The sequence below is a fragment of the Capricornis sumatraensis genome, chromosome 4, assembly GCF_032405125.1.
Source record: "Capricornis sumatraensis isolate serow.1 chromosome 4, serow.2, whole genome shotgun sequence".
NCBI classification, from domain to species: domain Eukaryota; kingdom Metazoa; phylum Chordata; class Mammalia; order Artiodactyla; family Bovidae; genus Capricornis; species Capricornis sumatraensis.
The window spans coordinates 161,547,542-161,619,630 of NC_091072.1; positions in this window are offsets into that span (position 1 = coordinate 161,547,542).

The following is a 72,089-nucleotide window of genomic DNA, read 5'->3' on the forward strand; positions in this document are numbered from 1 at the left end:
CTGTGGTAGCTACGGGTGTGAGAGCTGGACTGCACTGTGGTAGCTACGGGTGTGAGAGCTGGACTGCACTGTGGTAACTATGGGTGTGAGACCTGGACCACAAGGAAGGCTGAGCGTCAAAGAACTGACGCTTTCACATTGTGCTGGAGAAGCCTCTTGAGAGTCCCTTGGACAGCAAGGGGATCAAACCAGTCCATCCTAAAGGAAATTGACCCTGAATATTCATTGGAAGGACTGATGCTAAAGCTGAAACTCCAGTACTTTGGCCACCTGATGCGAAGAGCCAATTCATTGGAAAAGACCCTGATGCTGGGAAAGATTGAAGGCTGGAGGAGAAGGGGATGACAGAGGATGGGATGGTTGGATGGCATCACTGACTCTATGTGAATCTGAGCAAGCTCCAGGAGACAGTGAAGAACAGGGAAGCCTGGCGTGCTACAGTCTATGCGGTCACAAAGAGTCGGACACAACTGAGCGACTGAACAACAGCTATAACTACATGTGTGTTTACTGGCAGTGTGACCCTCCCCGTGTGAAGTTTCCAGGACACAGACCCTGGCTGTGTGACTCACGTCTGTGTCCCTGGCACTTGGGACACTTCCCCATTCTTCATTGACCCTCATAGATGTTGGGCAGTGACTGAACAGCAGGGCAGTGACCTTGAACCCATAAGAATATGCTCGACCCCCATCTTGCAAATAATAAAGGGGATGATAATAATAACCCCTCACTTAAAAATGCTGGGGGCGCTCCGCAGAAAGAGGGAGGCAGTGGAACTTCCCTCACCAAAGCCGAGGGGTCCCAAGGAGAGAGGAGCCTGCTGTCCGCCAACCCGGCTCCTTGGCAAGCGAGAGACAATCAGACGAGACAGGCGTTCCGTCTAAGCAGTTCTGCTTTATGGCCCCAAGCTCTTGGTTTATATAGGCAAGCAAGGGGGTTTTGCAAGGAACTTTCCATAGTTGCACCAATCACGTTAAAGGTCAAATTATAATATGCCATAGTTGCACCAATCACGTTAAAGGTCAAATTGTAATATGCCATAGTTGCACCAATCACGTTAAAGGTCAAGTCATCATGCACTTCATTATAACAGGAGTCTATGGTGATCACTGCGCTGTCCATGTGCACGGAAATCAAGAGAGCCAATCAAAAGTTTTAACAAACAACTTACACCACACCCTCGTCTCTTCCGCCAGGCGCCATCTTAGCTCTAAACCACAAAGCTAGCCCTTCTTTTTTAAGGTTTCCCATTTAGGGCCCCACAAAAAATACTTTAAAATGTGTTAATTTTCTTTTTACTGTGGTAAAATATACATAACATAAAATGTACCACTTAAACTGTTTTTAAGTGTACAATTCAGGGTCATTGCTGACATTCTGATGTTGTACAGCCATCATCACTCTCTAGTTCAGAGCTTTCTCATCTTCCCAAACAGAAACTGCCCCAACTAAACCATGCGTCCCCCTCCTCCTTCCCCAGCCACTGACCCTCACCATCCTTTCTGTCTATGGATCTGTCTGCTCTGGGGACCTCATGCAAGTGGAATTGTACAGCGTTTGTCCTTCTGTGACTGACTTAGGTCCCTTGATATAAAGCAGAGGTGTTATTAAGATTCATCCCTGTGTCAGAGTTCCATCCTCCTTACAGTCAAGCTTCCGACGTGTGGCTGTGCTGGGCTTTGCATATCCGTTCCTCCACGCACAGGCACTTGGGTCGCTTCCTCCTCTTGGCGGTTGTGGGTACTTGGCACAGTGCTTCACTGTGACAACACAGGGGCTTCAGGAAGCGTCGTCTGAGTTATCCTTGCTTCCAGGCCATGGTTGAGGAGTTAAATTCCTGGGGGTTAGCGGTGAATAGAGAGATCATGGCAATGAATGCAGCTGGACCCCCAGCAGAAGGTCTGCCTGGACAGATGAGGGGCTTTGGTCTGGCTTATTCATCCCAGCATCCTGGGTTCTGGGGGCTTCCCAGGTGGCAACGGAACCCGCCCATGATGCAGGAGACGTAAGAGATGCCAGTTCGATGCCTGGGTCGGGAAGACCCCCCTGGAGGACATGGCAGCCCACTCCAGTGCTCTGGCCTGGAGACTCCCATGGACAGAGGAGCCTGGCGGGCCACAGTCCGTCGGGTTGCAGGGTTGGACACAGCCAAGCATGAGCGTGCATCCCTGGCTCTAGAACAGTCCCTGCCGCTCCACAGAGATGCGGGCACAGACTGAGTGACTGAGCTGAAACCACCCTCCCCTTGCTTCACAGCTGTCGGCTTCACCACCTCCCCTGTGTGCGGCCTGGTTGCAGGGGTTCCCCGAGCTCTGCCCGCACAGAGCTCTGCAGGGAAGGTGACTGAGCCTCCAGAACCCTCTACATGCGTTCCAGGTTCCAGGCCCAGGCTACCTGCCGGAAGCGTCTGCCTGGTGAGGGGCTGAGCCCGCCTCCCCGGTGGCGTGGTTATTGGCAGTAACATCTGGAGCCATTTCCGGCGGCACCAGAGGATAAGGGGCTAGGCTGATTTACAAGCTGAGAGGCTGAGCGCTGCACCCCTGGAGTAACTGTCTATTTACATACACTCAGAAAAGGTAGAGACTCCCATTAAACTTACAGGCAGAGGAGACGTGCTGGTTTGTATGGTAGCTGCTGGCAGATGTTGCCTTTATTAAATATCACAGTGAGCAGAGATGGGGCCACGCCAGCTGACCGTGAGCCCCACCAGCAGCAGCCTTGGCTGGGAGCAGTGATTCCTGCCCTATGACCTCCCTTTCCTTCCCATCAGTCTGAAAGAGGTCATTCTGGCCAGACAACTCCCATGAAGGAGATGTGGGTCCCCTCAGAGCTTTCTCTTTGGATTAATTGTGTTTGTGTGGGCTGAGAGTTTGGGGGGGTGCGGTCATTCCACAGAAAGATTCCCATCTTCCTGAAGTCCAGAAATCTGGGAGTGTTGAAGCCAGGGGAAAGATGAAGGTTGAAGCCAGCTCTCCTGCCTCAGATGCTGAGTCTCAGCAGCAGGTGGACCACAGCCACGCCCGCTCACAGCCACACATGGCTCCCGGGACCCCAGGGTGCTGGTCTGACCTCCACTCCCCGAGCCTGCCCTCTCCTGGCTGGCTGCTTCTCTAGCAGCTTCTTGAGTGTGGAGGATGCGCGGCCACGTGTCCTCCACCTGTTCCTCCGTCTCCACCCTCACCCTGACCCCGACACGTCTCCTCTGCTACGTGCCCCCTGGTCCAGGGCACTCACACGCAGCGCTCTTCTTCCTGCCTCTGAAAAATGCCAGGACTACTCCTAGCTGGGACCCAATGCCTTCCCTGTTGCTTTTGCCCTTGAAGTTGTCCCCACAGAGATTCTCGAGGCTGACTCTTTCCCAGTATCCAAAATTCACATAAAATATCACCTCGTCCTGATCCCCTTTTCCATGCCGGCCCCAGGACCCCCACGCTGCTCCTGGGCTCTGCCTCTTCACAGTCCAGTAGCGGGTGACCACGAGCCCCCTGTGCGTGTTGGACATGGCTGGCCTGTGCTGAGCCATGCGCTGAGAATGCAAACACGCTCTGAAGTTCCAACACTTATTTTGAAAAAAGAGAAAGTGGAATAAATGGCTCAACCATTTTTTTCATATGACTTTCTTATTGAAATGGTAATTCTTTGGATCAGTTGGGTTTAGTGAACTATGTTATTGAAATTAATTTCATCTGTTTCTCTTGACTTTTTCAGATGCGCCTGCTATGGAATGCAAAGCTGCTCACACCCGGCTCGCGCTGGGGCTTCTTACGCTGGCGACAGGCAGAGCCATTCAGGGTCCACCGCTGGGCTGCAGCCTGGCCCAGCCATGAGGTCTGGCAGCTTCCCTCAACTCCCCAGCCTCAGTTTCCCCCGCTGCTCAGTGTTAAGCTTGTGAAGCTGAGGACATCCTGAAGACTCACTTGCCATGTGTGTTGGGCGTTATTCCTATGAGATGGTTGGATGGTTCAGTTCAAATCAGTTCAGTCGCTCAGTTGTGTCTGACTCTTCATGACCCCATGAACTGCAGCATGCCAGGCCTCCCTGTCCATCACCAGCTCCCAGAGCTTACCCAAACTCATGTCCATGGAGTTGGTGATGCCATCCAACCATCTAATCCTCTGTCGCTCCCTTCTCCTCCCACCTTCAACCTTTCCCAGCATCAGGGTCTTTTCAAATGAGTCAGCTCTTTGCAGCTGATTTGATGGACATGAGTTTGAGCAAACTCTGGGAGAGAGTGAAGGACAGGGAAGCCTGGCATGCTGCAGTCCCTGGGGTCGCAAAGAGTCAGACACGACTGAGTGAGTGAACCACAGTCTCGCTCCGCCACAGGCAGGTGTGCCAGAGGCACACACCTGCGTCTTGTCCCCGCCCTGACGCCAGCCCCATGGTCACAGGGACTTGGCTGCTCTGCTCACAGTGCGTCCTCAGCGCCTGGCCGAGGGCCTGCCCCAGCGGGGGCGCAGGCGGCAGGCGCTGAGTGAATGGATGAGGCTGCGAGTCCTCGCTCCCCTGCCCTTCCTTACGGAGTGGCCGTCAGGAGCATGTGCACGCCACGTGGGCCTCAAAGGGCTGGGTGGCAGAGGGGAGAGTGAGTGATGATGCCTCCCCTCCTGCCTCAGGGCTGATGGTCCAGGAAGGACTGGCGCTCCGGGCGGGAGGTGCCTGGGCCCTGGTTCTCCAGCTGACCCCGCGGGGGCCAGTCCCAGAGAGGACGGCATGCTGGGGTGGGGGGTGGTTCCCATGCGGTTGGGCAGGAGGCCGCGGTGCAGGACTGCTCAGTTTCCGTTTTCCCTGCCAGCCGCCCTCACTCTGAGCCTCCTCAGCTTTGTCAGTGCCGCCTCTCAGGGAGGCGCTTGTGAGGTGAATAAGTGCCCGGGTGGATCAATCAAAGGGGTGGTTCCAGCGGCAGCAGTACACAGATGTGAGTAGATAGCCCCGTTTTGAAAAAGCAGATGATAACAAAATAGTGTTTAGCAATTACACTCTGAAGATGCTTTTTAATTAATCTGCATGAATATCTCTTTCTCTCTGATTGATTGATTGCATTCCCTTATCTCTCCCCAAAGGATAACTATTCTCGTAGCTGCGTTTGGCTGTTTCGGTGGTCTGGTCCCCGTCTCTGGTGAGGGATGGGGAAGGGCTAGGGCCCACGCGGGGCACTCAGGTCCGCTCCGGGTGTGAGCCAGCCCCTGGGAGACCCCTCTGCTGCGCGGCCACTGCGGGCCTCCTGGCCTTTCTCTTGTTGGGGAAGCTGGTCTGGGCTGTTTCCTGCCTCCCACCCTGCCCTTGGGCTATTTGGCTGGGTCTCCGGGACCTGACCTCCTCTCCTCCATTGCTCAGCACCTTCCCGAGTGCCTGCTCTTCATCTTGGCTTTAGGAACCCTTCTTCAGAATGGCCGCAGCTTGGCCCCCCAGCGGAGGCCTCACCCCTGAGTCCCCAAGGAGGCTGAACGACCAGAGCCACTGGGCAGAATCCTGCTGAGCTACTTCACTGGGGATCCCCACCCTTCATAGCTGATCACCCTGGGGCCTTTGGCAAGGATCCCCCCGCCCTGGGTTGTCTTAGGTTCCTCTTAGTTTTTCCACCCATGGACCCTAGATCCCTGGCTGTCCTTGCTGGATTTGGAACTGGGTTCAGTCTCTTGGCTCCATGACAGTTGTCTTGAATACAGTGTGTCTTCCTGGTTTACTAAGTGTCTCAGTTCAGTTCAGTTCAGTTGCTCAGTCGTGTCCGACTCTTTGCGACCCCATGAATCGCAGCGCGCCAGGCCTCCCTGTCCATCACCAGCTCCCGGAGTTCACTCAGACTCACGTCCATTGAGTCCGTGATGCCATCCAGCCATCTCATCCTGGGTCGTCCCCTTCTCCTCCTGCCCCCAATCCCTCCCAGCATCAGAGTCTTTTCCAGTGAGTCAACTCTTCGCATGACGTGGCCAAAGTACTGGAGTTTCAGCTTTAGCATCATTCCTTCCAAAGAAATCCCAGGGTTGATCTCCTTCAGAATGGACTAGTTGGATCTCCTTGCAGTCCAAGGGACTCTCAGGAGTCTTCTCCAACACCACAGTTCAAAAGCATCAATTCTTCGGGGCTCAGCCTTCTTCACAGTCCAACTCTCACATCCCTACATGACCACAGGAAAAACCATAGCCTTGACTAGACAGACCTTAGTTGGCAAAGTAATGTCTCTGCTTTTGAATATGCTATCTAGGTTGGTCATAACTTTTCTTCCAAGGAGTAAGTGTCTTTTAATTTCATGGCTGCTACTAAGTGTCTCTTATAATGTGAAGGAAGGACTGATGCTGAAGCTGAGACTCCAATCCTTTGGCACCTGATGCGAAGAACTGACTCACTAGAAAAGACCCTGATACTGGGAAAGATTGAGGGCAGGAGGAGAAGGGGATGACAGAGGATGAGATGGTTGGATGGCATCATGGACTCGATGGGCATGAGTCTGAGCAAACTCCAGGAGCTGGTGATGGACAGGGAAGCCTGGCGTGCTGCACCCCATGGGGTCACAAAGAGTTGAACACGGCTGAGTGACTGAATTGAACACAACTGAACTGGATAATGAAAGGGAGAGGGGAGGGGGAAGGGGAGAGAGTGGAGGGTTGTGGGCCAGAGGAAGGCTTTTAGGGCAGAAGTGTTGGCACTTAATTTTTTACATATATTTGTTTATTTGTTTATTTGGCTGCACTGGGTCTTAGCTGTGGCAGGTGGGATCTATTTCCCTGATCAAGGATTGACCTGGAGCCCCTGTCTTGGGTGTGCAGAGTTCCAGCCACTGGACTACCGGAGAAGTGCTTGTTGGTTCTCACTTTAAAGCCCACGGTGGGCCCGGGCCTGAGTTAAATGCTCAGAAGTGTCGAGAAGGAGGAGAGTCTGGGGACCTGAGAGGCAGCCTCCTTGCTGGGGGTACGCCCCGGCGGGAGCTCCAGCTTTCCCTCCAAACTGCCCACGTGCCATGCCCCACCTGGGGCTTCTCCGTGTGTGAAACGGCCCAAGGATGGGAGCTGCTGGCGTTTTCTGAATTGCTGGCCAAGGTCCCTCCAGCGCTAAAGTGCCTGGGGCTGCAAACAGCTTCTGAGCTGTGTGAACTGAGGGTGAAACAGATGCTGAACTGGGAGTGCCCTGGGCGTGACCTCCCCGTTGCAGTGTGGGGCTGGGAGCTGTGACAACCAGGCAGGAGGGGGCCCAGCGAGGCGAGGGTCCACTCGAGGCTGGGTGGGCCGGCCTGCAGCCCCCTAGTCCCCCTCCAGCTGGCTTCCTTATCGGCCGCTGGGCAGAGGAGCCGAGGGCTCGGCGCTGCTATTGCATCAGGCCGGCGACTGACGCTGGAGTCCATCCACTTCGCTCTGTAACTGCATCAGAATCCTTTATTCCTTCTGAGCCATGACCTGGAAAGGCCCCATTCGTGGAGCACAAAGCTTCCTGCCTGCTTGGAATCCGCAAACTCATAATGTGTCCCTTTGGACCCCGAGCTTTGGGTGGAGAAGGCGGAGGTGGGAGGCAGCGGCTGGTTCTGGACTGAGAGGAGGGGCAGAGTGCCGGGTGCCAGGCCCGTGGCAGCAGGGACTGTGGGGCCTTGGGACCCTGGCAAGAGGCAGGGTTTACCTTCCTGCTCAAAGGAAATGAGACAGTCTTCAGAAGGAGCATGATGTGGGCAGAGAAGCCGGCCCCTCAGGAGGTGCTGTGGAGCTGGGCCTGTCCAGCATGGGGGCGAGGGCAGAGGACTCTGGGAGGGGCAGGGGTGAGACATACCAGGGGAGCGGCGGAGACTGGTTGGGGCTCCATCTGGAAATTGGTGCCAGCCTCATGCCTGGGCTTCCCTAGTGGCTCAGATGGTAAAGCATCTGCCTGCAAGGTGGGAGTCCTGGGTGCGATCCCTGGGTCGGGAGGATCCCCTGGAGGAGGTCATGGCAACCCACTCCAGTACTCTTGCCTGGAGAATCCCACGGATAGAGGAGCCTGGCGGGCTACAGTCCATGGGGCTGCAAAGGGTCAGACGCAAGTGAGCTACTGACCCTTATACTTTCATGCCTGTGGGTATGGTCCATGTCGATACCAACCGTGTGTTCCCAGGAGCCTCGGAACCCTTGCTCCACGGCCGCTGCCGCCCCAGCCTCTGTCCCCAGAGCCACACAGTCTGTGTGGCCACAGGGCCAAGGAAGGTTGTGGCCAAGATTGTGTGTGAGATCACAGGCTTCTCCCAACACAAAGTAGGCATCATTGATTTTCTATAAACATTGAAAAAAAAGACGTCCACCCATTAACCCCTTCCCGAGAGCAAAGCCCAGGTAGCCTGGAGGTGGGGGTGCTCTCAGGGCAAAGTAAGTTCGAGGATTCATCTTAGATGGGCAGGTTACCCCTAGCAACCAGAAATTTCCACAAGCTGCCTTCAGTATAACCTGTTCAAAGAGAAATCCATACGATGTCTGACCTGCAAAGCACCCGAGAACCTCCCTCATTTCACAGGTGGTAGAAGTGAGTTCAAAGACAGGCGTTGACTCGGGGAATGCCCCACGGACAGTGAGTGGGTGCAGGACCTGAGCTCCCTGCTGCAGGCCAGGCACTGTGCCCCTCCCCACAGCGCTGCGGGGGCACAGCACAGGGCCTGACGTCACACACGCCCGACTCTGAGTCCCTCTCATGGGCTGTGCCGTCCTGCGTCCACTATGTGACTCCTCTGACTTATCTGCAATCGGGAGACAGCGATGACTTCCCTTCAAGATTGCTAAGAAGGTTAAAGATAAAATTCTGACTTCTCGTTTTGAGCAAGAAGTGTTAAGCCCACCCCATCTTGTCATCCTACTGAACGCAAATTTGGAAACTGGACAGAGTTTCTGTGACTCTCAGAGAGGGACGTGGCGGGAGGCAGATGGAGGAAGTGGACCAGCACCAAACAGGTGGCGAGTTTCCCATTTTATTTCCCCCTGATGTTTCCCAGACTGGTGTTAAAGGCAGCATGAAACAGGAATGCATAAAGCAGGCGTGGACAGAAAGAGCCTCCAGAGAAGCCTTCACTGTTGAGGGTAAGGAACCGAAAAGGAGACTCTTGAGGCTTAGATGCAGCGAGGGATCCACTGGTTTCCTTTTCCCGTTTATCCTTTCTGCCCGACCACAATCTCAGGGGAACGTGGCAGGACTGGGTGGGCTGAGCAGGCACATCATAGGCACAAGGAGGCGATTTTCCCTCTGCTAGCGGTGACCCTAAGAGCAACAGGTGAGTTCCTACGGCTTCATCCTCTCTGCCTTCCTGGTGTTTGGCTCAGACACAAGTGCAATTGTGGGAAATAAATGGCAGGGCAGAAAAAGGGCAACCCCAGGTTTCTGGCTTGGAGGCTGCAAAAGGGGGCCCTAGAGAGCCAGAAAGTGTGGGATAGTTACAAGGAGAAAGGAAGCCGAGACCGCTGTCCTGTGTAGTACTGCATGAGCTCCCAGCCTCCCTCCAAGCTCGGTGTTCAGTTCAGTCCTGTTCTATAGCTCAGCCGTGTTCCATCGAGTCAGTGATGCCAACCAACCATCTCATGCTCTGTTGTCCCCTTCTCCTCCTGCCTTCAATCTTTTCCAGCATCAGGGTCTTTCCCAGTGAGTCAGCTCTTTGCATCAGGTGGCCAAAGTATTAGAGTTTCAGCATCAGCATCAGTCCTTCCAATGAATATTCAGGACTTCCAATGAATAAGATAGACTGGTTTGATCTCCTGGCAGCCCATGGGACTCTCAAGAGTCTCTTCCAACACCACAGTTCAAAAGCATCAATTCTTCAGCGCTCAGCTTTCTTTATAGCCCAACTCTCACATCTATACATGACTACTGGAAAAACCATAGCTTTGACTAGATGGGCCTCTGTTGGCAAAGTAGTATCTCTGCTTTTTAATATGCTGTCTAGCTTGGTCATAGCTTTTCTTCTAAGGAGTAAGTGTCTTTTAATTTCATGGCTGCAGTCACCATCTGCAGTGATTTTGGAGCCCAAGAAACTAAAGTCACTCACTGATTCCATTGTTTCCCCATCTGTTTGCCATGAAGTGATGTGACTGGATGCCATGATCTTCGTTTTTTGAATGTTGAGTTTTAAGCCAACTTTTTCACACTCCTCTTTCACTTTCATAGAGAGGCTCTTTAGTTCTTCTTCACTTTCTGCCATAAGGGTGGTATCATCTGTGTATCTGAGGTGATTGATATTTCTTCTGGCAATCTCGATCCAGCTTGTGCTTCATCCAGCCCAGCATTTTGCACGATATACTCTGCATAGAAGTTAAACAAGGAGGGTGACGATAGACAGCCTTGACGTCCTCCTCTCCCAACTTGGAACCAGTCCGTTGTGTGTGCTGTGTGCACATGAATCTAACTCTAAGTTGTGTGTACATGGATCTAACCTTAAAGAGCAGACTGTGGACTCTGAGAACTAAACTACGGGACACAGAACTGCCCAAGCCCCTGACTGGCCACCTGGCAGCCGAATAGCTGGGCAGGTCTGAACAGGGCAACAAAGGCTTTGAAAACAGCTGATGTTGAAACCCCAACCCATAGAAAGAACATCATAACTTTGTTCTGGACATAGTGAATTATCAGCTAAACAAAGCATCAACATTATCTGTGGCATTTAAAGTGGACCTAGAGTCTCCTAAGAGTCAAAAAGTCCAAGACACAATCCAAAATTACGTGGCACCTAGGAACAATAGGGAAAAGATAATTTATAAGGTAAAAGTCAGTCAACAGACATCAATGCTGAGATGACACAGACACTGGCATTATTAGCAAAAATGCTTTACCAACCATGGTTTAGGTAGTAAGGGCAAACACTCTGGAAACAAATGGAAGGATTAGAAGTCTCAGTGAGCAAATAGGAGCCAAGAAGGATGAAACGGCAGTTTTAGAACTGAAGAATATAATCACAGGAGTAGAAATGTCACAGATGGAGTCTTTAGCAGGTCGGAGATGACAGAAGAAAGGTGGGTGAACTGGAAGGCAAGCCGACAGGAATGATCTGCTCTGGACACCAGCAAGCAGACCCTCAGAGGTCGGTGGGACAGTAAAAAGGCTCCAACATTTGTGCCATCAGTGTCCCAGAGATGAAAAAGGACATGGTACAGGAAAAAAATATTTGAAAAAATATTTGGCTGAAAAATCCCCAACTCTGGGGCATACCTAAACTCACAGATTCTAGAACCTCCAAGAAGAAAAACTCAAAGAAATCCTTGACCATAACTGAACTGCTGTAAACTGAAGACAACTCCATCACCAAACTAGAGACCAGAATCGAACAAACACACACAGAAAATGAAGGCAGCCAGGGAGACCCCGAATAACACGTAAGGAAGCCATGGTTCAGGTGACTGCAGATTTCATCTACAAAAATGGGAAGGCCAGGAGGAACTGAAATAACACCTAAAAAACGTCTTAAATTAAAGGAAAGAACTGTTGGCCCAGAATGCTATATCCAGCAAAATGTGTCTTTTAAGAGTAAAGGTGAGAAAAGACTGATAAAGGAGCCCTAAGGGGATCTGTGGCCAGCAGAGCTGCTCTAATAGAAAGGCCGAAGGAAGGTTTTCAGAATAAAGGAAATTATACTGGAGGGGAATTTGGAATATCGGGAATAAAGAAAGAACACAGGAAATGATGACTGTCTGGGTAAATAGACTATTCTCTGAAATGCTTTAAAATAAGACCCCCAAAGTAAGAATTATAATGCTGTCTGATGGGATTTTCAGGGACTGCAGATGTAATCCCTGAAAATAATACAATGTAGAGACGGTGTGAAGTAGCCTGCGTGATGCTGGGGTTTAACATTCCACCTGAAGGGGGCAAGATACTGATTCTATATGGACTGGGAAAAGGTAGTTGTGTTTATAATTCCTCAGTAGTGACTAAAATAAACCCCCACAAAAGATACAGGCAAAACCTCAGCAGGCAGAATAGAAGGAAGTGCTAAGAAACGATTAAAAGAATTGACTCGGAAAAAGGGAAGCAGGAGAGGAAAACAGAAAGCAGCCAGGCTAACGGAGACGGAGTCAGCTATAAAACCCACACGGTGCGGGTGGAACGTCCAGAACAGGCCGCTCCACAGAAACAGGCAGTGAAGCCGCGGTTCCCCGGGCCGAGGCCAGGGGAGGTGGGCACGGGCTGCGAGCCAGTGAGTGTGGGGTTTCTTTCTGGAGTGTTGAGAACATTCTGAACTCAGACTGCTCTGAGGACGGCAAACTTCGAATATACTGAGAACCAAGGAGTCGTATATTTTAAATGGGAGAATTTCAAGGAGTTTGAAATGCATTTCAATAAGGCTTCAATAATGCTGTAGAAATTAGTGAATTAGAAAATAAGCATTAGTGGGGACTTCCCTGGTGGCCCAGGGGCTGAGACTCCGAGTTTCCAATGCGAGGGGTGCAGGTTCAAGACCCCACGTGCCTCAGGGCCAAAACCCAAAGCATGAAACAGAAGCAGTATTGCAACAAGTTCAATAAAGACTTAAAAGGATTAATGTCACAATAAGTTCTATCTTTTTAAAGTTAGAGATGATCAGAATTGATAAAAAAGACATAGTGATATGCCCTTTCAAAAATGATAATGACACAGGTGAGTTAAAAACAATTGATAAAACAATCTATACAGACACAGCATGCTCAGTCACTCAGTCACGTCCAACTCTGTGTGACCCCATGGACTGCAGCCTAGCAGGCTCCCCTGTCCATGGGGTTTTCCAGGCAAGAATACTGAAGTGGGTTGCTATTTCCTCCTCCAGGAAATTGTCCTGACCCAGAGATCAAACCCACACATCTCCTGTGTCTCCTGGATTGGCAGGGAGATTCTTTTCCACTGAGCCACCTGGGAAGCCCCCGACGGCACCTACTCTCTAATCAAAAGAAACCCGGGATGATCGTATTAATACCAGGCCACGTAGACCTTAGAGCAAAGGAAAGTGTCAGGGACAAAAAGGGATGTTACATAATAATAAGAGGCCCGATCTACCAGGAAGATATAACAGTCTTAAAAAACAGAGCTTCAAAGTAAATGAAGCAAAAACTGATAAAAAAATAGAGCTGATAAAACAGAACTGGAAAAATAGACCAATAGGCATTTATATTGTAAACCGCAACACACCCCCTTGTCAGGAATTGAGGGAGCAAAGAGAAAACCGGCAAGGGCCTGAAAGACTGAGAAAATCATCAACCAAATGGATCTAAGCACTGTCTGAATAATACTGTAACCAGTGTCAGAAGAATATATGTTCTTTTCAGGAGCACAGGGACTATGTCACCAGACAGGCTTTAGTCTAATCCTAAAACAAATCTCAATACATTTATAAAACTTGAAATCATGCAAAGTATGTTCTCTGAACAAAACGGAATGGAATTAGGAATTGACAGAAGACAGCTGGGGAATCTTCAAACATTTGACAATGGTGCAGTGTACGTGTAAAACATGGGTCAAAGAAGAACGGGAAACTGAAAAACACTTTCAACCAAACAAAATGAAAGTGCAACATAAAGGCCACAAGTTAAACGAGTGGGATGTGGCTAATAACACATTTAGAGGGAAATGCATGGCATTAAAAGTTTATAGGAGGAAGGGAGAAATGCTGAGAATAAAGAAGTGCAAGTTTCTACCTTAAGACTACAGAAAAGAGAAGCCGACCCAAAATGATGAGAAGAGAGGGAAAATAATGCTGAAGTGGAAACAATGGCACTGAAAACAGAGAAGAATGAAACCAGAGGCTTGAAGCAGTCAATAGATGGGTAAGATTGCAGCCAGATCGGGAAAGGAAGGAAGCAGAGAAGAGAGGGAGTCAGGAAGAAAGGAGGGAAGGAAAGACAGTGAGAGAGACAGAAGGCACACGGGCAGTTTGAACACAGAGGGGCTCTCAGCTGCACACTCCACAGACATTTAAAGGTTAATAAGAAAACAGGACAGGCAACTCTACACACAAACATTTGACAACTTTGATGAAATGGATCAATTCCGCCAAAGCCACAAAGTACCATAACTCACTCAAGAAGAAACAGATAACCTGAAGAGTCCCATATCCATCAAAGAAATTGAATTTATTGTTTAAAATCTCTCAAAGAAACAGAGAAAAACAAATACCCAAGCCTCGATGATTTCACTGGTGAATTCTGTCAAACATTTAAAGACAAAGTAACACTATATCTACGTAATTTTTTTTCCCCAGACAGTAAATGGGGAAGGACCACTTCCTAATTGATTTTATGAGGCCACACCTACTCTGATAAAAAAGGAGAGTATGAAAAAAGATCGAGATCTTTCATCAACAGAGATGTTAAAATGCCAACAAAATAGTGAATTGAGTCCCCCAAACATAGAAAGACACGTTCAACATTCAAAACCTAATCGCTTTAATCCCGAATGTTGCTGTCGTTTAGTCAGTTAGTTCTGTCCAACTCTTTGAGACCCCATGGACTGTAGTCCACCAGGTTCCTCTGTCCATGGGATTCTCCAGGGAAGAATACGGGAGTGGGGTGCCATTTCCTTCTCCCGGGGATCTTCCTGACTCAGGGACCGAACCTGCATCTCCTGTGTCTTCCGCATCGGCAGCCGGGTTCTCGCGCGCTGAACCGCTGGGAAGCCCTAATCCAGAATACTAAAGACGAAAAAGAAAAGCCACACGCTCAAGTACAATTCTGCAGAAAAACATTAGGCAAAATTCAACTCCACTCACGATAGAAGCTGCCAGCAAACTAGGAAAAGTAAGACACTCCCTTGACCTGAAAAAAAGTGTCCTCCAAACCTGCTGCTAACATCACAGTTACGGTGAAAGAGTCAATGCTTTCCTCCTTAAGATCAGCGCCAAGACAAGAATGCCCACGTTCACCACTTCTAGTTAATATGGGACTGAAACTGCTAGCAGTACATGAAAGCAAGGGAGAAAATAAAGACATGCAGGCTGGAAGGAAAGAAACAAGATGGTAGCTATTTGCATATGATCTGATTGTGTACAAAGCAAATTCTGAGGAATCAACAAAAAAGTTAGCACGCACACACACAGAATGAATGAGTTTTGTAAGACTGAGCACTGAAGAAGTAGTGCTTTCGAACTGTGGTGCTGGGCCTGGACTGCGAGATCAAACCAGCCCATCTTAACGCAAATCAGTCCTGAATATTCATTGGAAGGACTGATGCTGAAGCTGAAGCTCCAACACCTTGGCCACCTGATGTGAAGAACTGACTCACTGGAAAAGACCCTGATGCTGGGAAAGATTGAGGGCAGGAGGAGAAGGGGGTGACAGAGGATGAGATGGTTGGATGGCATCACCGACTCGATGGTCACGAGTTTGAGCAAGCTCTGGGGGATAGTGGAGGGCAGGGAAGCCTGGCATGCTGCTGTCCATGGGGTCACAAAGAGTCGGACACAACTTAGCTACTGAACAATAACAGCAAGGATACAAAGGTCAACATACAGAAATTATATATTTTTATGTACTTTCAATGGATACTTTGAAACCAAAATTAATAGAAATGGTGCCATTTAAAATATTTCCATAGCATATGAAATACTGGGCTTTAAATCTAACAAAACATATACAGGATCAATATACTGAAAACCACAAAACGTGCGTGTAAGAAATCAAAGAAGATCTAGATAGGAAGAGAGAGGAACTGTTTGTGGATGGGAGGACTCAGTGTAGCTAAGGTTTAAATTCTTTCCAAACAGACCTAGAGATTTACTGTAGTTTCAACAAATATCCCAGCAGGATTCTTCTGTTGTGGGCGTAGACAAACAGACTCAAAAATATATATGGAAGGGAACTCTCTGGTGGTCCAGTGTTTCGGACTCTCATCTCTCACAGCCAAAGGCCCAGGTTCAATCCCTGGTCGGGGAACTAAGAGCCCACAAGCTGCGTGGTACAGCCATTTTTTTTTCCTTTAATTGTGTATGGGAAACCAAAGGAATTAGGATAGCCAAAACACCTTTTAAAGAGAAGAATCAATTTGGAAGAAGCGCATGAGCTGATTCTATGACTTAGCACATGGGACTTCCCTGGCGGTCCAGTGGGTAAGAATCTCCCTTCCAAGGCAGGGGACACAGGTTCCAACCCTGACTGTGCCTTCACACGCAATGTGGTGTGGTTTATCATAAAGCTACAGTACTCAAGACTGAGGTGTGACAAACGGGTGACCACACAGACCAGGGGGAGAGAGCAGAAAACAGAAACAGACGAGCAGAAATATGTCCAAGGGATGCTTGCCACGGTGCAAAGGAGGAAGGAGAATTTTTTAACAAACGGTGTTGGAACATTTGGGCATTCATATGCAAAAAAAGATCTGGAATTAAACGTTATGCCCCATATAAAAACTCTTAAAGGGTCATAGATCGAAATATACAAGTAAACAATTTTTAGAAGGTAAAAACTGGAGTCAATATTTGCAACCTGTTATGCAAGAAATTTCCAAAACATGATCTAAAGAGAAAAATACACAGGATTTCACCAAAACTAAGATGCTTTTGCTCTGTAGAAGACCCCTGTTCAGAGGATGAAAAATTAAGCTGCAAACTGGGGAAAGTCTTTGCAAATGACATATCAAATGAAAGGACTTGTTTCGGGAACATGCAAAGAGCTTGCAAAACTCAGCAGTTAGAAACAAGCCCTGTGGGGAAGAGAAACTCTTCCTCAGAGAGTATACACTGACGGGAAACGTACCCATGAAGATGCTCAACCTGGTTCGCCATCAGGGAAATGCAAATGAAAACCCCAATGAGATGCTGCCAACACAGCTGTCACAAAGGTTAAAATTAAGAAGTCTGACAACAGCAATTGCTGGTGAGGATGTGAGCAACTGGAACTCACACACTTTGCTGGTGGGAGTGAGAAATAGTACACGCAGCCCTTCCACAAGAAGCTTGACAGTTTCTTGCCGAAGTAAACGCACATTTATGGATGGCCCATCAGTTCCATTCCTAGATAACTACTGCAGAGCCACCAAAGCGCCACACAGCACGGAGGCTTACAGCGGTTTGTTCATAACCGTCAGCGAGTGGAAACAGCCCCAGGGTCCTTTAGCTGGTGAGTGGATAAGCAGACTGCTATGCCCATACAATAAAACACGATTTGAGTGTTAAGAAATGAGTGAAGATGCATCCACGTACCACTTGTACACTTCTCCAGAGCATTGGGCTGTTGGGAAGACGCCAGTCTCGCTGAGGAATTCATCTATATTGCTCTCCGGGAAGGCTGATCCAGAATGACCAAGACGGGGCAGGACATGCCAGTAGGATACAGGGGTGTCACTGTGAAGACAGGGCTCCAGCGGGTGTCCTGGGGCGAGGAGGCTGCTCTCCACTCTGGGTGTGGCGGTGGTCACAGGAGTCTCCAGGGGCGTGCAAGCTCATGCAGCTGTCAGCCAACAGACGTCAATTTTGCTCCCTGTTCACTTTTTAAAAACCAAAATTGAAAAAAAAATGATATAATAAAGCCAAAATACCTGATCCGTAGGTGTACATAATGCAAGACTGGTGTCATTTCTCTTGTTATCAATTTAAAAAGTGTTCAAAAGCTTCTACTGGGATGTTATTGGACAAGTGAGGGCTTTTTTTTTGTTCTTTTTAGGTACGAAGTGGATTTATTTATTTATTTTCTTTTTAAAAGAATTAACTTATTTTCAGTTGAAGGATAAGTGCTTTGCAATATCGTGTTAGTTTCTGCCATACGGCAAGGTGAATCAGCCACGTCCCCTCCCTCTTGAACCTCCCACCCACACCACCCCTCCAGGTTGTCACAGAGCCTGGGTTTGTGTTCGCTGAGTCACACAGCAAATTCCCTCTGGCTGTCTATTTTACACACGGCGGTGGTGGTGGTTTAGTCACTAAGTCGTGTCCGACTCTTGCGACCCCATGGACTGGGGCCCGCGGGGCTCCTCTGTGCATGGGGCTCTCCAGGCAAGCACGCCGGCGCGGGCTGCCATGCCCTCCTGCGTTACACACGTGGTGCGTGTGTTTCCAGCTGGTCTCCCCGTTTGCCCCGCCCTCTCCACCCTCTCCCCTCCAGGGTCCGTAAGCCCCTTCTCTAGGTCTGCAGCTCCGCTGTGGACCAGGGAAGATTCCTGACTGGCAGTGCCCAGTGCTGTGACCCCAGCAACACCAGTGAAGTGCTCACGGAGATTCTGGGACGACAAGGTCAAGGGGATCTGACCGCACCTTCAGCAGTTCGTCTGGATGGTTCCTTCCATTTCTGCTGCTGTAAGGGATCCCCCAAACCCCCCTGCCCCAAGCCCGGGAGCTCCGAGAGGAGGCGGGGTTGGCGTCTGAGTCTGCTCTGTGTTCTGAGGATCCGCTGGCCGAGGCAGGACCACGCCCAGGAGCAGACCAGTCCTCCTGGGGCTGGTGGTGCCCGCAGACCCCAGAGGAGGGGCCCTGGGGTAGAGACTGTGTCCTTGGCTGCCTGGATGACATGGACTCCACTCCTGGCATGGTGAGGGTGTGCTGGGGTTGCGGGGTCCACCTGCTGCCCAGGATGGGGTCAGTGCGTCCACCCCAGACTGTGGCCAGCGCCTCCTGCTGTCCCTACTAATGAAGGGCCCTTGTGCGTCCCGGTGACTCGTCACGAAGCGGGAGTTAGAGCACAAATCAGCACGAAATAATGTTTTTACTAAATTTCTGCTCTCCAGCCTGTGCGGTTGTATCAACTTGTTAGTGGGCCTCTGGGAACGCCGCGGTGCATACTGATGCCGGCTCATGCCAATTACCAGGCTGAGTGATGAAATAGCCTTGTATCATTTCACTGGTGCCTGGGAACAGCAGGTGAATGCTATAGTTTATGATTTTCAATTATAAATCAAATAGACTGAGTTCTCGCTTCTCTTAATAAAGGCTGTAAAAGCACTGAAGTGTGTGGACAGGCTTCAGCTTGGGAAAGGAAAAAAACAAAACAGGTTGGGTTTCTAAGCGATTGCTTGGGTGGTGTTTTTGTTTTTGCCAGTGTCTGACGTGTTTAAGGTTTAGAAGAACATTTTAGAATGTGTGCAGCCGGCAGGACGTGGAGGCTGAGGGTCTTATTAATTACCCCGGATGAGCTGGGATGTGCTCTCTGCAGACAGAGTGATCTCATGTCCCTAGGCGGGGTCCTGCTCCTCCTAACACAAACCCTGCTGCCCTGCGGAGGTTTCTCCCCTGGACCGCTGGGGATCGAGTTTCCAAAAGGAACGAGAGAGACGATGCTCAGAAGGGGATGGGCCATCTGTGCGGATGGGCGGGGGCATGGCCAATTCTGTTCATCCTCAGAGACTAAGAAGACTTCCTTTGAGGATTCTGTCTCACTACGAGCTGGTTGACCTGGGGCTGTTTACCTAACCTCTCTGTTCCTGGGTTGCTTCATCTACAGATCTGACAATAATAACCACCCTGGCGTAAAACACAGAGCCTGACAAGCTGGCGGCCCCTGGGAAGCTGCTCGATATCGTTCCTGTTTGGAGAGGAAAGGGCGGGAGAGGCAGGAGGAACGGGAGTAGCTTCCAGGGTGGTGGACGGAGGTCAGAGAGCCAGCGTGCAGGCAACGGGTGTGTCCGGCCAGAGACCTGAAGATGCAGAATCCAGCAAAAACGGGAGGGGTGGAAGGTGTGCTTTCTGCTGGAAAAAACGGCTCATTCGTCAGTTAGAAAGACCTGATTACGTTAAGCTCAAAATGAGACCCTTTCAGTGAAATTTGTAAATGACAAAGATAAAGAAAACTGTCGTGTAAACGTCCAGGTGGAAGAGAGAAGGTGCTCCAGTGAGAACGAGGGTCCTTCTGGCTGTGGACCCCTCCCACGTTTAAGGCCCAAACCCTCGGGGGGTGGCCTCCGTCCGCTTGGCCACAGGCATGCCCCCGATGCCTCATCTTATTTCAGATCAGCAGAGGTGGCTCCGCAAACATCTCCAGATGGCAGCGTGAAGTGCCCCGACTTTGAACAATTCGAACCTGCGTTTTTATTAATAAGCTGCTCCTAAAGAATCAAGTCCCCATGTGAGTATCCCTGGGGCTGCAGTAATGACTCACCAGAAACCTGGTAGCCAGAAGCAGCAGGCGTTCACTCCCTCACTGTCCGGAGCCCAGATGTCAGAACTCGAGGTGTTGGCAGGACCACGCTCCCTGCAGAGGCTTCAGATGGCCTTTGGTTTGTGAGCGTCACCCAATTTCTACCTCCATCTTCACGTGGCCTCATCCCTGTGTGCGCCTCAAATCTCTCTCTGCCTTTCTCCCGCAGAGGTTTGGGTGCAAGAGTGTGTGTGCTCAGTCGCGTCCAACTGTTTATGACCTCATGCACAGTAGCCGACCAGGCTCTTCTGTCTGTGGACTTTTCCAGGCAAGAATACTGGAGCGGGTTGTCATTTCCTTCTCCAGGGGATCTTCCCGACCCAGGGATTAAGCCCCTGTCTCCTGCATTGGCAGGCAGATTCTTTACCCCTGTGCCACCTGGGAAGCCTACACACATCCTAAACCAGGATGATCTTGTCTGGAGATCCTCAAGTTTGTTACATCTGCAAAGATCTCCTTCCCAAATAAAGTCGCATGCCCAGGTCCCTGACGTATCTTTCAGGGGCCTCTGTCTAAGCCGCAACAGCCCCAAGTGAAGTTTCTGCCCAAGCTCAGCTGCAAGAGCCTCCTCTAGGATGTCGGTGGAGTGGCAGCGCAGTCTCTGGAATGGCCTGTCTGGTTGGGCACTTCCCCATGGGGAAGATGTGGAGCCCGGGTTCCTGTGGGGCATGCATCCCTGCCTTCCAAGCGTCAGCAGGACACACGTGATGACCTCAGGGCCAGCCTTTCCCCTCTGAGAGCCAGGGCAGCAGCCACGATGCCTACGGGGGAGGGACCCTCCCCCACTGCTGTGGCCCCAGTAGGGACCCTCTGGGTACAGAGAGACTGGTCTGGATGTGAGCCCGAGGCCAAGTCAGGATGGTCTTATTAGGATGGCCCTATTGACTTATAATCTTTCACCCGTTCATGGGGTCACAAAGCGTCAGATAAAACTGAGTGACTGAACTGAACTGAATCTTTCACCCAGACTTCCTGAGGTCCTGCTGCCCACAAGGCGCTGGTCCAGCGAGCTCTGCTTAGGCTCGAGTCCCAGCCGGTCTCCCTGGGAGTCTGTCTACACTGTGTAATCTGCTCACGCAGCCAGGCTTACAGAGATAGAAGGAAAGAAAAAAGGTGTCCACTGGTTCTGCCAAGATTCTAAGAGAAAACCTTTATAATCCAATAATTTGATTTCCAGTGAAGGTTGATTGAATTGGGTTGATTGATTTTTAAGGTGTGAAAGTCATAAGCAGAGAATCACACACACACACACACACACACACACACACACACACTCACTCACTCACTCACTCATTCTGTGTAGCCATTTTTAGATATCACCTGGGGATCTGTGACCATCAACAAATAGATAAAAAAAGAGCTCAGTGAGGACGAAATGGGGCTTCCCCCGTGACACTAGTGGTAAAGAAGCTGCCTGCCAGCGCAGGAGAAGTAAGAGAGGCGGGTTCGATCCCTGGGTTAGAAAGATCCCCTGGAGGAGGGCATGCAGCCCACTCCAGTGTTCTTGCCTGGAGAATCTCACGGACAGAGGAGCCTGGTGGGCTACAGTCCATGGGGTTGCAAAGAGTCAGACACGACTGAAGCGTCTTTGCATGCGCACACAATGGTGAAGTGATGGCAGAACAGGGTTTATTTTGAGCATTGGCATTATTTAAATGTAGAACAATTATTTTAACTTCTGAAGGAAAGTTAAGCAGTAATCTTGCAAATAGCATGCTGCTGCTGCTGCTAAGTCGCTTCAGTCGTGTCTGACTCTGGGCGACCCCATAGACGGCAGCCCACCAGGCTCCCCTGTCCCTGGGATTCTCCAGGCAAGAACGCTGGAGTGGGTTGCCATTTCCTTCTCCATTGCATGAAAGTGAAAGGTGAAAGTGAAGTCGCTCAGTCGTGTCCGACTCTTAGCGACCTCATGGACTGCAGCCCACCAGGCTCCTCCGTCCATGGGATTTTCCAGGCAAGAGTACTGGCGTGGGTTGCCTTCTCCGGCACATAGCATACTTGGGGGAATATGAAGTGAGTGGGGAAGAAGTGCTGTGATATGGGATCCAGGGAAGACAATGAGGAGAGCATTTTCGTTTCTTTGTCTGTGGTTCAGGTTGCTCAGCTACAATTTGACTGCGGACTGGAGTGAGTTGACTTTGAGATGAGATGCTGCACCATATGCCTATGAGATTTATTTTGTTGTGTAATATCAGTCCAGGTGTCAGAACACTAGAGATACCTGGAGACTAGACTCGCTCCATCTTTCTGCTGCACCAACATTTAGTGCCCCCAGAGGGGCTCAGCATCCAAGATGGCTGCAAGGGCACCGACCACCACATTTGTCTTCCAGGCAGCCAGGCACAGTCAAGGGATGCAATGGCACTCCCTGGCCATCTCTTAAGGAATCTTCCGTAAGTCCCACTCGGCCACTTCCTCTTACGTCTCATTGGCCAGAACTTAGTCAAGTCACCATCCCTATTTCAGGGAAAATGTGACTTTTTAGAGGGGCTCACTGATGCCTTAAGGAAAAATTACTTTTAAAACATTTTTTTTTTTTAAACTGAGGATAAAACAGAGAATGGGTATTGGGTGGTCAACTTGCTACCTATGCCTCGGATGGGCAATAGGGCTTATAGGAGTGTCAGGCCGTGGATTTACAGGTGTCCCAACATTAATATCAGACAAAGAGGAATTCATGAAAAGATGCATCAAAGGAGAAAGTTATGATTTTATAAATATAAAAGCTCACCTCACTGGTGCAGGGAAACTTGGGATCAACAGATAAAGTAGAAAAAGGCAAAAGAAAGAGTATTATACATCCAAGGAGCAATTGGCAGTAGCAAAATGGTAGGAAAATAGTTAATACGTGTAGTTCACTTTTCACCATATTGGTAAGATAAATCATCATAATAAATCATAAATAATGAGTCATAGTAAGGCAACATAGGCTCTGATGAGTATTGTTAATTAGGCGCATTTGTTTATCACTCAGCAAATACACACGGATAGAGTACCCATCTGCATGCCAGTGATATTCGCCTGCCAGGCATAGCTAAGCGAGGACAGCCCTCCTGACCCGTGAAGCATACAGTCTGGGGTAAGTGGACTGAAGAAACATTAATCATTCAAATATGACTCCTGTGGGGGAATATTTATTTTTTCCTAGAACCACTGGAACATTTGTAAAAATAGATGAATTCTTAAGCCATAAAGAAATCACACTGGAGTGGGCTGCCATTTCCTTCTCCAATGCAGGAAAGTGAAATGTGAATTTGAAGTCTCTCAGTCGTGTCCAACTTTCGCGACCCCATGTGCAGCCTACCAGGCTCCTCCGTCCATGGGAGTTTCCAGGTAAGAGTACTGGAGTGGGTGCCATTGCCTTCTTCGAAAGAAATCAACAATCTATTACAAAATCACAAATAGCTCATATTCTTTTTGCAAACCACACTGTCATAAAGCTAGAAAATAATAAAAAATATTTTAAACTAAGAAAATATGGAATGTAAATGTTCAATTAATTCATTATTAGCAGAAGCAAAGAAAGAGAAAGAAAGAAGGGGGTAGGGAGGGAGGGAGGAAGAAGGAAAGAGAGAGGAGAAAGAAAGACTTCAGTACAGACGATGCTGAAAGGATGCCTCCTAACGTATGGCATTCAGCCAGATAACCCTCAAAGGAAAATCCAGAACTTGGAGTTACTTTACCAGAAAACAACTTTACAAACATAAACATTCTATTTGTTAGCTTTGGGTGCCTAAAAAGTTCAGTTCAGTTCACTTGCTCAGTTGTGTCCGACTCTTTGCAACCCCATGAACCACACCACGCCAGGCTTCCCTGTCCATCACCAACTCCCGGAGCCTACCGAAACTCATGTCCATTGAGTCGGTAATGCCATCCAACCATCTCATCCTCCGTCATCCCCTTCTTTTCCTGCCCTCAATCTTTCCCAGAGTCAGGGTCCTTTTCAATGAGTCAGCTCTTAGCATCAGGTGGCCTAAGGACTGGAGTTTCAGCTTCAACATCAGTCTTTCCAATGAACACTCAGGACTGATCTCCTTTAGGATGGACTGGTTGGCTCTCCTTGCAGTCCAAGGAACTCTCAAGAATCTTCTCCAACACCACAGTTCAAAAGTATCAGTTCTTCGGCGCTCAGCCTTCTTCACAGTCCAACTCTCACATCCACACATGACTACTGGAAAACCCATAGCCTTGACTAGATGGACCTTTGTTGGCATAGTAATGTCTCTGCTTTTGAATATACTATCTATGTTGGTCATAACTTTTCTTCCAAGGAGTAAGCGTCTTTTAATTTCATAGCTGCAATCTCCATTTGCAGTGATTTTGGAGCCCCAAAAAATAAAGCCTGACACTGTTTCCACTGTTTCCCCATCTATTTCCCATGAAATGATGGGACCGGATGCCATGATCTTTGTTTTCTGAATGTTGAGCTTTAAGCCAACTTTTTCACTCTCCTCTTTCACTTTCATCAAGAGGCTCTTTAGTTCTTCTTCACTTTCTGCCATAAGGGTGGTGTCATCTGCATATCTGAGGTTATTGATATTTCTCCTGGCAATCTGGATTCCCACTTGTGCCTCTTCCAGCCCAGCATTTCTCATGATGTACTCTGCATAGAAGTTAAATAAGCAGGGTGACAATATACAGCCTTGACGTACTCCTTTTCCTATTTGGAACCAGTCTGTTGTTCCATGTCCAGTTCTAACTGTTGCTTCCTGACCTGCATACAGATTTCTCAAGAGGCAGGTCAGGTGGTCTGGTATTCCCATCTCTTTCGGAATTTTCCACAGTTTAGTGTGATCCACACAGTCAAAGACTTTGGCATAGTCAATAAAGCAGAAAGAGATGTTTTTCTGGAACTCTCTTCCTTTTTCCATGATCCAGCGACGTTGGCAATTTGATCTCTGGTTCCTCTGTCTTTTATAAAACCAGCTTGAACATCAGGAAGTTCATGATTTACGTATTGCTGAAGCCTGGCTTGGAGAATTTTGAGCATTACTTTACTAGCATGTGAGATGAGTGCAATTGTGTGGTAGTTTGAGCATTCTTTGGCATTGCCTTTCTTTGGGATTGGAATGAAAACTGACCTTTTCCAGTCCTGTGGCCACTGCTGAGTTTTCCAAATTTGCTGGCATATTGAGTGCAGCACTTTCACAGCATCATCTTTCAGGATTTGAAATAGCTCAACTGGAATTCCATCACCTCCACTAGCTTTGTTTGTAGTGATGCTTCCTAAGGCCCAATTGACTTCACATTCCTGGATGTCTGGCTCTAGGTGAGTGATCACACCATTGTGCTTGTCTGAGTCATGAAGATCTTTTTTGTACAGTTCTTCTGTGTATTCTTGCCACCTCTTTTTAATATCTTCTGCTTCTGTTAGGTCCATACCATTTCTGTCCTTTATCAAGCCCATCTTTGCATGAAATGTTCCCTTGGTATCTCTAATTTTCTTGAAGAGATCTCTAGTCTTGCCCATTCTATTGTTTTCTTCTATTCTTTGCATTGATTGCTGAGGAAGGCTTTCTTATCTCTTCTTGCTATTCTTTGGAACTCTGCATTCAGATGCTTATATCTTTCCTTTTCTGCTCTGCTTTTCACTTCCCTTCTTTTCCCGGCTATTTGTAAGGCCTCCTCAGACAGCCATTTTGCTTTTTTGCATTTCTCTTTCTTGGGGATAATCTTGATCCCTGTCTCCTATACAATGTCACAAACGTCCGTCCATAGTTCATCGGCACTCTGTCTATCGGATTTCATCCCATAAATCTATTTCTCACTTCCACTGTACAATCATTAAGGATTTGGTTTAGGCCATACCTGAATGGTCTTGTGGTTTTCTCCACTTTCTTCAATTTAAGTCTGAATTTGGCAATAATGAGTTCATGATCTGAGCCACAGTCAGCTCCCAGTCTTGTTTTTGCTGACTGTATAGTGCTTCTCCATCTTTGGCTGCAAAGAATATAATCAACCTGATTTTGGTGTTGACCATCTGGTGATGTCCATGTGTAAAGTCTTTTCTTGTGTTGTTGGAAGAGGGTGTTTGCTATGACCAGTGTGTTCTCTTGGCAGAAATCTGTTAGCCTTTGTCCTGCTTCATTCTGTACTCCAAGGCCAAATTTGCCTGTTACTCCAGGTGTTTCTTGACTTCCTACTTTTGCATTCCAGTCCCCTATAATGAAAAGGACATCTTTTTTGGGTGTTAGTTCTAAAAAGTCTTGTAGGTCTTCATAAAACCGTTCAACTTCAGCTTCTTCAGCGTTACTGGTTGGGGCATAGACTTGGATTACTGTGACACTGAATAGTTTGCCTTGGAAAAGAACGGAGATCATTCTGTCGTTTTTGAGATTGCATCCAAGTACTGCATTTCGGACTCTTGTTGACCATGATGGCTACTCCATTTCTTCTAAGGGATTCCTGCCCGCAGTAGTAGATATAATGGTCTGAGTTAAATTCACCCATTCCAGTTCATCTTAGCTCACTGATTCCTAGAATGTCAATGTTCACTCTTGCCATCTCCTGTTTGACCACTTCCAATTTGCCTTGATTCATGGACCTAACATTCCAGGTTCCTGTGCAATATTACTCTTTAGAGCCTCAGACCTTGTTTCTATCACCAGTCACATCCACAGCTAGGTATTGTTTTTGTTTTGGCTCCATCCCTTCATTCTTTCTGGAGTTATTTCTCCACTGATCTCCAGTAGCATATTGGGCACCTACCGACCTGGGGAGTTCCTCTTTCAGTGTCTTATCTTTTTTGCCTTTTCATGCTGTTCATGGGGTTCTCAAGGCAAGAACACTGAAGTGGCTTGCCATTCCCTTCTCCAGTGGACCACATTCTGTCAGACCTCTCCACCATGACCCACCTGTCTCGGGTGGCCCTGCACGGCGTGGCTTAGTTTCACTGAGTTAGACACGCTGTGGTCCATGTGATCAGATTGGCCTGTTGTCTGTGGTTGTGGTTTCCGTCTGTCTGCCCTCTGATGCCCTCTCTCAGTGCCTGCTGTCTTACTTGGGTTTCTCTTACCTTGGACATAGGGTATCTCTTCACAGATGCTCCAGCAAAGCGCAGCCACTGCTTACCTTGGAGCTACCCCACGTCCAAGGTCAGGGCGGCTGAGAGGAGCTACCCCACGTCCAAGGTCAGGAGTGGCAGCCATGAGGAGCTACCCCATGTCCAAGGTGCCTAAGAAACTATCCCCCAAACTTAGTGCCTACAAACAACTCTTGTGTTTGGCTCTGTGAGTCGGTGGGTCATTCCCCTGACCTGGGTTTGCAGGGCTGGTCTCTGCTGGGCTCTCACATGCCCCTGTCTGCTGGCAGGAAGGCTAGCTGCTCCAGTCCTGCCCTGGTCACTCATCTGGTGCTTGGCAGGCACGGGCTGGGGCACATAGGCTCTGTGTGTGGTCCTTCCCAGGCAGGGCAGCTGGGTCTTCTTCACATGATAGGCTCAGGCTTCCAGGTGCAGCAAGCTGGACGAGCCTCAGTCAGAGTATTTTCCAAGTCCCTGCTGTGTCCATTCTGTGATAGACCCAGCAGCCAAGGTCAATAGCGTGGCGAAGCCCAGTCAGGGTGGGAGGGACTTCCCGAGGGCCAGCACACAGGCAGGATGAGCGTCAGAGCCGCTTCTGCCAACAGCCTCCTGCAAGGTTTAATGGAAGCGGAGAAAACCACAGAACCACCACGTGCCAGAAGCCGGAAGATGACTAAATAATAAAGACGGAAGCAGAAACCGGTGATGTAAAAAACAGAGTTGGTAAATGTGCTCAAGAACTTACCATCTGTAACAAAAACAATGCTGTCAATAAACTTTATCAAACATGAACCACAACAGAGAGTGAAACAGACACCACCAGAGCCCAAAGCAGCACCGAAGAGCAGGCCGGGAAAGCTTGGTGTGATATGCGGGTCCTAGCGACAGCGATGCATGGATGTATATTTTTAAATGATTATGGTTTAAATTTATTAAATGATGAATTGAAAGGTATTCATCATTTAATAAATTTAAATGATACTCTAAAGATGTGTACTTTACCAAGAGGAACTCAAGGACGAATACAAAGCTTGATTAGACCAACGACCAAGGTGGAAACCACGAGAAGCCAAGTACAGTCAGAAGCGACTGCCCAACAACAGGTGGAGGCCAGTGAGGGCCAGGGCACCTGTATAGCTGGCAACACAACAGAAGCTGGGCATGACCCCAAGACCAGTCAGAACTGGCCCCTCAGAGAAGCTGGGGCCAGAGATTGCACTCCTAGCCAGAGTCGTGACAGCGTAAATGCTCGTTGAGAACTGCGTTCATCATGTAAGCCCTAGTCTGCTTAGGCAAACGCACCCACACAAGATGTTATCCAATGAGGCTTATGGAGCACAAGAGACAACGAGAAGAGGAAATTAAAAAAAAAATAGCTATATCATAATGGGAAATGATTAACAATTTTAAAAGTTAGGTTTATTGAGTTTTCTTTTATATAAAAGCAAAACTCACTGTTAAAAAAATGTACAGTTCTACAAATTGTGACAAGAACGGAGGGTCATGTGTCAATACCTTATTCCTTAATCAAGATAAAGAATGCTTCTGTTACCTTCCTAAAGGTCTCTCGTTCCCCGTAAGGGTCAAGCCCCCTCCTCACCCACAGTCCCCAGCCGCTGACCTGTCTGCTGCCTCTACAGTTTGCCTTTTGCAATTTGCTATATAAACAGAGTCGTGTATTACGCAACCTTTGTCTCTGGCTTCTTTCAACTCAGTATAACGTGCTTGAGAGCCATCCATACTTTTGGACTTGATGGCTTGTGCTTTTGTCTTTTTTTCTGAGTCACATTTCACCGTAGGGATATACCATGACTTGTTCACTCATTCACCAGCTGATGGACATTTATCTGCAGCATTTTTTTTTCAATTGTGGACAAAGCTGCTGTGAAGATTCACATACAGGCATTTGCGTGACTCTGTGGTTCTAGTTCTCTTGGACAAACACCCAGACATGGGACTACTGGGTTGTTTGGTAATCCCAAACTGTATGTTTGGCTTCAAAAGAAACTGTCAGGCTGGTTTCCAATGGGGGGCTGTCACCGAGTTGCATTCCTACCAGCAAAGGATGAGAGTTCTAGGTGCTCCATGTTTTTGCCAGCAGTTGATATGATCGGTATTTTTACAGAATTTATTTCACTGAATTATTCTGGTTGGGGGGTTGTGCTTGCATTTCCGTGACACCCAGTGATGCCAAGTAGCTTCTCACAGACTTTGTGCTCATTTGGTATCCACCTGTTTCCTTCAGTGAAGTGTCTGTTCAAATCTTTTATCCATTTCATTTTTCAAATCGGAATGTCTATTTTCTTATTATTGACATCTGTAAACTTTTCAATATACTTTTTAAAACCAGTGTTTCACTAAACATTCAGGTCTTTTCTTTCAATCTCTGGCTGGTCAGTTTGTGTTCTTAAGAGTTCCTTTTCAATAAGCATTTTTTAGTTTTGATGAAGACCAGTGGAACATTTTCTCCTTCTGTGATTTATGCTTTCTGTGTCCTATCAAACTATTTGCTTAACTCAAAGCCATGAAGATTTTCTTCTATTTTCTGCTAGAAGTTGTACAGTTTTAGGGTTTTGACCTATGATTAATTCCAGATAATTTTTCTATATGGTCCAAGGTATGGATTGAGGTTAATTTTTCTGCATACAGAATCTAATTATTCTCGTACTACATTTTGAAATAATTATTCTCCAATGAATTGTCTTAGCACATTTATTGAAAATTAATTTAAAAATTTAAAGTACACAATAATACATACACACATGCTGTTGTTCAGTCGCCAGGTCGTGTCCAACTCTTCATGACCCCATGGACTGCACCATGCTAGGCTTGCCCGTCCCTCCGCATCTCCCAGAATTTGCCCAAGTTCATGTCCATTGCAGTGTTGATGCCAGCCAAGCACCATACGTATGTGTGCCCATAATGAAACTGATTCTAAAGTTTGTACGGAAAATCGAGGAAAGTAGAATAGACAGAACAGTTTTGGAAAGGAAGAACAAAGTGGGAAGACTCTTACTGATTTCAAGACTTACTATAAAGCTACAACAGCATGACCATGTGACAGAATGGTGTTGGTGAAAGGTAAGACGCCTAGGTTGATGGAGGGAGTCTGACAAGACCTGGATGGCTACAACTCAGAGAGAATTTCTGGAGAGAAACAGAGAGCAGAACCTGACGTCTGGAGGGGCTTTTCCCTTCCAGGTTGTTGCTGACTCTCCAGCCATGCATCAAAGGCTGAGGAACTGACCTCTGTCTACATACCAGTTGAGTTTGGGGGTCAAAGTTGGAGTTCATGGCTTGACAAAAACAGGGGACCTCACACACATGCTAGGATTTCAGGAGGAAAGTGAAAGGGTTAGTCATTCAGTCCTGTCTGACTCTTTGTGACCCCATGGACTATAACCTGCCAGGCTCCTCTGTCCATGGGATTCTCCAGGCAAGAATACTGGAGTGGGTTGCCATTTCCTCCTCCAGGGGATCTTCCTGACCCAGGGATCAAACCCGGGTCTCCTGCATTGCAGGCAGATTGTTTATCATCTGAGCCATTAGGTGGAGAACCTAAATACTCTCTGCTCTGGAATAGTGGGGAATGGGAAATAGCAGCCCTCACAAGGCCAGGCTTGAATCATCTTGCTCTCTAATTGGATTAGAGAATCCTGCTCTTGCCTGCTCACTGAATTAAAAAGCAAAGGCTTCATGGAACAGTGTCATTCAGAGGCTCCAATGACACTTACACTCTTTCGCATACCATGCTCAGCATTCTAAAAAGATAAGCAGACACTGATTGGATGTTAAGAAAAAAAAAGTGGAAAAACAGACTCACGGGAAATTTGGTTATTGGATACGTCAGAACAAATATTAAAATGACTATAGTTAAAGTATTCAATAACAAACCTAGACAGCATATTAAAAAACAGAGATATCACTTTACTGACAAAGGTCCGTATGAAGAATAGCTATGGTTTTCTCAGTAGTCATGTATGCATGTGCGAGCTGGACCATAAAGAAGGTTGAGTGCCAAAGAACTGATGCTTTCAAACTGTGGTGCTGGAGAAGATGCTAGAGAATCTCTTGGACAGCAAGGAGATCAAACCAGTTAATCCTGAAGGAAATCAATACTGGATATTCATTGGAAGGACTGATGCTGAAGCTTCAATATTTTGGCCCCTTGATATGAAGAGCTGACTCACTGTAAAAGACCCTGATGCTGGGAAAGATTGAGGGCAGGAGGAGGAGGTAGCGACGGAGGACGAGACAGTTGGATGGCGTCATCGACTCAGTAAGTTTCTGCAAACTCTGAGTGATAGTGAAGGACAGAGAAGACTGGCTTGCTGGGGTCCATGGGGTCTAAGAGTCAGACCTGACTTAGTGAGTGAACAACAAGAACAAATTAAAATATAAATGTTTAAAAAGTTATAAAGAAAATTCCGGCACTGCAAAAACCGCCAAAATAAAGAATTCAATTCAGTGTGTGCTCAGCCGTGTCCGACTCTCTGTTGCCCCATGGACTGTCTCCAACAGGTTCCCCTGTCCACGGGATTGTCCAGGCAAGAATACTGGAGGGGGTAACCATTCCCTTCTCCAGGGGATCTTCCTGACACAGAGACTGAACCCCCGTCTCCTGCATCTCCGGCATTGGAAGGCAGATTCTGTACCACTGTGCCACCTGGGAATCCCTAAAGAATTAAAAAACAAAGCAAAACAAAACAAATTTGCAGTTTGGGCATCACTTAAAAGAAAATTAATAAAATGGAGGCTAGAGGACAGACCGTCACTCACATCGCCCCAAGCGTCTGGGGAATTCCCGGGAGGGCGGGGACTTCCTGTTCTTTCATCTTCCCGAAAAGCAGTGCATTCTAATGAGGTCCTCAGGCCACTGGCTGCACGCAGACCGGGCAGCCTTGCTTCTTGCGTGGCCGGGGGACGGACGAAAGGCGGAGATTCCAGTTGGACTGTTCACTGTCTGCATTAGCGTTTCAATCATCTCAAGCAGGGGAGCAAGAATGCGAAAACGAGTTCAACCCATAGAAACGTCTAGAGCTGAACGTGGCTGCCAAAGCCCAGGGTGGAGGAAATGCCTTCCAAACAAGAGTCGGCTCTGCTCTGGTATCTGGAGCTTGTCCGCTCCACTCAACTTGTTGTTGTTGTTTTTATTTTCTTTAATTTTCATTTTATGTTGGAGCGTAGCCGATTTACCATGTTGTGTTAATTTTGGTATAGAGCAAAGTGAATCAGTTATACACATATATCTATTCTTTTTCAGATTCTTTTCCCATATAGATTAATACAGACTGTTGAAGAGCCTGTTGTTCATCTATTTTACATGTAGTAGTGTGCATCTGTTAATCCCAAACTCCTAATTCATCCCTCTCCCCTCCCTTTCCCCTTCAGTAACCATAAGTTTGTTTTCGAAGTCTGTGAGTCTATTTCTGTTTTGTAAGGACGTTTATTTGTATCATCATTTTAGCTGGGTTCCTAAAACTAAGCTTAGCACACCCTGTGTTTAGGTTATTTTAACTTGTTATCATAGAGTTGCTCCTGTAAGCATTCTTGTATTGACACCTCCACGTTACTGATGCGCCGAGTTGGGCGAAGGTTCATTTGGAGTTCTCCATAGGCTGTCACAGAAGGACATGAATGAACATCTTGGCCAACCCCTCCTTTGCTGACAGAAGGCCCTGGAACGTTGGAGGAGGTGTCCATTGTGAACATTCTGGTGCTTCTCTGAGTGGCTCTCTAGAGATTCTCTGCCAAGAAGCAGACTCTGCTCAGGACCTTACCTGCGTGTCACACGAATGCGGGAGAGAGAATTCCGGAAATCCTGGCCAAGCCAATGCACACAAGTGTCTTGTAACTACTTGACTTCTCTTGGGTCTGTATGTATTTTTGGTGTTGTTGTTTCTGTTTAGTTGCTCAGTTATGTTTGACTCCAAGGACTACAGCATGCCAGGCTTCCCTGTCCTTCACTGTCTCCCAGAGGTTGCTTAAACTCATGTTCATTGAGTTGGTGATGCCATCCAACCATCTCATCCTCTGTCGTCCCCTTCTCTTCCTGTCTTCAATCTTTCCCAGCCTCAGGGTCTTTTCCAATGAGTTGGTTCTTTCCATCAGGTGGCCAAAGTATTGGAGTTTCTGCATCAGTCCTTTCAATGAATATTTGGGGCCCATTTCCTTTGGGACTGACTGGTTGGATCTCCTTGCAGTCCAAGGGACTCTCAAGAGTCTTAAAGTGTTCTCTAGCACCACAGTTTGAAAGCACCAATTTTTTGGTGCTCAGCTTTCTTTATGGTCCAGCTCTTACATCCATACATCACTACTGAAAAAAAAAAAAAAAAGAAAAACCACCCATAGCTTTGACTATATGGACCTTTGTCAGCAAAGTGATATCTCTGCTTCTTAATATGCTGTCTAGGTTTGTCATAGCTTTCCTTCCACGGAGCAAGTGTCTTTTAATTTCATGGCTGCAGTCACCATCCGCAGTAATTCTGGAGCCCAAGAAAATAAAATCTGTCATTGCTTTCCCTGTGGCCCATTTTTCTTCTTTTGGAGCTGTCTTTGTCATACCTGGTTCGTAGGAGTTCTTCAAACGTTAAGAAAAACAGAGCCTTACCAGTTCATTTGCCTTTTAAATTTGTTAATGGCCTTTATTTTCCTTACGTTGTTTTTACTGTCGTACAGTATCTGTCGCCAGTAGATCCGCCAGCAGAGACAGTGCAGGAAAGCTTTCCTTACCCAGCGATGACAGAAGTATAATTGCTTTGTAGGTTATAGAAGTAAATATTGCCTTACAGATTAAGAGTTTAAAAATATTTTGGATCTTAAATTCATCTGGGATCTATTTTGGTGTAAGTGTAAAGGAGAGATCTGTCTCAATATTTTCCCAAGCGGCTAACTAATTATACTAATTATATTGATTGTAAAAAAAAAAAAAAAAGCCTCTTTTCCCCTTGGATTTGAAACATCACCTTTATCATAATTCCCACCCTCACCTTTTCTCTCTTTTGTTCCTTGCTTTTTTTTCTCTCCTGATGCTAACATCATACTCTTAATTACTGTAGCTTTGTAATTGGCTTTAATATCTAGAGTGAATGTAATTTTGTGATTAATGAATCTATTGAAGTTGTAATTCCATGCCCATTTGGGCTCTGCCTTTCTCCTTAAAGGCTGTTGTTTATGGAAATAAAAGCGGCTTCCCAGGTGACTCAGCAGGTGAAAAAACCGCCTTGCCAATGCAGGAGACACAGGAGACTCGGGTTTGAGTCTCAATCGAGTCCTGATCCCTGGGTTGGGAGGAAATGGCAACACACTCCAGTATTATTTCCTGGAAAATTCCATGGCCAGTGAGGCCTGGTGGACTTCGGTCCATGGGGTTCCAAAGAATTGGACACGGCTTAGTGACTGAGCATGCACGTGGATATAAACATCTCCTTTTAATCTAATTTCATACTCTTTCCCTCTGTTCCTCGACCTTCCCAGCCTGGCATGGGGATGTCCTGCCCTCTGCCTCTCTGGGAACTCTCAGCCCCAACCTGAGAGAAACCCTTTCTGTACTTTTCCCCATGTTGTTGTTGATCAGTCACTCAGTCGAGTCAGACTCTTGGTGGCCCAGCAGCACGCCAGGCTCCCCTGTCCAGCACCACCTCCGGGAGCTTGCTCAAGCTCGTGCCCATTGAGTCGATGATGCCATCCGACCCCCTCGCCCTCTGTCGTCCCCTTCTCCTCCTGCCTTCAGTTCTTCCCCAGAGCACCTGGCTTTTTTCCTTACTATACTTATACAGTTCATCATTTTGCAAGGATATGGATGAAACATGCCTAACATATGCCACCCTCCCCCAAACTGGAAATTAAATCCATAAGGCAGAAACCATACTCACCGCAGTTCACTCAGTGTCTGCAAAAGCAAGTACTTGGAATCAGTGAGTGAACGCTGACCTCCTCTGAATGACGCCGAGCGCTCCCTGTAGACTGGCCAGAACCTAACTTTCTACATCATTTCTCCATGTTCCTTCTCCCTCCAGATCTCTTTCCCGAGCCACCATCGGCTTCGGCTGTCCCCTCTGCTCGGGACTCCTTCACTGTCCTCTCCCTGCTGGACATTCGTCTACCCTTCCAGGTCAAGGCCAGCCCTAGCCTCTTCAGTGGAAGCTTCCAAGAAGCTGCAGGCAGAGCAGAGGCGCCCCCACCTTCTGTCTCCGCCTGACCCGCCTGATTCAAGGGCGGTGTCCTTAGGATGAAACTCTTCCCACCCAGGCCCCCGCCGGGTCTGTCTGGGCTGGCTGAACTGGCAAAGGCATAAAATGAACTTCCCTCCAACAAAATAAAGTGGAAAATCTATTCAATCAATCCAAATACCAAGGGGCCTCTCTAATTCAGTGCCGACAATCACCGCTTCCTCTCTGTGTGTCTTTTCCTTCTGGCTGAGGCTCTGAAGTATTTTGCATCTAAAAACAAAAAACAGAAAACAAAACCCACAACTTGAATTTGCCCTTATTTGGGATCAAGATATGATTGAGTTCTCTTGCCACAAATATACACCCTAAATCAAATAACTTGATTGGTATTTAATTTTCTGCTCGCTGTTTGCCTTCCCTCGGCTGTCAGCAGATGGGGTCTGTTTGTATCCGGGTGTGATTTTTAGAATGAAGAGTTAAAGCTGCTCATTATGGCCACCCGTCCTGTGAATTCCCCAGACACTCCTGAGCCTGTCTGTCCAGCTTCCTTCCAGACAGTTTCAGCGCCCAGCCTGCATGTCTTGGTTCTCACGGTCAGGAAAGCTTTGCTTGCGCGCAGGCCAGAGTCAGCGCTACAGGAGGGTGTGTAAGGTGTGGTGCGGTCTTCTCACGGCTCTGTCGCCCTTGCCGGGCCCGTGGGGCGGTGGTGGTGGGGAGCTGGTGCAGAGTAGACTTTTTTTTGCAGAGAAGCAGGCGGGGCGAGGAGGGGAGAGGGTGATGGGTATGTTGACCTTGCTACCTTCTGCATCCTCTCCTCCAGGGCCTCCCACCTGCCCCCTAGCTGCGCAGACCAGAGGCCTTCTGGTCTCCAGTCACTTTCTGAACCCCTCTCCCCACCACATCCACGTCCTTCCTCCTGGCCCAGCCTCGTCTCCCTGGGGGATCTCCCTTCTATTTTCAGCACCCCTCCCCACTGAGGGGTCTGACGTGGGGTCCCTCTCTATACTCCGAGCCTGGAGGTCACAGGGGTGCCTTCAACATGACATCCAATCCAGCCACTCTCTGTTGTGTCCCTCTCAACCTATGTGTTTCAACCTAACCCCCAGGTGGCGATATTAGGAAAGTGAAAAAGTGTTAGCCCCTCAGTCTTGTTTGACCCTTGGCAAGCCCATGGACTGTAACCCTCTAGGCTTCTCTGTCATGAGATTTCCCAGGCAAAACTACAAGAATGGGTCGCCATGCCCTCCTCCAGGGCACCTTTCCAACCTGGGTCTCCTGAATTGTGGGCAGATTCTCTACCATCTGAGCCACTTGGGAAGCCTTGGTGATCTCATGAAGTGGGGCCTTTGGGAGATGATTAGGCCTTGAGGGTGGAGCCCCCCAGGGGGATTAGTACCCTCGTAAAAGTGGCCTCACCTTCTCTGTCGCATGAGGACATGGGGATTAGATGACTGTCTGTAAACCACGAAGCAGGCTCCCGTCAGACGTGAAGTCAGCTGGCACTTTGACACTGGACTTCTAGTCTCCAGAATCGTGAGAAACAAAATCTGTTGCTTATAGACGGCTGAGTCTGTGCTGTTCTGTTTTAGCAGCTGCAATGGACTGAAGCACCCTTCTAGTCCAAATGAATCAGTGGCTCTTGAATTACAAACCTGAATCCCCAGTGTGGCAGGTGAGGCTTGGAGGTGTGGGCCCTGGGCCTTCCCCAAGGCATCAGGACTTAGCTTCTCTCTGCTCTCTGCGCCCCAGCCCCTCTTCCACAGCTGCTGGTTGCCTGGTAACCAGTTATAGAGGAGATGAGGAAGGGGACCAAGGAAAGGAGAGGGGGAAGGAAGTTGACTGAAATTGGTTAAAAGCAGAAATCCCACTACTGGGCATATACTTGGAGAAAACCACAATTCTAAAAGACACAGATACCCCAGTGTTCACTGCAGACGTATTTACAATAGCCAGGGCATAGAAGCAACAACCTAGACGTCCACTGCCAGGTGCGTGCATAAGGAAACTATGACACATATATACCGTGGGATATGACTCAGCCACAAACAGGGATACACTGGAGTCAGTGGCAGCGAGGTGGACAAACCTAGAGCCTGTTACACAGAGTGAAGTGACTCGGAAGGAGAAAAACAGATACCTGTGTTAAGGCACATATACGGCATCTGGAAAATGCTGAACCTGTTTGCAGGGAAGGGCTGGAGAGGCAGATATCGAGAACGGACTTGTAGGCACAGCAGGGGAAGGGGGGAACGAGAGGAGACAGTAACATTGACACATACAGGCTATCATGCGATGCTCTCTGATGACCTGGAAGGGCGGGAGGGGAGGGGGGACGGGATGGGGAGGGGAGGGGATGTATGTATGTTTATGGCTGATTCGTGTTGTTGTATGACAGAGACCAACCCAACCTTGTAAAGCAATTTTTCTCCAATTAAAAAATAAATTTATGTATGAAAAAGGAGAAAGTAACTCTCAACTCAGCAGAACCATTTCTCGTGGAGGAGGGTGCAGTGAAATTGGTGTCATTCGTGGCTGGTGGCTTTGTAAATTGGTGCCATTTGCTCAGAAAATGGTCTGGCAGCAAGTAACAAAAGCTGTAAAAAACGTTCACACCCTGTGGAAATAATCTAAAATGTGGAAACTTTTTTATTTTTCTAGGGAAAAAGGATGTTCACAGAGCATTATGAATGCAGCAAGGGCAGCCTCTATGCAGACAGGGGTCCAAGTTTAGCTGTTTATAGAACGGCGGGCTTAGAATTTCCTGGGGGAAAAATCCTCACCTAACTATGTGCTTTGATGTTGATGAGCTATTTGACGATTGGAAATGCTTATCATCTTTTTATTTTCAATTTCTCACGCTTGCGTGCTAGGTCGTGTCTGACTCTGTGGCCCCATGCACTGCAGCCCGCCAGGCTCCTCTGTCCGTGGGATTCTCTAGGCAAGAAGGCTGGGGTGGGCTGCCATTCCTTCTGCAGGGGGTCTTCCTGACCCAGGGACCCAACCCACCTCTCTTATGTCTCCTGCGTTGGGAGGCGGGCTCTTTCCCACTAGCGCCACCTGGGGGTAGTAAATACATTGGCCGCTGCTGTGCGCTAACTCACAACTCCCTCCTCACAAACAGCCACGCTAAGGATGCTGACCAGGTCTGGACACACTGGTCCCCACAAGCTCTGGTGCAGCCTAAGGACTTTGCTTGCTTCAGAAGCCGGCTCAGGCTCCTGGTTGCATCAGGCACCTGGGGTCTGTGCCCCCTGAGTGAGCCGTTGGCCGGCCCCTCCTCCACAGCCTCCCCCGACCACGTGGCTGACCTGTCCCTATCTGTCCGTCCCCAAAGGGCCTCTTGCTTTATTGTTGCTTTGACAGTGTCGCCTGCACCCAAGGCCTTACTTAGTAACTCTCCTTTGCGTTTGCTGGTTCCCGTTCACGGCAATGCCCGACCTGCAGGCGGCACTCTGTGCTTCCATTGTGGTTGAATCAAGGCGTGAAAGGTGGATGCTGATCCCCTCCGCATCTGCCGTGACGGTCCCATTCATTCATTTACTCCCCAAACGCGGTTTATGGGACATCAGCATCCACAGGCACCGAGCTGGTGACGCGCTCCGAGAGCGGATCCGCCCATCACGGGGGGCTTCCGTGGAGCGCGCTGCTCTTTGGGGAGAAGTTCCTGTCCCACCTCCAGCATCCTTCCTGGTTCACCCTGGCTGACAAAGTGCCTGTAACGATACTGCTGGGAGAGCAGGGTTTCGCCCCGTGCCCTCCATTTTAATGGAGTCTGTCTTCCACTGCGTGCTTTAATACTGTTAGAAGCAAATCAAAATTAATGAGATTACCTCCTTTGAAATGTTACATATAATTAACCTCGAATTAAGGACAATATGCATTTGAATTTGCCAATCAGTAACACCTCGAGATCGCTGAAATGCGCGGCAGCAAATACACATTGATTCTAATCTGCCAGTTGAGCGTCTCAAGGAAAATCGCTTTGAGGACCCACCAGTGAAGTCCTCACTGGGGTCAGGACAGGGGTTTGCAGGCCAGCGTGCACCCTCCCTGCTGTGTGGTCCCAGTCCTTTCTGCTGGTGGTGATGGGGGCGGGGCGGGATGGGGAGACCTCTGTCTTCAGGAGAAGATGGTTCCGTCAAAGAAGAGGCATAACCAAGAAGAGACTCCCCACGATGACCAGTGCCCAGAGTCCCCTTCAAGGGCACCCAGCTCTGACCACGAGAACTGCTGTCCGGCTTCTCTCCCATCACCTTCTGCCTTCTTAGAACGTCCCCCCACCCCCTCCTGGGTGCAGAGGGTGGAGACTTTCTGGGCTTCTGGCAACGACATCGGTGGACCCCCTCCAGAGGGTTCCCTGCTGCCCCTTCAACCTGGACAAAACAATTCATGGTGAGCCCTGGTGGTTTGTAAAACCCCAAGGATTTAGGCTTCTCAAGTATAAGGCTGCAGAGCAACTTTCAAAAATCACATTAACTGATTGTAATGTTTTTCAGTCCTTTGTGTTAATGCATCGTATTTTTTATCCACTCATTACTCATGAATATCCAGCTTGTTCCTACTTTTGTGTTCTCATGAATAACGCTGCTTTGAACATCTGTGTCCAGGAATTTGTACAGACGTAAGTTCTCGCTTCTCTTGAGCAGACCGGCTCCTCCGCTTCATTGGTGCTATTGGTGCTGGTCCTCAGGGCAGCTGCTGTAGTTCTTGCTGGATCCTTCCAGCTGATGTCAAAGGTCAACCATGAATAGTGCAAATTCTGGAGGTCCCGAGGGGGCCGCTGTTCCTCTTCCCCACCACGTGTCTGGAGGGAGCCCAGGGCAGTGTCGCCTCTGCGTCCCCAGCCCTTCGCTGCTCTGGTCCCCACTCCCGGAGACCGTTTCTGTCTTCATGCTTGCTCAGCTGCACAGCTGTGGGGACCCAGTACCATTCATCTTGGCAATACATCCTTGTCATGGAGCCTTGATGGAGGCGTTTGTACAGTCCCCCCCAAATTCATGTCTATATGAAGCCTCAGAAAGTGATCTTATTTGGAAATAAAGTCTTTGCAGATCATGCAATTACGTGAAGGACTGAGACGTGATTGTGCTGGACTAGGGTTGCCCTCGATCCACCAAGAGTGGCCTCTGGGACACAGAGGATATGAACAGGACGCAGATGCTGAGGGAGGCGGCCCCGATCCAAGGGCTGCTGCAGCCCCCAGCAGCTGGAAGAGGCAGGAAAGAGCCTCCCTCTGAGCCTCTGAAGGAGTCTGGCCTGCTGACACCTTGATCTCAGACTCCTGGGCTTCAGGACTACGAGAGCAACTGTTGTTGTCTTGAGCTGGCTGGTTCGTGGTGACCTCCGTGGGCTCAGAGAGGGGCATGTGCTGTGTCGCTTCCGGTGTCATTGATTTAACTCCACAAGCTGCCCACAAGGGTGCATCCTCGCTTCCTCCTGGAATTGTGCCTGGATGGCCGACCGCCCCTCCCCGGGAAGCGCCCCCATCTCCCCCTGCCCGGGCTTCCTTGCCTCTCCTTCCAGACACTCACCTCTGTTTCAGCTGTTACTTATTTTTTCACTGTGCCCACTGCGTTTGTGTGGGCTCCTAGAGGGCCTCATCTATGCAATATTTCATCCCCAAACGTAGCTCCATCTCTTGCATGCAAACACCCATCATTGGATGGTTGGACGGGTCCATGTGGCTTGTTTGGGCGAAGCAGATGGCTAGGTCCATTCGGAACACACCGTGTGTCCAGCAGACTATGTACATGCCCAGACTTCGCTGATTTGGACAAGCCAGTTCAATTCACATTGGCAGATGTTTACCCACCCCTGATTCTGCCAGGCACAGTGCCAGGGGCTGGGGATTCAGGCACAATTCTTGTTCCTGAGCGTAGGGGAGAAAACACACAGCAGTAAGGCATGCAGAGATTTAACTTTCTAATTTCGGAATTAGTTTGTATTCATTGCTGTTGTTCAGTCGCTAAGTTATGTCTGATTCTTTGTGACCCCGTGGACTGCAGCATGCCATCCTTCTCTGCCCTTCACTATATCCCGGAGTTTGCTCAAAGTCATGTCTACTGAATCGGTGATACCATCCAACCATCTCAGCCTCTGCCAGCCCCTTCTCTTTTTGCCCTCAATCTTTCCCAGCTTCAGGGTCTTTTCCAATCAGTTAGCTCTTTGCATCACAAGGCTAAAGTATTGGAGCTTCAGCTTTAGCATCCGTCCTTTTAATGAAAATTCAGGGTTGATTTCCTTTAAGATTGACTGGTTGGATCTCCTTGCAGTCTAAGGGACTCTCAGGAGTCTTATCCAACACCACAATTCAACAGCATCGTTTCGTCGGCTCTCAGCCTTCTTTATGGTCCAGCTCTCACATCTGTACTGGCTCCTGGAAAAATCATAGCTTGACTGTATGGACCTTTATTGACAAAGCAATGTGTTCACTGAGGAATGCTTTGGAATTCCAGAGAAACAGGAAGGAGATGTTACTCTCAAGCCCCCAGCAGGAAACAGTCATCTGGGAGCACAGATCCAGACGTGTTCACACGAGGTCCTGATCACACGCTGGATTTTGCAACTTGTCTTCTATTCACTTCACATCTTTCAGTGACAGTTAAACTAGGCCCATGCCATTTGTTACAAGACTGAGTCAGAATGTTCATCAGCCTGCTCTCATTTTAATTCATTCAATCAGTCTCCCATTGTAGGATATTTAAGCTTCTCCAGTTTTTAAAAATACCACCATTATTTTGAAATGTAAATTGGTTTTAAATTGCAAAATTACTACCTGTCATTGAAAAAATACTAATGGTGCATAAGGGCATGTCAAAAAAAAAAAAAAAATCACCTTTCCCCTCACCTCTGGTCTTGAGAAGTAACAACTGTTAATGGTATCTTTATTGGAAGTTTCCAGGCCCTCACAAGCATGGATGTGTGTGTATATGTGTATATATATGCACACAAATACATAGAGCTAGATGGATAGGTAGGTATATATGCCTGTGTGCATATTACTTAATCTGTGTGATTCAAGAAGTTCAAGATCTATAGTACACTTATATGTCTGTGTAAATTACTTTGCTGACAAAGGTCTGTCTAGTCAAAGCTATGGTTTTTCTAGTAGTATTTTACAAATGTGAGAGCTGGAACATAAAGAAGGCTGAGAGCCAACGAAATGATGATTTTGAACTGTGGTGCTGGAAAAGACCAGTGAGAGTTCCTCGGACAGCAAGGAGATCAAACCAGTCAACCCTAAGGGAAATCAACCCTGAATTTTCACTGGAAGGACTGATGCTAAAGTTGAAGCTCCAAAACTTTGGCTGCCTGGTGAGAAGAACTGATTCATTAGAAAAGAGCCTGATGCTGGGAAAGACTGAATGTGGGAGGAGAAGGGGACAACAGAGGATGAGATGGTTGGGTGACATCACCGACTCAGTAGACATAAGTTTGAGCAAGCTCTGGGTGTTGGTGATGGACAGGGAAGCCCGGTGTGCTGCAGTCAATGGGGTCACAAAGAGTCGGACAGGACTGAGTGACTGAATTGAACTATATGTCTATGTAACTATCCATCCATCTTATCCATATGTGTGTGTTAGTAGCTCAGTTGTGTCCAACTCTTTGTAATCCCATGGACTGTAATCCACCAGGCTCTCCTCTGTCCATGGAATTCTCTAGGCAAGAATACTGGAGTGGGTTGCCATTCCCTTCTCCAGGGGATCTTCCCAGCTTAGGGTCTCCTGCATTGCAGGCAGATTCTCTGCCTTTTGAACCACCAGGGAAGCCATAGTCCATCTATATCTGTCTGTCCATCTCTCCATCCATGTATCAATCCTGTTGTTGCTGTCATTAAGTCACGCCCAACTCTTTGCACCCTGTGGACTGCAGCACGCCAGGCTTCCCTGCCCTCCACCATCTCCCAGAGTTGACTCAGATTCATGTCCACCGAGTCGGTGATGCCATCCAGCCACCTCATCGTCTGCTGTTCCCTTCTCTTCCTGCTCCCATTCTTTCCCAGCACCAGGGGCTTTCCCAATGAGTCGGCTCTTTGCATCAGGTGGCCAACGTTTTGGAGCTTCAGCTTCAGTAACAGTCCTTCCAGTAAATATTGAGGGTTGATTTCCTTTAAGATTGACTGGTTTGATTTCCATACAGTCAAAGCTATGGTTTTCTCCAGTAGTCATGTATGGATGTGAGAGCTGGACCATAAAGAAGGCTGACAGCCAAAGAATTGATGCTTTTGAACTGTGATGCTGGAGAAGACTCTTGAGAGTCCCTTGGACTGCACGGAGATCATCCATCCCATTGTGTACCTGTTAGCTATGGTGTGTCTCTGTGTCTCTCCATCCATCTTTGTACAGAAAAGGAGTCATTTTGCATATAAAATTCACCTTGCTCATTACACTTCCTGTGACTTATGCCTTTTCCCACACCAGCACAGAAAAATCTCCGTCATTATGTTTTAAGATCTGTGTTACAGAAATTTCCAAGCATATAGAAAAGTAAGAAGTGTGTTATAATGAACCTCCACGCACACATCACCCAGCTTCTATAATTACCATGGCCCATCTCGCCCACTCTCCACCCTGACAGGGTTGTCGGGAAGCAAATTCCAGACATCATCTCCTTTCTTTCATAAATACTTGAGTATCTGTCTTGAAAAGATCCAGGGCTATATTGTATCTGAATCACTTGACAATGATTCCTTAAGGTGATAAAATAACCATTATTCAAATGTCCCTGTTTGTGTCATTATTTTTATTTTCCTATTTCTTTGACTTATGAAGCCAAATGAGTACAGACTTTGCATTTATCAGGGCGCCTGTTTATTCCTTTTAATCTAGATGTTTGCCTTCCCTCTTTTCCCTCCCCTTTATCTATTGCTTGTCTTAGAGACTTTCATATATCCTGAATTTTGCTGAATTCTTTTCCTACGGTGTGTTTACCATGTTCTCTGGATGTATTGTGCTTTCTCTGAAATATTTGAGGAAAGGTATAGATTGCTGGTCCTTTAGCTTCAAAAACTTCCATGTGTATTTCCTAAAAACAATAGCGTTTTCTTTCATATTTACAGTTGCAAATGTCAGAATGTCAGCAGTGGAAAATCCTGTCTATCTCCTCTGCCGATGTTATGCAGGTTTTGGTAAATGTCCCACTGAGGTCTGTACAGCAAAACGAAGCCCCTGTCTCTAGGCTGCATGCCGTGGGTCCTCTCACCTGGAGACCTGCCTCTGTGTACCTTAGTCTTTCATGACTTGGGACTCTCGGGTTATGATTTTTATGGAGTGCCCCTCATTTTTGTATTTGTCTAATGTTTCCTAAACATCCAACTCCATTTATGCAATTTGGGCAGAATCACACGAAGACGGAGTTGTGTCCCTCTCGGCTCACAGAATCAGGAGGCTCTTGGGGTGGGCTTGCACTATGGTAAGCGCCCTTTGACCTCCGGTTGGAGACGGGGTCAGCCAGCTTTCTTCCCTGGAAAGCTACAATTGTCCCCTTTGCAGTTCGCAAGTGTCTTATGGAGAGATGCTTCGAGCTTATGTAAATATCCTGTTGTTTTTCAAAGTTCACCCTTTAGCTTTATCATCCATCTGTTAATGACTGTTGCTTGAATCAATTAGTATTAAATGGTTACCAAATGAGGATTTTCTATTTATATATCTCTGCCTATGTGCCCCCTTCATGGATCACTGCCTTGTCCTGAAAAAGGGGGCTTGCATAACTCGATGAAGCTGTGAGCCATGCTGTACAGGATGTGACTTGGTGACTGAACGACAGTAGCAATCCACGTACCATCTAACTGCCAAGACTGATAAGAAGTTCATTGAATAGTTTCTCTCTCTGGGGTTGAGCACTGATCGGGGACACTGTTGCATCCTTCGTTTCATTTGCTTTTGACTTGGAGGGATCACTTTTTAGTTTTGGCTGGTTTTACAAGCACGGACGTCTTCTGTTTCATCCTTTGCAGCGTCCGCAGGCTTTGCCACTACACACACCCGCCATAAGGCTTTTCCTAATCAGTCCACACTGGAGGAGGGCATGGCAACCCACTCCAGGATTCTTGCCTGGAGAATCTCATGGACAGAGGAGAGTCTGGAGAGCTACAGTTCATGGGGTCGCAGAGTCAGACACGACTGAGCGACTTTCACTCACTCAAACAGTCCACAAGTGATGGTACTTTATTGTCTCCAATTTTAGTTTCTGTCATCAACAACCATCGATGATGCCTGGGTATGTATGCGTGTAGGTGTTTAACAAAACTGTAGTGTTGTGAAGATATAAGAAAGGCTTCCTGAAGGAAGTGCCATTTGAATCAAGTAGTTTAGGATTGGGTTGAAAGCTTAGTGAATAAATGAAGAAGAGCATCCTGGGGGACAGGGAAGAGAAGGAAGCTATTAGGGCCAGCGTGGTTGGCATCTGTAGCCAGAGAGGGCAGAAGGTGCGAGTCAGGACCTCGGCTGGAAGGCAGGGGGTGAAATGACTGGTTATCTAAAAGGAAATGTGCGTTTTGAAGGGTTGAGAAAAGTGCCTGCTGTAGGAGACTGCTTGGGCTGCGTAACAAAGTTCACAGAACGGGTGTCTCAAACTACAGGCCTTTACTCCCTCGGGGTTCGGAGGCTGGACATCGGGCTCCGGGTGCAGCAGGGCTGGTTCCTCCCTGACGTGAAGGTGTCCGTCTTCTCCCACGTCCTCACAAGGTCATCCCTCTGTGTGTGCGACCTGCTCGCCTCTTCTCGTAAGAGCCCTAGTCATGCTGGGTCAGAGCCCACCTTGTGTGCTAAGTCGCTCAGTCATGTCCGACTGTTTGCAACGCCATGGACTGCAGCCTGCCAGGCCCCTCTGTCCATGGGATGCTCCAGGCAAGAATACTGGAGTGGGTTGCCATTTCCTTGCCCAAAGGATCTTCTCGATCCTGGGGATTGAACCCAGGTTTCTTGCATTGCAGTTGGATTCTTTACTGGCTGAGCCACCAGGGAAGTCACTTTTTAGAAATAAGAAGCTTCTAGAAACCATACTGGGTACCAACAATTCTCCAATAGAGCAGGGTGGTGGAGAGGTCTTACTAGGTTTGGATCATCTTTCATAGCCCATTACACTGAAATGTCTGCTTTAAAAAATCTGAAACTACTTGTTTTTTTCCTCCTGAATTAAGGGGAGCACCTACAATCACGTTCCATTACGGGCCTTATGGTGAGCTTTGTCAAACACATGCTCAGGGAATTGTTGGTCCACCTCTGAAATTAGCTTAAATGTTGAGTTAGTAGAGTCCCCAAATTGTCATTTACATCTCTCCAGCGATTCAATTTACGCCAGGTGCTACTCATCCCATCTTCAGGATGACCCTGGAGACAGCCGCTGTCTGAAGAAAGTGCCTGCAGGCAGAGTGAGGGCAGAGACCAGCAGGTGTGCACAACCAACCGCTCCTGCTGAAGGTACGTCGCGTTTCAGCAACGGTTTATTATGATTTAGGAGGCAGACAATTGCATAGCAGATGGTCAATAGAAGCTATTTGCTGCTTTCATAAGTCGTTTTTCATATCATTAATTTTTTGTATATGTTTCATTAGTTTCAGGGTAATCTATATTCCCCTTTCTTATGAAATGCATCACTGCAGACTGAGACCCCTTCTGCACATCGCCGGGGAGGGCGATGCCATCGGGGACTCTCGGTGTGACTAGCCTTCCAGGAATTCCAGAGACATGACCCTCTCCACACTAGCACAGAGCCGGAGCGACTCATCCCCCATGTCCCCTCCCTCCCTGCATTTGCTCAGTGCACACCCCCACATTCCAGCTGGGTGGCAGGGTCTGCAGGAGGCTCTGGGCACACAGAGACAAATGGGACGCGGTCCCCACCCCCGCGAGCTCACGGCCATGAAGGAGACAGACAGATCAATTGCAATCCCCTAAGTGCTCTAGCAGAGGGTGGTCCAAAGTGTTTTGGGAATCCAGTGGAGGGGGCCGCTGAAGGAACTGGTTTAATCGCATCTTTCTTTTCTTTGAGGGGAGATGGGTCATCGATCTCAGCAGGAAGCAGAGACAGGAGAACTCAACCCAGCAGAGCTCTTGGCACTGAGAAGAGTCTGATACGAGGAATTAGCCTGGAAGGGAAAGTAACCCAGGGTCAAGTGTGATGGGCGCTGACGGGGAGGGCGGAGCGGAGCTGATAAAGGAAATAGGACAGGGTTGGAGAGCAGCGGGGGAGTGCGGCTGGGGTGTGATGAGTGACTGGGCAGGGGGCCAAGCATCCTCTGCCCCGGCTGCCCCTCCCCTGACCATCTCTCTGTCCCCCACTCTGTTACGACACTCTCTGCCGGGTGGGCTAGGTCTGGCCCTCCTTGGGTGGAGTTTCCATGCTGCACATAGAGGCTCTCCGCATAGGTAGGACCAGACCTTCCCTGCACCTGGAGATGCAGGGAGCTCCCCAGGAGGCTAAGGATGGCATGGGGGCCCGCGCTGGCATGAAGCGCCATCAGCCTGCTCTCTGCCACGTCTCCATCACCTGTCCTCCCAGCCTGGCTTCAGCCTCCTTGGCTCTGTGGCCTCCCTAAAGGCGCTGCTTGCTTCCCACTCGGAGGGGAGCTCCTTCAACTGATGTGTGCACAGTGCCCTTGGGGGAACAGGTGGAGGTTCAGGCTGGGGGTACAGAAGTGAATGAGCAAAGCAAACTGACGCCATGTGGCTTGTGTCTGTGCGGAGACTTGGGTTGATGACAATAAGTTTACAAAAACAATAAATAAATTATAAATGATGTTTTATTGGACAGCAAATGCTAGGGAGAATGATCACACCTATGGGGGTGAGGTTTGGGGTGAGGAGGATGGCAGTTTTAAAGAGGAGGCTCCCGGAAGACCCTGCCACGGAGCACAGGCTGGAAGGAGGGGACTAAGGGGAGAAACCCTGGGGCTATCTGGGGCAGGGAGGGCAACCACAGAGATGCTGAGCTGGGAGATGATCAGATGAGGGACCCAGAAGGGAAGGAACAGGTCAGGATGGGGGCGCAGAGTGAGATCCCTCGAGAGGAGGAGGCGCCGAGGAGCTTTGAGCTCCGCTCCATCCCTGCCTGCACTTCAGAAGGATCAGGTTTGGCTCCAGGACTGAGAATGGGCTGTGGGAGCAGCGAGAGGCAGTGGGGACCAGCTGGAAGCTTGGCGGCGACCAAGGGAGAGGCTCCAGGCTCTGCTTCTCCCCGAGTCCGCGGGTGGACCGCATATCCAGGGCTTTGGTCTGGATATGCAGGAGCGGTCAGGTGCAGTTTCCCGACACAGGGAGGAGCGTGGGGGTCAGGGGACGGGGGCCAGAGACACAAGGGTGTGTGCATGTGCGAGCCCATCAGACGTCCCCAGGGTCATGGAGGAGGGAGCTGGAGGGTCCAGTCTCAAGTTCAGGTGAGGGACATTCGGACACGGTCAGCACCCAGTGGCACTTACAGCTGTGGCTGGTAGACAGCGAGGGGAGCAGGCCTGGACATGGAAGGGGCCAGGCCAGCAGGCATGGGACGATCTGGCATCTGGACGGAAGAAGGGAACGGAGAGGATCTGACAAGCGATGCCTGTCGGCCACGATGCACACAGCCAGCAGGGCTGCCCGGAGGCAGACCACAGGCTCGCTCCAGGCTCCTGACCTGAGCGAGGCCATCTGGGGTGGATGTTGATCCGCACATCTAGGGAAAGAAACCAGGACAGACATTCACTAAGCAACTAGGAAAAATGAGTTCCCCAGGTTTGGACTGCATATTGAGGGCAAGACAACGTGGAGGCTAACACTTCCCAGAAATGCTGGATCTTCTAGGGAAAGGGGGCTCTGAGGTGCAGGACAGCGTGTTTGGAAGGCGAGCATCACTCTATCCGAATCATGCCTGGGGCCAGCTCCGATTTCTGTCTGTGCCCACAGTTGTCACTTTCAGCTGGAGAGAGCCATGACTCCCTTCTGTCTGCCATGAATTCTGAAGTCTGCAGGCGGGCACGCTCGGCGACTGAGAGACAGACTGTTTGCAATTGTTGACTTGACACATGTGACTAAGTGTTCAATAAGTTATCTTTCAAATTACCCTGCCAAGCTCATCATGACAGGGGAGCGTGATAACACGGTTCTCGGAAGGAGGGGCGGGGGTTTGCACTGGACAGCTGGTTGCAGCTGGCCTCTGGGGTGTGGCCAGTGGACGAGGAGATGGCTGGGAGAGAGCGTGCACCCGCCATCTGCAGCTAAACCTCGATGTGGACACCTGGAAAGCGCGAGTTCATGGTTGTCCACAGAGAACCTGGCCACCAACCCCATGACACGGGCTGCCCAGGTCTGGTGTCCTGGATGCTCTGATAAGGGTGGGTCGAGACACTAACAACATGTATCCATGTCTATTAACTTGATTGCAGAGGGAGGACCTCAACCTGGGGCCAAGCAGCTAAGCTCAAGACTTCCAGCTTTTAAAACCCATGGCTTTGCACCCACCCCTGTGCTGGGTGCTGGGGGAAGAAGGAAAAAGAAATGATTGTAACGAGCATGAGATCTGAAGTCCGAGAGCTCTGTTTTCATCCTGTTTTGTACCATCCTGAGTCACCCCTTGTCACTGACTTGGCAATCTCCTGTGAAGTAGGGAACATATTACCATCTCCACCTCCCAGTGGGAAAAGGAGGTCCCTGTTGAAGTTCTTGCCTGGTCTGTGGGACTGAGGATTGGTGCTTTGCTCAGGGACAAAGCTCTCTCTGCTTTGTGGACCAGTTCCAAATCCTCTTAGATGACAGAAGAGCTTCTTAAATCTTCTGATATAATGATCTGAAAACTGGGTCATGTGGCATTGGGGATCTTAGTTCCCCAACCAGGGGTAGAACCTATGTCCCCTGCAGCAGGAGCACAGAGTTTTCACCACTGGACTACCAGGGAAGTCCCCAGAACTGTGGGTTTTTTTGTGGTTTACAAAACTGAGGCTAATCTTTTATCAAACGTGGATGGACATGATTTTGTGACCATTTACTGAAGGGTTACCTATACTTCTCTTGGATATCTGTAAAGTATTATTTCAATCATGTCAACTGATATTTTTTTCCTCTTTTTATGTTGCAAAGCAGATTTACCTGCATGCAGGATAATGGGGATTGGGATCCTAGATGGAAAGGAGAGCTACCATCTGTCAACTGGAGACTTAATGCTGGAAAAGGGTGTGACAAGTAGGACTGTCAATGGATAAGCTGCGGGGCCATCTTTCCAGCTGGCAGAGTCTCTGGGACCCAATGGACCTCCCTGTGTGCCCCCTCTGCCAACGCCCATGCATGACGCAGCCAGCAGAGACACACCAGGTCTTTGGGTTAGGCAGCTCTGGAGAGACATTTGTGAGGCCCCAGGGACCTTGTCATTGGCTGGGCAGTGGTCGGTGGGAGGCAGGGCAGGTTTCCTGTCGGTGCAGAAGGAGGTGACTTTGTGGTTTCTGGGCAGGGCTTCCACCAGGAGACAAGCCGTAGGGAGGCTGGGGAGACAGACAGGGCATGACCCAGGTGACCAGAGGTAAGCACGGAGGTGGACTCCGGGTTGATGCTGAGTAAGCTGGTGTCGATTTCCTGCAGGTGTTGTCATGAGGTCTGCCGTGGATGTGTGGCTGGTGAGCACATTTAGCAATTTATTAAAGTCTCCGTGCAGGCACCAGAAATTCCAGCAGAAAGCACACGACTGGCCGTCTCCACACGCTTGTCCTTAAGAAGCCTTCAGGCCCATGGTGAACCCAGCGAGCCTGGCGCTCCACTGCAGCCGCGGTGCTGGGCGCTTTAAAGAGAGCAGTGACCGCAGCATGTACTGATTTGGGGATTGAGAGAAGGGGAGTCCAGAGACGCTGAGAAGTTGAGTCAGGGTGTTCGAGGCTGGACTGTGTCCTGCAGCAGGGATGAAGCATAACAGAGGAGGCGGGTTTCTGTCCTGGATGAGGGCGGGCAGGCATTCGGCCCTCGGAGATGGGGGTGGAGGAGGGGAGGGGGTTCGTGGGAATATTGTCTTGGACGTGTGGTGCTTGAAAGGCTGTTGGGACATTCAAGTAAATCTGTCCAGGGATTGGTGGGATGGGCCTTAAGCCTGAAGGAGATTTCAAGGATGAAGATAAAATCTGGGCACCACCCTCAACAAAGGGATGGTTCAAATCATGAGCGAGGTGTGATTTTTCAGGAGTGATGCTGCTGAGTGAGCCAAGCTCTGGGCTACAGGCAACGCTGTGGGAAACACACACGTTTGCACAAGAAAAGAGGCTCTTCTTACTAAGAGCAGCATTTTTTAGTTAGGCACATGGCCTCCCAAATAGACACCCCATTTATCAAACTCTCTCGCAACTAGATGCTCCCATGAGATCAACTTTGGAAAATAGGGGGGAAATGGGAAAATATTATGCCTAGCTTTCAAAAAGTACTTTGCATTTCTCATACTCTCAGTCCGGCCGGTTGGAATGCAACTCTAAACCTTTTTAGAGCTTGAGTGAAAAGCCACACGTGGAGAGATACACAAAATGATGATCTCATTATGAGACATTTATATTTGGGTCTTTCAGGTGTAACAGTCAATCTATGTCCTAAGAAATACAAGAACGTAAAAGACAGTTACGTCACAAAGTTTGAGTGTACTTATAATGATAGAAATGACAGAACGCCATTCAAATTTGCCTAAGTATATCTTTTAATAGAAAGGAACCATCAGCTCTCACAACTCAAGCATCTCGGGGTCGAATTTCGTTCTGCCCTGGGTGTGTCATGTCCTCAATGCAAGTCATCAGCTCCCAGGAGCACATGAAGACACTCCATCTTCAAGGAGTGAAGCTTACTTTCTCTCCCCAACTCCCCTGAGGATGAGCTTGAGGTTTGCTTTCAAAGGACAGAGTGTGGGATAGAAACCACAGCTCCACAGTGGAGACAGTGGGATACACCACTTAGCCATGCGGGGAAGGTGTATGTCACCCGTGATGTCAGGTGGGCACCGGGTACCTCCAGGACCAGGTGATGGGAAGGGCACTCTCCTCTGGGCTTTCCAAAGAGCCCCTAACCCCAGTCTCATCATGAGAACATCATCAGACAAGTCCATCCTAACTGGGACACATTCTATGGGACGCCTGGGCAGTGCTCCTTAAGAATGTCAAGGCTATGAAAAAGCAGAAGGAACTGAGGCTGTACGGACCAGAGGGGGCTGGAGAGCTGTGACTCGGTGCAGTACGGCCCCCTGGACTGGATCCCGGGACAGCAAGCACGTAAGTGGAGGAGCAGGTGACGTCCAATAGCCAGTATTGGTATCAGCAGTGAAAGCCGTATCATTAGACACTCACCAGGGGCAACTGGGGCAGGGGCGCACAGGATCCTCTATTACATCTGTGCAGCTTTTCTGTAAACCTAAATTCATTCCCAAACAAAGTGTATTAAAAATGCCATTGGTAATTTATTTCTTCTCATCTCAGCTCATTTCCAGGCAAGCTTTCCCCCAAAGGGTACCTCCATGCCTCCACCCTCCCCCGAGGCTGCAATTACTCTTCTGCCAATCTGAGGACCCAGGGGACCCCTTTCTCCACAGCTCCAGCTGGGGCCCCAGCCTTGCTTTTGATTGACTGCTGGGCTAGGTGTCCACGCCGAGCTAGTCACAAGGGCTGGGGCTGGATGTCTGCTGGGTGGCCAGCAGGCGGTCACTCTGCCACGTGGGCACCTTGGCACCAGGCAGGGAGGGCAGCCCATGAATTGTAAGAGCTCAGAACTGAGTCCCCCAGGGGACAGCAGAGTGGTGTGACAGGAGGGAGAAGCATGCAGGATGGGCCCCAGCTGTCCACTCCGCCGGGAGGTTGACTGGTCAACAGTGATTCCAAGAAGACAAAGTCAAGCCACGTCCTTCAGGGGAACGGGGCCCTGTGTGGTGGGGCAGAGGCTGCACAGTGCTGGGCTCAAGGCTGGTTGCAGGTCAGACAGCCAGGAGAACCCATGATGCTCTCAGAACATGTAGCCAGTGGGTAAGATGAACGTAGCCCTGAAAGCAAACCTTATCGGTGGTTGCCACGTGCCATGTGCTGGTCTGAGCACTCTCATCTGTGACCCTAGTAATTCTCACAACAAACCTGTAAGTATAAGCAACACCATCCTCCTCTTTTTCAGGAAGAAAACAGAGGCCCGGAGAGGTTCATGGATTTGCCCCAGGATGCTCAGATGGTCAGCAGCAGAGCCCTCAGCCCTGCCTGGCCCACCTGGTATCCATGTTCACTCTTTAACCACAGTGCTGCTTGGTGGGAAGTCACGAGGGAGCTTGTCCAAGATCTTGGGGCAAAGCATCTGCAAAGGAGAAGGATGAATGCACGGTAGGGGGGATGGAGGTGCAAGACAGAGAGGGGAGGGAGACACAGGAGAGGGGGACAGGGGTGCAGAAAAAAGGGGGTGCTGGTGATGAGTGGTTTGAACTCATCAAAGTGAGCAGGGCGAGCAGGGTGGCCAGGGCTCTGGGAGGCTCTTGGTGGCCCTTCCGGCTGCCTGGCCAGCAGGGTTGAAGGGCAGGCTGCCTGGCCCCCAGGGTTATTATTTCTTGACCCCTGAGCCCGGTTTGGGTCCCAAAGGCCCACGAGCTTTGACTATTTGGGCTTTTGTTGGCAAAGTGATGTCTCTGCTTTTTAATACGCTGTCTAGGTTTGTCATCGCTTTCCTTCCAAGGAGCAAGCGTCTTATAACTTTGTGGCTGCAGTCACTGTCTGCGGTGATTTTAAAGCCCAAGAAAATAAAATCCGTCTCCTCTTCCACTTTCTATCTGCCCCAAAGTGATGGGATCAGATGCCATGATGGTTTTTTGAATGTTGAGTGTTGTCAGCTATTTCATTCTCCTCTTTCACCCTCATCAAGAGGCTCTTTAGTTCCTCTTCGCTTTCTGCCATTAGAGTGATATCATCTGCATATCTGAGGTTGTTGCTATTTCTTCCAGAAATCTTGATTCCTGCTTCATCCAGCCCAGCATTTTGCATAGAAGTTAAGTAAGCAGGGTGACAATATACAGCCTTGGAGTAGTCCTCTCCCAATTTTGAATCAGTATGTTGTTTCGTGGTGGCTGTTCAGTTCAGTCACTCAGTCGTGTCCGACTCTTTGTGACCCCATGAACAGCAGCACGCCAGGCCTCCGTGTCCAACACCAACTCCCGGAGTTCACCCAAACTCATGTCCATCGAGTCAGTGATGCCATCCAGCCATCTCATCCTCTTTCATCCCCTTCTCCTCCTGCCCCCAATCCCTCTCAGCATCAGAGTCTTTTCCAATGAGTCAACTCTTCACATGAGGTGGCCAAAGTATTGGAGTTTCAGCCTTAGCATCATTCCTTCCAAAGAACACTCAGGACTGATCTCCTTCAGAATGGACTGGTTGGATCTCCTTGCAGTCCAAGGGACTCTCAAGAGTCTTCTCCAACACCACAGTTCAAAAGCATCAATTCTTCGGCACTCAGCTTTCTTCACAGTCCAACTCTCACATCCATACATGACCACTGGAAAAACCATAGCCTTGACTAAACGGACCTTTGTTGGCAAAGTAATGTCTCTGCTTTTGAATATGCTATCTAGGTTGGTCATAACTTTTCTTCCAAGGAGTAAGCGTCTTTTAATTTCATGGCTGCAGTCACCATCTGCAGTGATTTTCGAGCCCCAAAAAATAAAGTCTGACACTGTTTCCGCTGTTTCCCCATCTATTTCCCATGAAGTGATGGGACCAGATGCCATGATCTTCGTTTTCTGAATGTTGAGCTTTAAGCCAACTTTTTGACTCTCCTCTTTCACTTTCATCAAGAAGCTTTTTAGTTCCTCTTCACTTTCTGCCATAAGGGTGATATCATCTGCATAAATGGTGGCTGTAGTAGGCTGTATTCTGCTCTCAGGAGTCACAGTGACCCGTCCCATGCAGACAGGCAGCTCAGCAGAACCCACAGGGCCTGAATTCTTCTGCACTCCTGACGCCCTAGGCTGTTCCTGTGTGAGGTCCCTCAGCTCTGGGCCCTCACCAGGTCCAGGAATGATGTATATATTCTATGAACTTGTGCAGCTCCAGCCTGGGGCCCGTGTCCTAGGGCTCTGAGCAACTTGGGTGTCTTTCTTCCCTGGGGACCCCTTGGTGCTCCCTTGGGTTCTGGGGCTCAGTGGTGCAGAATCTCATTTTCTGTTGCTTTGGGATGTCAGACGGTGGCAGGGACTGGCAAGCTTGGGCCAACAGAGGTGACGTTTTCCAGCTCGTGGATATTTTCAATGCAAATTCAAGGAGCCATCAATAAGGTCTATGGAGGTGGGCACATAATAAAACAAGCAATGTGATAGAGACCACATCAGGAAACCAGTTCACTCACCACAAAGTGCCGCTTGCTCCTGTGCCTGAACAGAAGAGCCGTCTGCCAGACGGCTTCCTGAAAGTGGGCGAGGTGGGAAGCTGGGTCAGAGGGAGGCGGTTCCAGAAAGCCTGGGTGCAAGACCCAGTACGTTTTGGGTCAGACCCTCCTGGCTCTGGCCCCTGTCTGCATCAGGACCTGGAAGACTTCCTGGAGGAGGTAGGCAAGACCTGCTGGCCTGAACCCACCATGTAAGATGTCACACTCAACAAGCCTCATAGCCACTGGCTCCCGCTGAGACCTGGGGTGGGGGGTGCACAGGGACTCCCCCTTCCTGGACCAGCACCTCCAGTGTGCCCCCCTGTGCCCAGCCTCAACACGCAGCATGCAGGGGACAGCTCCAGGCGGGTGCTTCGTGCCATAGACCCCCAACTCTGGTGCCACCAGACTGAAGGGCCGGTGGTCAGCATCTCAGTAGCCCTGGCTCAGTCCAATCTCCCCCTGTGGCTGCCACGTGCCACCCGCAGGATGGAGTCAGACATGAGAAGTCCCTATTCTGGCTTTGCTTCGTTTCCCTTGTTGTTTTACGAGAAATAGCTGTTTCTATGGACTGCAGTGCATTCTTCTCTCTCGCGAGGCTGGCTCAAACTGCTCACCGCCATTCACACCAGCCTGTGCAGCTGCTGTGCCTCGGATGGCCCTGCACCCCGACCATGGAAGTTGTTTGATGAAAGCGTTAATGAGCTGTGAATGTGCCCCTCTCGCTTGCTCTGCTCTGATCTGACACTCTCAAGCGCTTTGTTGCTGTTTAGTCGCTCAGGTGTGTCCGACTCTCTGTGACCCCATGGACTGCAGCCCACCAGGCTCCTCTGGCCATGGGATTCTCCAGGCAAGAATACTGGAGTGGGGGGCCATTCCCTTCTCCAGGGGATCTTCCCCATCAAGGGACTGAACCTGTGTCTCCTGCATTGCAGGCGGGTTCTCTACCGTCTGAACCACCTGGGAAGCCCTCTAGTGCTTTGGGACTACAACAAGGGCTCGCATTGCCATCCATCCCAAAAGGACACTTCCAGAGGGAGAAGGTGTGATGGGTTTGCTGATACTCAGGAGGGTGGTGGGACGTCTTCTCCAAGCCAGCCCTCCTTCAGCTAGGGGACGGTGAAGCACACGGCATTCTCATTACGGGGTGATCCTGACAGGAGGCTGTGTTTTGGGGTTTCTCTTGTTAGCGTCTGGGAGGTGTTCTTCTGATGGGAGTTCCCAGTGATTTAGGAGCTGCCATTCTGCAGAGGCGGTGACCAGACGGGAAGTGACAGTTGGGACTGGCATCTCCTTGAAGCTCCTGGACAGCTTCCCCCACGTGGTGATGGACGATCCGGGGGTGGTACTGGATTTTAGCCACGCAACATGCTGTGTGTGTGTGTTTAACATTTTGTAAGTTTGAGAGCGGCCGGTCAAGCATAGCTTATTTTTCCAAAACACAGCAACCATTTTTCTGAACACAAGCCTTTTAGGTAGTGCTTTTAATGAATGACGGACAATTTCCCCTGTAGTGAAGGACTGAAATGTCTGGCTTCAGTGTGTGCTGCATGCGGATTCCATGTGTCTTTAAGGGGATCAGGCTAACCCGTTTCCCGGCTTCCCCATCTGTGTCCCCTGTGACAGCCTCTTGTCCTGACCCCGTTCCTGGAATCTGTCATCGCGAGCTGGCCGTCCACCCACTCTCCTTCTGCTCGCCTGGACCTACTTTGATGTTGCCTGTGAATGTGAGTGTGTGAAATATTTTTATTCCCTGGCTCTCCTCTCTTCCTACTTGTCTTTTATTTAATTCCCAGCATGCGTTATGGTGTGTGTCTTCTCACTTTATGGTTTTTTGCATTTGAATCGTTTCTCCTGTTTCCTGCAAGGATAAGCCATTTGGGGCCACTTTTCGTTTCTCCAGATCTGAGTTTGGAAATGAAACTTTGGACTGAAAGCTAAGTCTGAGGTTTGTCAATGCCTCAGGCCACTGGGCTCTGAATCCATAAAGAACCAGGAATCCCAGATATCACTTTTTCTCTGCGTATTGCAGGCACTTTTTACATATTGGGCAATTTTGACGACTGGTCATTGGGAAGGTGGTCACTTTTAATGTGAGTGTGTGTGGTGTAGACATGCATGTTTTGTATGTGTGTGTACGTGTGTGTGTGTCTGTGTACACGTGTACATGTGTGTATTTTCCCTGGGCGGTGTATTATGATGAAAAGGCTTCAAGTAGAAGAAGAAAGAAACAGTTAAGCAATCAGTGATGCTTTACAGCAACAAAAAACACAACCCCCCTTGGAAGACCTCTTTCCTGAGCCTACTGAGCGGCTCAGATGGTAAAGAACCTGCCTGCAGTGCAGGAGGCCTGGGCTATATCCCTGGGTGGAGGAGATCCCCTGCAGGAGGAAATGGCAACCCACTCCAGCAGTCTTGCCTGGAGAATCCCATGGACAGAGGAGCCTGGCGGGCTACAGTCCATGGGGTTGCAAAGAGTCGACTGCGACAGCGACTAAACACAGTCAGAGCTCTTGTAAACACCTAAAGCCGCCTGTTCATTGAGACCGGCCCAAAGAACGCTGTTTCTCTAGACAAGCGTTCTCTCGGAGACTCTGTGGTGGCCAGGCGGGCCGTGTGCAGGGACCCAGGGGGGTTCCGGGAGAGAGGCCCGTGTTCCCGGCTTCCGGCGATTTGAAGGCTCCTCGGGGGTGGGGGTGGGGCAGCAGGGAAGGCCCACGTGCCCTCCTGGGCCCTCCAGACCGTCCGGGACCCTCTATATCCGGGCATGGGCCTGTCTCACAGCGTCCGCGGTGGGTTCCCCGAGGGCAGCTGCTAAGGGTGTGTCAGTCCTGCCCGGCCCCCGCACCCACCTCCCAGTACAGGGCAGGCTGGGAGGTGCCTGTACGATGACTGACAAGGCGCAGCATCTGGGGTTCCAAGGGCGGCTGGGAAGTTCCGTTTGAATAGGCGGGGACTTCCCTGGTGGCTCAGATGGTAAAGCATCTGCCTGCAGTGCAGGAGACCCAGGCTCGATCCCTGGGTGGGGAAGATCCCCTGGGGAAGGAAATGGCTACCCGCTCCAGTATTGTTGTCTGGAAAATCCCAAGGATGGAGGAGCCTGGTGGGCTACAGTCCATGGGGGTAGCAAAGACTCGGACACGAGTGAGCGACTTCATTTTAACTCTATCACCTGCAGGCTTTTCCTGAGCCCAGAACCTTCAGCGACTCCTTGCAGAGGAAAAGGTGGGACTGTGTAAATAAAAAGGCAGGTTCAGCACCTCTCTCCTCTCCTCCTTGGGGGCCGAGGGAGGTTCAGAGCTTGGAGCTGGAAGAGCTGCTGGGGTGGCAGGCGGGCGGGCTCAGGGCTGGCGAGGATGACAGTCCCCTGGGAGCGTGGCTGGGACTAGAATCCTGGGACAAAGGCGAGGCGCTTTGTTCCTTAGGGTCCCGGCTCCCACTTCATAGACATGCTGGACTATAGCTGGTTCTTTCCTCGGTTGCACACACCACTGGCCCCTCCTCCAGACAGCCAGGGCATGTGGGGGGCAACCCCCACTCCCCAGTGCTGGCGTGAGGGCTGTGCCCCTAACAGGCTGCTGCTCTGCACACCCTCTGCGGGACTGCAGCTGGGCATTGCCCACCTCACCCTCTTCCCCGGCTCTACCTGACCTTCAGAGCTCAGGGTTCTCAGGCCCTTTGGCCTCCCACTGTGCTAACACTGAACTTGATGTAGGACACCCCTGGTGGACGCAGTCAGTGGGTTCTGACTGCCCAGGAAGTGGGGTGACCTGCCCTTCTGGGTGAGCAGCCAGGGTGCATTGCCATTATGTGCGTTTGACTGAATGACTGTGGGTTTTGTTCGTCATTATAATTTGGATTGTTCTCATTGCTCTGTATTTCCATGATTCTTGGTGTGTGATTTTCTGACAAAGAGTCAGTTCTCAGCTTGCCATCACCAGCTGGCTGTCCTTTGATTCTGTTCAATTCTGACACTAAGGGTGCAGACCCCACAGATTAAGGGCTCAGGCCCACAAACCGGCCCCTACTTCGGAGGCCAGCCACAGATGGGCTTTCCAGACTGCCGACTACAAACTGGGAGCTCCCCTAACTCCTTTTTCAGGTTCAGTGATTTGCTAGAATGACAGAGAGAACATAGAAAGCACTTCACTTTTACCAGTTAATGATACAAGGTCCAATTTCAGAACAGCTGAGTGGAAGAGCTGGAGCAGCCGTGAAGAGATACCCTATGTCCAAGGTAAGAGAAATCCAGTAAGACGGTAGCCACTGAGAGAGGGCATCAGAGGGCAGACACACTGAAACCACAATCACAGACAACCAGCCAATCTGATCACATGGACCACAGCTTGTTTGACTCAATGAAACTAAGCCATGCCTCATGGGGCTACCCAAGATGGGCGGGTCATGGTGGAGAGGTCTACAGAATGTGGTCCACTGGAGAAGGAAATGGAAAACCATTTCGGTATTCTTACCTTGAAAACCCCATGAACAGTATGAAAAGGCAAAAAGATAGGACATTGAAAGATGAACTCCCCACGTCAGTAGGTACCCAATATGCTACTGGAGATCAGTGGAAAAATAACTCCAGAAAGAATGAAGGGATGGAGCCAAAGCAAAAACAACACCCAGTTGTGGATGTGACTGGTGATAGAAGCAAGACTCAATGCTGTAAAGAGCATTATTGCATAGGAACCTGGAATGGTAGGTCCATGAATCAAGGCAAATTGAAAGTGGTCAACCAGGAGATGGCAAGAATGAACATCGACATTCTAGGAATCAGCGAACTAAAATGGACTGGAATGGGTGAATTTAACTCAGATGACAATTATATCTACTACTGGGCAGGAATCTCTTAGAAGAAATGGAATAGTCATCACAGTCAACAAAAGAGTCCGAAATGCAGTACTTGGGTGCAATCTCAAAACATGACAGAATGATCTCTGTTCGTTTCCAAGGCAAACCATTCAATATCATGGTAATCCAAGCCTATGCCCCGACCAGTAACGCTGAAGAAGCTGAAGTTGAACGGTTCTATGAAGACCCACAAGACCTTCTAGAACTAACATCCCACAAAGATGTCTTTTTCATTATAGGGGCCTGGAATGCAGAAGTAGGAAGTCAAGAAACACCTGGAGTAACAGGCAAATTTGGCCTTGGAGTACAAAATGAAGCAGGGCAAAGGAGAACATAGTTTTGCCAAGAGAACGCACTGGTCATAGCAAACACCCTCTTCCAACAACACAAGAGAAGACTCTACACATGGACATCACCAGACGGTCAACACTGAAATCAGATTGATTATATTCTTTGCAGCCAAAGGTGGAGAAACTCTATACAGTCAGCAAAAACAAGACTGGGACCTGACTGTGGCTCAGATCATGAATTCCTTATTCCCAGATTCAGACTGAAATTGAAGAAAGTGGAGAAAACCACTAGACCATTCAGATATGACCTAAATCAAATCCCTTATGATTATACAGTGGAAGTGAGAAATAGATTTAAGGGACTAGATATGATAGAGTCCCTGATGAATGATGGATGGAGGTTTGTGACATTGTGTAGGAGACAGGGATCAAGACCATCCCCAAGAAAGAGAAATGCAAAAAAGCAAAATGGGTGTCTGAGGAGGCCTTACAAATAGCTGTGAAAAGAAGAGAAGTGAAAAGCAAAGGAGAAAAGGAAAGATATAAGCATCTGAATGCAGAGTTCCAAAGAATAGCAAGAAGAGATAAGAAAGCCTTCTTCAGCGATCAGTGCAAAGAAATAGAGGAAAACAACAGAATGGGAAAGACTAGAGATCTCTTCAAGAAAATTAGAGATACCAAGGGAACATTTCATGCAAAGATGGGCTCGATAAAGGACAGAAATGGTATGGACCTAACAGAAGCAGAAGATATTAAAAAGAGGTGGCAAGAATACACAGAAGAACTGTACAAAAAAGGTCTTCACAACCCAGATAATCATGAAGGTGTGATCACTCATCTAGAGCCAGACATCCTGGAATGTGAAGTCAAGTGGGCCTTAAGAAGCATCACTACAAACAAAGCTAAGAGGTGATGGAATTCCAGTTGAGCTCTTTCAAATTCTGAAAGATGATGCTGTGAAAGTGCTGCATTCAATATGCCAGCAAATTTGGAAAACTCAGCAGTGGCCACAGGACTGGAAAAGGTCAGTTTTCATTCCAATTCCAAAGAAAGGCAATGCCAAAGAATGCTCAAACTACCGCACAATTGCACTCATCTCACATGCTAGCAAAGTAATGCTCAAAATTCTCCAAGCCAGGCTTCAGCAATATGTGAATCATGAACTTCCAGATGTTCAAGCTGGTTTTAGAAAAGGTAGAGGAACCAGAGGTCAAATTGCCAACATCCGCTGGATCATGGAAAAAGCAAGAGAGTTCCAGAAAAACATCTATTTTTGCTTTGTTGACTATGCCAAAGCCTTTGACTGTGTGGATCACAATCAACTGTGGAAAATTCTGAAAGAGATGGGAATACCAGACCACTTGACCTTCCTCTTGAGAAACCTATATGTAGGTCAGGAAGCAACAATTAGAACTGGACATGGAACAACAGACTGGTTCCAAATAGGAAAAGGAGTACGTCAAGGCTGTATATTGTCACCCTGCTTATTTAACTTATATGCAAAGTACATCATGAGAAATGCTGGGCTGGAGGAAGCACAAGCTGGAATCCAGATTGCCAGGAGAAATATCAATAACCTCAGATATGCAGATGACACCACTGTTATGGCAGAAAGTGAAGAAGAACTAAAGAGCCTCTTGAGGGAAGTGAAAGAGAAGAGTGAAAAAGTTGGCTTAAGTTCAACATTCAGAAAACTAAGATCATGGCTTCTGGTCACATCACTTCGTGACAAACAGATGGGGAAAAGGTGGAAACAGTGGCTGACTTTATTTTTTCTGGGCTCCAAAAATCACTGCAGATTTTGATTGCAACCATGAAATTAGAAGACGCTTGCTCCTTGGGAGGAAAGTTATGATCAACCTAGAGAGCATATTAAAAAGCAGAGACATTACTTTGCCAACATAGGTCCATCTAGTCAAGGCTATGGTTTTTCCAGTGGTCATGTATGGATGTGAGAGTTGGACTTTAAAGAAAGCTGAACGCCAACAAATTGATGTTTTTGAACTGTGGTGTTGGAGAAGTCTCTTGAGAGTCCCTTGGACTGCAAGGAGATCCAACCAGTCCCTTCTAAAGGAGATCAGTCCTGGGCCTTTTTTGGAGGGAGTGATGTTGAAGCTGAAACTCCAATAGTTTGGCCACCTGATGGGAAGAATTTACTCATTGGAAAAGACCCTAATGCTGGGAAAGATTGAGGGCAGGAGAAGCGGATGACAGAGGATGAGATGGTTGGAAGGCATCACCAACCTAATGGACATGAGTTTGAGTGAACTATAGGAGTTGGTGATGGACAGGGAGGCCTGGTGTGCTGCATTTCATGGGACCACAAAGAGTTGGACAAGACTGAGCAACTGAACTGAACTGAACTGAGTGGAAGAGAGGCCCAGGGCAGCTGGGTGTGGGAGAGTGCAGGTGGGTAGAGCTCAAAGTTCCAACCCTTAATCATGGGATCTACCCATTAACCAGCCCTATCTTCATACTATCGAGGGGGCCCCACCTGAGTCATTCTGTTAGCACCAACTCAGGGGTGATAGAGAGGGGCTTCTTACGGAAAACAAACAATGCTCCTATCACTCAAGACACTGCAAGGGCTTTAGAAGCTCTGTCTGGAACCCAGGACAAAGACTGTATATATATAGTTATATATATATAATAATACATATATATTATATATAGATATATATAATATATATTATATATAGTTATATATATATAGTTATTGGAGCAGGAAATGGCAACCCACTCCAGTGTTCTTGCCTGGAGAGTCCCAGGGATGGAGGAGCCTGGTGCGCCGTCTATGGCGTCGCACAGAGTCAGACACGACTGACACCACCTGGCAGCAGCCGCAGCAGCATACGTATTGTTGTTGCTCAGTTGTTCAGTCGTGTGTGACTCTTTGTGACCCCATGGACCACAAGCACGCCAGGCTTCCCTGTCCTTCACCATCTCCTAGAGTTTGCTCAAACTCATGTCCGTTGAGTCAGTGATGCCATCAACCATCTCATCCTCTGTCACCGCCTTCTCCTCCTGCCTTCAACCTTTCCCAGCATCAGGGTCTTTTCTAATAAGTCAGCTCTTTGCATCAGGTGGCCAAAGTATTGGAGCTTCAGCTTCAGCATCAGCTCCTTCTAATAAATATTCAGGATTGATTTCCTTTAGGATGGACTGGTTTGATGTTCTTGCAGTCCAAGAGGCTCTTAAGAACCTTCTCCACTGAGCCTTCTTTATGGTCCAACTCTCACGTCCATACATGACTACTGGAAAATCCATAGCTTTGACTAGTCAGACTACATGTATATAATGAGCATTTTTATTAAAGTCTTTATCAAATTTGTTACAGTATTGCTTCATAAAACTGTTGTTTTATGTTTTGGTTTTTTGGCCATGAAGCACGTGGGATCTGAGCTCCCTGCCCAGGGATCAAAGCCACCTCCCTGCACTGGAAGGCGAAGTCTTAACCAGTGAAGTCCAGGGAAGTCCCCCAAACTTGTTTTCTAATATGCCACGGTAAAACCTCTCTAAAATGTTACCGTGAGTTATGTGCTGGTTGTAAAGCGAAGTGCCCTCCTGGGATGGAGGTTTATCTGTACAGAAGACAAGATGTATTTGGACTTGTCTTCCCCAACCCCCTGCCAGGAACACACATTTCAGCTCCTGTATCAACACCAGACCTGAGATCCCGTCCGATTCCCTAGGATCCCGGTGCCAAATGGCCCCATTCGTCAACCAGTCCCGAAAAATCAATAGTGAAGACGCTCGGTGAGACCGCTAAGCTCCCGCCAACCCTCTCCTCCTGTTCGCGAATGAAGAATGGCCGTTGGGGAATATCGAACCTTACATAAGTCACATTGAGGGGGCACAAACCATTTGCCCAAGTGACTTAAAAAAAAAAGCAAAACAAACTTCTCAGCCACCCTCTCTCAGCTGGTCTCCTCTGACTGTTTTGCTCAGTCGGCAAACCTGTTCTAAATCACACTATGGCGGGGCTCGCTGGGCCTGCTTCTCCTCCCGGGGTTTTTCTCTGAATCCTGTTGCTGACATTCTAATCGGGCCGTAGATGGAAGGAAGGAGGGAGCCTGCCTCGGGGGCAGCTGCCTCTGGCTTTGCAGGTAGGAGGCTCCACGCTGGCCCCACTGGGGCTGGCCACGACCCGGATCCGCCTTCTTCAAGCCCCACGCTCCTGGTCATTTTGTCTCTCTTGAAAAAGTGGTATTAGTCTCTCAGTCCCGTTCAACTCTTTGCAACCCCATGGACTGTAGCCTGTGAGGCTCCTCTGTCCGCGGGATTTTCCCGGGCAAGTATACTGGAGTGGGTAGCCACTCCCTTTTCCGTGAGGGTCTTCCTGATGCAGGGACTGAACCTGGATCTCCTGCGGTGCAGGCGGATTCTTTACCAACTGAGCCATCAGGGCTCTCCCTTGGACAGATTGTAAATGTGGCTTTGAGGGTCCCTGAAGCAGGGGCCTGATCACCGTTCCCAGACGGAGGCAGTTGAGGGTGGGGTGGGCAGCCCTGCAGCTCCAAGCTCTTCCGAGAACACTCCTGGCTTGAAGCCCATCCCCCACGCCTTCCTTGACCATCTACGCCAGGATCTGGAACGCTCCAGGGTCTGGAAACCAGGTCTGCTGCCCTCTTGGGTCTCAGCAGGTTTGAAGACAGCCCTCTGGGACACAGACATGGGGAGTCACAGGAGCCCAGTGCCTTCTGCCCCCAGTCCAGGCATTTCTCATGTCAGCCCCACCTCCCACCTTCCAGGTGACTCTCCAGAAAACCCTCTCCTCCAGGGCTGACTGTCCCAGGGTAACCCTCGGGACTCATCATTAAGGCCACTCAACATAAGGCCTGTGAGGTTTTATCTTGAGGATCACTCTATAAACTTTAAGAACTATGGTTCAAATGTTTCCAAAATAAAAAAGGGACTCAAAAGGACCCTAGATATTGCTACCACTCAAAGCAGCTGGTGAAAGTTCGGAAATTCAATTATATTTGGTCCCATATCAAAGGGCAGACGAAAACTTAATTTGCTTCAACATTTCATATAGTTCCTACAAGCTTCTTCTCTGCACCAAGGGAAGGAATATAGCAATAACAGTTCATGTTTGCCAAGGGCTTTATCGTCACCAAAATGCTGTGGCCACCTCTGAGGTCTGTGACGCTGCAGAAGGCAGGTGTAGGGGCTCGTCCTGCAGAGAAGTGGGGTGGGGAGGAGGTGACATGCAGAGGTCACTGAGATGCAGGCAGATCCAGGGCTTTAGCTGTGACCTTGGACTGTTTATCTCCTTGGTCTCAAGGAAGTTAGAAGCTCTGTTGATAAGGCATTGAATGCCCATTTAAAAAGATAGAGACAGAAGGGGACAAGGGTATCACCACGAAGCTGGGGAGGGCTGAGCTCCAGAGAAAGACATTGGGAAGAGCTGGCGCTGTGCTCACTGGGCGGGGCTTTCTGAAGCCGCTCCCCACTCCCCAACACACACACCACTCTCTCCTTTCTCCGCCCACCTTGCGGGGCTACACAGCTCTGGACATGGGTGCCTGGGCCCAGAGGCCTTCCTTCCTCTTCAGTGACCATCTGCTTAGACCCACTCCAGTCACCCCCCCAGGCATCAATCCAACTCTCGCCCCTTCATGATTGCAGCGTTCACACCCTGGGAGAGTTGGCAGAGGGCAGGGCAGCCTGGGTAGGGGCCTGATGGCACTCCCAGAGTGGCTGGAAGCCCAGGGGTGAGCCCTCCTCAGGCCTCAGGCTCTGAGGGCATCCGTGAAAGATGGTGGAGGCTGCCCCGCCGTGTGGTCTTTGCAGATGCGGGAAACTGGTGTTGCCGTGTTGAGCCCATGTCTGCACTAGACTCGCCTTATGAGGGCAGGCTCAGCGTGGCCTGCGGTCAGTCCACACAACAGCCTCGTGCAGGGGGATCCCACCGTCCATCCAAGGGAAGCTTTATGTCCTCAAGAACATGAGCTCCAGAGGTTGGGATGCCCACGTCTGCCCCATCACAGGGGCTCCACAAGTGTTCACTGGGTGGATGGGTTTTTCAGCCAAGGAGACCCAGACGGACGAAGGTTAGCTAGAGAGGGGGCCTTGGACCTCGGTGCTTGATGGTGCTGTGTCCCACCAGTGGATTTGGGGTCATAAACCACCGGTTATGGCGTAAACTGTGTCAGCCCCCACATTCCCATGGTGGAGCGCTAACCCCAAGGACCTCAGATGTGACTGTGTTTGCAGACAGGTCTACGGTAAAGTGGGGTGTTTAGGGTGTCCCCAGTCCAATGGGACTGGTGTCCCTACAAGCAGAGGAGATTGGGACACAGACACGTGACCCTGTGAGGGCAAGGAGAAGACGGCTGTCTGCAAGTCCAAGAGAAAGGCCTCAACGGAGCCGACTCTGCTGACCCCTTGGTCTCCTGCCTCCAGAGTCATGAGAACACGCGTTTCTGTTGTTTAAGCTGTACGTCTCTGTGGCTCATTACAGCAGCCCTGAGACACGAGCCCAGCGCCTCGCAGGGCAGTGGTGACGGTTCAGGGACGCCACCGGGTACCGCGTGAACTGTGCCACCTGGCACTGTGATGCCGCACGTGAACCATGGCTGCGGTCAAAAGGGTCAGATGGAGATGGTGAACAGAGTGTCCCCCTCCACCCCAGGCTCTGGCTGTCCGGGAACAGTATCTGTCTCTGGGCCGTCTGTCCGGATTGTCTGACCGCCCCGGTGCTGCCTCCGGTGGGAGGAGGCTCTTCCGCAAGAAAACCATCGGTGTCCTCCCAGGGGACCGTTGCTGTCCTGCTCTTTGCAAACACTGTCAAACCCTAGAATATTAATTTACTTCAAGTCAGTGCCATGATTTCCAGAAATTAAACGCTGATGTCAAATGCACTGACCCCCAGCAGCCAGCCTGGCTACGATGCCAACAGAACAGGGGGTGGGGGGAACTACGTGGGTTCCCGGCACCGCCCTCTGTCTGGGGCTCCTTTGATCACTGCAGGCGGATGTGAACGAGGCTGTGATGATGCTGATGTCTGTCGTTCTTGCGCTCGGGTACCTTGCCTGCGTGGCCTGCACCCTTTCATGTCATCCTTGCTGTGATGGTGGGTGTTCCCCTCTGACCTGTCCTCCAAGCTGAGGGGCTCCCCCAAGTCCATGCAGCGCAGAGGGAGCCCTGCAGGGCCAGGGCCAGCTTCGCCGGCTCCAGAGGCTGCCCTTCCTCCCAATGTCACCAGATGCTGACTTCTCATTAATTTGCTAATTAAGCCCTGCTAGTTGGTGTGTTTTCCTGTTGCATCAGCCTGCTGAATGGCAGGATCCAAACCGTTCGGGCCATCTGCTTCTGAAATCTGTCCCGTTAGCTTTCCTTCAACTCTGCATCCACGTCCATTGGTGGGGGCAGCGGGGTGGGGGGCGGGTATCCCAGCCTGCATCCCTGATGGCCGGCCCCTCCCCTTGGAGGAGAGCCTCTCGGCCAGGGCTGGTTGGTTGTTGGGGACAGAAAGTGGCTGTCAGCTCAGGAGGGGGTGGTTTGGCAGGGTTCAAGTCCAGGATCAAGCAGCAGCTCCTGGGGCCTGGGGCCTGGGGCCTGGGGCCTGGGCTGGGGGCTCTGCTCTCCTTATGGGCCATCCTCTTTGCTTGCGTCTGTGGGTCAGCTTCACCCTCCTGCCTCTGCTGATGTCCTCATCCAGGCTGGAGGCCAGCGCGGGGGCAGGCATCCCGGGCTCCAGCCTCTGGAGCAGGTGCGGGGCTGTGGGAGCTTGCCTGGGAGGCCCTGCACTGGGGTCCCTATGCGCCTGCTCGGCCAGGCCCTCCACGGTCACCTGACCCGCCCTGGGCCCTTGGCCATCTCACTACAGCTCGTCCCGGGGTGTTGGGGCCACATCAGCTCCAGGTCACCTCTCTTGTTCTTGCAGAGGCCTCCCCTCTGTCTGCTGGGTCCTAAAGGAGCCCTGGATCCCAGGGTGTCTGGGTGGGGGTGGGCGCAGCCACACAGAGGCAGCTCCTTCCCCCCTGGGGGCCGCTGAACCCTGCGCTCCCTGACCTGTGACCTCTATCCTGGCGGATGCTCCTGAATGTGTCTCATCTCAGCCTTCAAGAATGTTCCAGCATCTATCCCCCAAGATGCCTCCCTGTCCCTACGCTCAAAGTAGGAGCCTTTCCTAGTCTGATCTCTGCTTAGGCCAGCCAGTCACTCTCAACTGGGGGTGCCCAGGCCCCCAGGGAATGTTCCACAGCATCTCGAGGCATCCTGAGGGTCGTGCCTGGGGAGCTGCTCCCGGAGCAGAGGGGAGAGACCACCGTTGTGGCTAGCTCTCCGCTGCGCCCGGGACGGGCCCTGGGTCAGGAGCACTGGGGCGGAGATGCCCAGGCGGATTCCCGCAGGGCTCCCTGGTCCCACACTGGGCGGGAGCAGGTGCTGGGAGACACGTGAGCTCTCATTTGGATTTTTTGTGCATTTCCATTTTTTATCCTGAAAATGCATTATCTCTATAATGAAAAAACAGACATTATCCGAGACATTAGGGGAAGAGGCAAACACCATTTGCTTATCATCCTGGGACCCAGGTGCGTTGTTTCTATGCCAGAGCCCACGCCTGGGTGGGCGGAGCCCAGGGGTGGTGGTGGAGCGGCTCCCTTGACCTCCGAGTTAGGAGGTCCCTGGCGGCAGGTGATAGATGGGGGCCCAGGCCTGCCGCCCTCTCCCCTGTCACGTCTGCTGGAGGCCTCAGGACCTCTCGCAGCTCTGATGACTCACAGCCTGATGGCCTGGAGGAGCCGGCCGGTCCCACCAGGCACTGCCCTCGGGCCTCATCAAAGAGGGGCCCACAGGGGTGCTGAGACCATGCACATGACCTCATCCCTGAGTACAACGTGGTTAAGGACAGCTGCCAGGTGCTGGGAGCCCATACTCTGCCCCAGGACACTGAGGTCCCACCCCCCAGAGGACACTTGGGACAACCCCCATGTCTACCCTGACCCGGGTGCCTCTAGTAACGGCCCTGCGCTCTGTGACTCCAGCAAAGAGAGTGTTAGGCGGAAGGTGCTTTCACCCCTAATTAGCTCACGTGATTAACTTCTCCTAACCTTGAGGCAAGGTTCTCGATGCTGGAAACTTACCAGGGGGATAGGCCTGCAGGTGAATTGGGGTCGTGGTAGCAGACAGGCAGGAGGCCCCTTTCCTCCGTGAGACTGCTATTGGTCCCACGGGGTTGGCTGCCCACCTTGTTCCCACGGTTATGTCGTGGCTGACGGGCTGATGTCAGCATGAAACACTCCCAGGCTCACACTGGTGCTAGCCTTGGGGCATACGATGGCTCAGAAACTCCCTGCTTGTAACATGGTCTATTTTAACTTCCTGCTGCTCACATGCCTCCTGCAAATGGCGTTGGAGGCTGGGAGGGTCGTTTGTCTCCAAGGCTGGCGCAGAGAAGGACGTTTGACCACAAGGTTGAGACTGCCTCCCATCCCATGAGCTGGTCCACTTTCTCCTGCTCCCCTCAGGGAGCAGGGGCTTTCAGGACCACCCCCAGCATAGCCAAAGTGACTCCCAGACCACCTCCATTTCTGCACTTTGTGCACCCACAGACATGCCCATCCCTCTCGCCAGACAGAGGAGCCGAGGTTCCGCTCAGTCATCCATCGTACCTGTGTCCTCAGTTGCTCAGCTGTGTCTGACTCTTTGTGACCCCAGGGACTGTAGCCCGCCAGGCTCCTCTGTCCGTGGGATTTCCCAGGTGAGAATATTGGAGTGGGCTGCCGTTTCCTCCTCCAGGGATCTTCTTAACCCTGTGATCGAACCAGTGTCTCCTGCCGTCTCCTGCATTGGAGCCACATAGGACGCCCCAGTCACCCTGAGTGAAGTGAGTGAGTGAAGTCGCTCAGTCGTGTCCGAATCTTTGCGACCCCATGAACTGTAGCCCACCAGGCTCCTCCATCCGTGGGATTTTCCCGGCAAGAATACTGGAGTGGGTTGCCATTTCCTTCTCCAGGAGATCTTCCTGACCCAGGGATTGAACCCAGGTCTCCCGCATTGTAGGCAGACGCTTTACCATCTGAGCCACCAGGGGAAGTCTCCAGTCACCCTGACCTGTGGCCAAATGTGTGATGAGCTCCTGCAGGGCACCGGGTACCCTCCAGGCACCAAGGCTCAGAGACACAGAGGCAGGACCTGCCTCCTGGAGGTCATGGCTGTGAAGGGAAACCCAAGGGTCAGGCCTGGACCCTTCCTTGTGCTCTGGCTCCTGTTCAGGAGCACGGATTATCTGCCTGCCTCATCCCCAAAGGCTTTTCTTTTCTTTTCTTTTAATATAAATTTATTTATTTTAATTGGAGGTTAATTACTTCACAATATTATATTGGTTTTGCCACACGTCAACATGAATCCGCCACAGGTATACACGTGTTCCCCATCCTGAACCCCCCTCCCACCTCCCTCCCCGTACCATCCCTCTGGGTCATCCCAGTGCACCAGCCCCAAGCATCCAGTATCCTGCATCAAACCTGGACTGGCGATTCATTTCATAAATGATATTATACATGTTTCAATGCCATTCTCCCAAATCATCCCACCCTCTCCCTCTCCCCCAAAGTCCAAAAGACTGTTCTGTACATCTGTGTCTCTTTTACTGTCTCGCATACAGGGTTACTGTTACCATCTTTCTAAATTCCATATATATGCGTTAGTATACTGTACTGGTGTTTTTCTTTCTGGCTTACTTCACTCTGTATAATAGGTTCTAGTTTTACCCATCTCATTAGAACTGATACAAATGAATTCTTTTTAATGGCTGAGTAATACTCCATAAGATGGTCATTAACCATCAATAATTGAAGCCTGGATCTCAAAGAGATGTCTGTACTGCCATGATCACTGCCAAGACAGGGGAGTGACCTAAACGTCTAAAGAGGGGACGTGTGGGCCAAGCAGATGTGATCTATACATGCAGAGGAATGTTACTCACCCATAAAAAAGAAGAAAGTCCTGCCATCTTCTATAACATGGATGAACCTGGAGGAGGACCCGATGCCGAGTGAAATAGATACTGCGTGATCTCACTTATGTGTGGAATCTAAAGTGGGCAGACTCACAGAGGCAGAGTGCACAATGGTGGGGGTGGGGGCTGAGCAAGGGTAGTGTTTGGGGGAGGGAACTGGAAGGTGCTGGTCAAAGAGAAATTCCAGTTGTGCAAGATGAGTGAATTCTGGGAATTGGGGATGGACTACAGAACCTGGTGTTTGTAGGTAATATGCTGTTTCATTAACTTAAAATTTTGCTGAGAATGCAGATCCTATGTTAAGTGTCTCTCTCTCACACACACATGAACATAATAAACAAGTCGGGGGGAATTTAGGAGGCGATGACCGTGCTTACAGCATAGATCATGGTGAGGGCTTCAGGGTGCACAGTTATCTCCAGATTCCATGGGTCGTGCACATACAAGA